This window comes from Rosa chinensis, chromosome 2 (assembly GCF_002994745.2).
Source record: "Rosa chinensis cultivar Old Blush chromosome 2, RchiOBHm-V2, whole genome shotgun sequence".
Lineage (NCBI taxonomy): Eukaryota > Viridiplantae > Streptophyta > Magnoliopsida > Rosales > Rosaceae > Rosa > Rosa chinensis.
Genome location: NC_037089.1, coordinates 7,643,798 through 7,711,657, shown reverse-complemented (window position 1 = coordinate 7,711,657; position 67,860 = coordinate 7,643,798). Strand labels below are relative to the sequence as shown.

General features: G+C 41.4%; 7 protein-coding genes across 7 annotated transcripts; 3 read left to right on the top strand and 4 right to left on the bottom strand.

The window, feature by feature from the left end:
• The first annotated feature begins 670 nt into the window (after nucleotides 1-670).
• On the top strand, nucleotides 671-1,916 carry LOC121051545. The gene is made up of 2 exons (XM_040514090.1): nucleotides 671-1,568; nucleotides 1,656-1,916. The coding sequence occupies exons 1-2, from the start codon at nucleotides 686-688 to the stop codon at nucleotides 1,832-1,834; spliced, it is 1,062 nt and encodes a 353-aa protein (XP_040370024.1). The 5' UTR covers nucleotides 671-685; the 3' UTR covers nucleotides 1,835-1,916.
• A 24,706-nt stretch (nucleotides 1,917-26,622) lies between these two features.
• On the top strand, nucleotides 26,623-28,082 carry LOC112183584 (auxin-binding protein ABP19a). Its single transcript, XM_024321956.2, has 2 exons — nucleotides 26,623-26,955; nucleotides 27,438-28,082. The coding sequence occupies exons 1-2, from the start codon at nucleotides 26,623-26,625 to the stop codon at nucleotides 28,080-28,082; spliced, it is 978 nt and encodes a 325-aa protein (XP_024177724.1).
• Nucleotides 28,083-29,460: 1,378 nt separating this feature from the next.
• LOC112190992 (auxin-binding protein ABP19a) lies at nucleotides 29,461-30,472 on the bottom strand. Its single transcript, XM_024330514.2, has one exon. The coding sequence runs from the start codon at nucleotides 30,364-30,366 to the stop codon at nucleotides 29,737-29,739; it is 630 nt and encodes a 209-aa protein (XP_024186282.1). The 5' UTR covers nucleotides 30,367-30,472; the 3' UTR covers nucleotides 29,461-29,736.
• Nucleotides 30,473-31,906: 1,434 nt separating this feature from the next.
• On the bottom strand, nucleotides 31,907-32,777 carry LOC112187523 (auxin-binding protein ABP19a). The gene has a single exon (XM_024326362.2). It carries the CDS (start codon nucleotides 32,710-32,712, stop codon nucleotides 32,074-32,076), a length of 639 nt encoding a protein of 212 aa, XP_024182130.1. The 5' UTR covers nucleotides 32,713-32,777; the 3' UTR covers nucleotides 31,907-32,073.
• Nucleotides 32,778-34,475: 1,698 nt separating this feature from the next.
• LOC112189171 (auxin-binding protein ABP19a) lies at nucleotides 34,476-35,394 on the bottom strand. Its single transcript, XM_024328440.2, has one exon. The coding sequence runs from the start codon at nucleotides 35,335-35,337 to the stop codon at nucleotides 34,708-34,710; it is 630 nt and encodes a 209-aa protein (XP_024184208.1). The 5' UTR covers nucleotides 35,338-35,394; the 3' UTR covers nucleotides 34,476-34,707.
• A 7,478-nt stretch (nucleotides 35,395-42,872) lies between these two features.
• On the bottom strand, nucleotides 42,873-43,825 carry LOC112188163 (auxin-binding protein ABP19a). Its single transcript, XM_024327220.1, has one exon. The coding sequence runs from the start codon at nucleotides 43,764-43,766 to the stop codon at nucleotides 43,137-43,139; it is 630 nt and encodes a 209-aa protein (XP_024182988.1). The 5' UTR covers nucleotides 43,767-43,825; the 3' UTR covers nucleotides 42,873-43,136.
• Nucleotides 43,826-63,657: 19,832 nt separating this feature from the next.
• On the top strand, nucleotides 63,658-64,595 carry LOC112183583 (glucan endo-1,3-beta-glucosidase 6). The gene is made up of 3 exons (XM_024321955.1): nucleotides 63,658-63,886; nucleotides 63,939-64,041; nucleotides 64,217-64,595. Exons 1-3 carry the CDS (start codon nucleotides 63,658-63,660, stop codon nucleotides 64,593-64,595), a joined length of 711 nt encoding a protein of 236 aa, XP_024177723.1.
• Nucleotides 64,596-67,860: the final 3,265 nt, after the last annotated feature.

Here is a 67,860-nt window from a genome sequence, read left to right as displayed (position 1 = left end):
AGGGTTAGCGTCTGGAGGCTTGTCTCCTAAACCTAGCCGTCTTCTGGTCATTAATGCGAGTAATGATGGATTTCGTAACTGAGGCGACGCCTCGGTTAATCCGGGGAGTTAGTGAAGACGTGGGACACGTGTACGGTTGCTACGTGATGTCGTTTTCTAGCGGACGGCTCAGGATTGCCTGATGTTGACATAAAAGGGAGGGAACTCAGCGAGTTTCGACACTTCTGGAAAATCTTCAAATCTGAGTCGCCTCCTTCGAGCCTTGTTCGTCTGTGAATTGCGAAGAAGATTCCCCGGTTTGCGTGGAGCTGTCGGACTCGAGAGGACGAAATATTTGTCAGTGAAGACGAGTTGCACGCCACAGCTTCGACGTGAGGTTGGTATTTCGAATCCTTTTCCTGTTTCATTGAATCTGCAATGGTGGTTTCTGGGTTTTGCTACTTCTGTTAATGGTGTGATGTTGCTTCTTTGGTGTTCTCTGAGGGTGTAGAGAGAGATTTGAGGGAGGTTATGGTGTTTGACAGAGAGTTAGGGTTTTGCTAGATGGTCAAATCTGGGTTGAGTGTGCGTTTGTTCTTGTTTTGGTATTTTTCTGGGCAATTGTCCTTGATGTTTTTACACTAAACGAATATAGGTAAAGGCTAGATCTTGTGTAAACTGACCGGTTTGGGTTTTAGGGTTTGGGATGGCTAGCGTCGTAGAGATTTCGAGCAGTGAGGATTCCGGGTCTGACGTGTCATTCAGCGCGGCGGATAGGAATTTTATTGACTTGTTGCGTTCGTCTGCCCGTGCAGGAACCTCACTGCCAGAACCGCTAGACATCGAGCCGCTACAAACCATACCCTGGGAAATAGTAATGGGTCGTGCTTCGCGCTCCGAGAGTTCTAGGGCCAGGGAGGCCGCCGCTGCTCAGAATAGGCGTGAGGAGCGGTTGGCAAGTAACAGCGCTGCCAGTGGCTCCGCTGACGGGGGAGATGCGACAGGGGAGGATACCGAATCGGCATGGGTTCTTCCGGATGGGATTCCTGTTGACGAGGAGGGAGGGCGGATGACCGTTGCCAATGTCAACCGGATAAAGCGGATGTTTCGGTTGCCCGGCGCGGTTAAACTGCGTCCACCGACGGTGGATGAAAAGGCTTCAATTCTTCGCCCGGGGTTTGCCGCTGTGCATGAGGCAATATTCCGCCAGGGAGTGACACTACCGCTCGTGCCCAGTCTTCAGATCTTGGTGTGCGAGTTCGGCCTAGCCTTTGGGCAAATCTGCCCCAACATGTGGCGATTGATGTTGGCGATGACTTCGCTGTGGCGGTTGTCCGGCTGTGAGGGACCAACCGTGGCGGAGGTGCTGCATTTCTATGAGCTGACGTATGTGAAGCGTCAGGGCTGCGGAGGTCAAGTGAACCTAAGTCGCCGCCAGGGAGCCCCCAAGTTGATAGAGAACCTGAGGGATTCTATGTCGTATTGGCGGGACACCTTTTGCGTTGCCACGACGGGGTGGGAATATCAGGCGGAATCCAATGACGGGGAACCGGCGTTTAGGATTAAGTCAGAGTTCCAACCTATCCGAGGTGGTTTGTCGGTCTCCGCTGAATATTGCTGGCGGTTTATGTTGTGCCTAGTCTTGAATCTTGCTAACGTTTACCCTTGTTTTTCAGTGGGCTTGCGCTACAACTTGACTCGTGAAGAAGAGTGTCGTGTGGCGCGCATTCAAGGTTGCTGGCGGAATCGCAATTTGTTGGACTTTCGCCTACTTACCGGTTGGGAGCTGTTGGTCGATCAACGATTGACCCGCGCCGTTGGTAAGAAATCTTCGCTACCTTGTACACTTAGTTAATTTGGCCCTGTGGTTGACTGAGTTGCTTTCTGTTTGTTTAGAGACGCCGCCAGGTAACGCTAGGAGCTGTGACGCCTTTGCCAAAGCCATGGACTGCGCGGAGATTGACAACTTTTTGGAGGCCATGTATGCCTCAGGGGATGCGGCTCAAAAGACAGTGATAGACCCGGTGACGCTGGCGGTGAGCCCATCCGAGGTTCCGGTGGTGCTGCCAATGCCGCTGCACTCCCACCTTGGCGCCGACGGCCTACCCGTTGCTCAGACGGGTGCCAATGTGGGGGGTGGAAAGGAGGGGTCTGGCGCTGCGCCGCAGACAGAGAGAGTGCCCAACGTGATTTGTGGGCCACAGAAGGTGGTGCGGCCGGCGGGGGCTGCCGCCACGGTGGGTCAACAGCAACGGGGGCCACGGCTTGCGGCCGCTGGACAGACGCGGTTGTTGCGGAAGCGTCGGCAGAATGGCTCCGACGAGGAGGATGATGATGATGCTGAGGTTATCGGGGTCCGCCAGCGAAAGAAGGCCCGCCAAGCTCCGCTGAAGGCGCCAGTGGCCGCTGCAGAAGAGGCGCCTGCGAGTGACCTGGACTCGTTTGCCGCTTATGCCGAGTTCATGACTGACAATGAACGGGGATTTCTCTACCACCTCTGCAAGATATTGGGGTTTGGTGGTCTGGCGGGGATTTCCCGCCCAACGGCGATTGACGGGTCACCCTACAGTTCAGCTTTTGGTCACCTTTCGGTTGGGCTGCATGAGATGTTCATGGCGGCGCAGAAGCAGCCCGGGGTTGAGCGGCAGCTCAGGGACGAGATCAGCGGTCTCGAGAGGGAGCTGGGGGACGCCAAGGACAGGCTGGCGGATGTGGAGCGGCGCCTGACGAAGGCGGATTGCGACGCCGCGGATGCTCGCGGCAAGTTGGAAGTGGCAATCCGGCGGGACGTGGAACGGAACAACCACATCTCCAGGATGGAACAAGACATGTCTCTGCTGCAGGAGCGGGTGGCCGCTAAGGAGAAAAAAATTGATATCCTGCAGCGGGAGTCTGCCGCCAAGCAAGCAGCGGTGACGAAACTGGAGGCTGAGGTAGCTCGCCTGCGGGACGAAGGGACCCGTGCCGCTGCCGCCGCTGTGGAGAAATTCAAACAGTCGGCGGAGTACAAAAAGGCGATGACTGAATCGGCGAAGGCCGGCGCCCTAGCCAACGTGGAGATGCTAAAGCAGAGGGGCGCCATTGACTTTGCGAAGGCGTCCCAGCCACCTGTTCTGCCAGTCCAAAATGCTCCGCCGGTGCAAGCTGCGGTTCCTGTCCAGCCTGAAGGTGTTCGCTCGGGAAGCGGGGAAAGTGGTGCACAGCCCGCGGATGGTTCTCAGCAGACTCCTCTGCCTACCCAGTCGGAGGTGTCCCGTGCCGGTTTCCTGGCGGCACACACTCGTCCGGATGGCACCATAGAGACTCCAAGTCCTACCGCCAGAGGGTCTGACCAGACAAGCCGCGCACAACCACAGCCGTCTGCGGAAGGTGGAGATGTTGAAGCCAACCCGAAGAGCTGAGCTCCTACATGTGTTGTTTTTTTTTTTATTTATTATTATTATTTTTTGTTGTTGGCTGAGTTTCGACATTTTGAAGTAATGAACAACTTTGGGTGGGGAGTCTCAGCCCTGAAATGAAATTTCAAAGTTTGATGTTTGTCATGATATGTTTGTACCGCTAGAGTTTTGACTTAGAGATTTTTCTTTTCCCAAGCAATGAAACATTAAAGGAATTAAAATTGGTCCAAGTGCACAACGTAGCGGACGTGGTCCGCTGACGATTCCTGGCGTTGCCAGTTGCCCTCAGTGCTAGACTTGGTAACAATGGTTTGAATAATTCCTCGTTTCATTGATAGCTGACTGATCAGCGTTTACAAAAGAGGGGTAGTACCCGTTGAGTAGCTTCCCTTAGCTAAATATTGAACAAAAATTTAGCTAAGTCAAGATGCCTTTGGGTAGCGGCATGACTATTTGTAATAATACCGAAGGTGTTAAGTATTCCAAGGGTGGGTCGTTGTGACGCCATCCTTGTCCATTAAGTAGAAGGTGCCTGGGCTAACGACTTCCACAATTTTGTATGGACCTTCCCAAGTTGGGCGAAGCTTTGTTGGCGGTGGAATGACTTCCTTCATTACCCAGTCCCCCAGTTGGAGGTTCCGGGCTTTGACTCTGGCGTTGTAGAAACGCGATACCCGCTGCTTGTTTTGCAGGTTGCATAAGTGGGCCTTGTGTCGCTTTTCCTCCAGGAGGTCCTTGTCCAGGTTGATGCCGTCAGTGTTGGTTTCTGGGCGGTAGCCCTCGACTCTGGCGGTAGGTTGAGTAACCTCAATAGGCAGGACAGCCTCCGTTCCGAACATCATGCAAAAAGGAGTTTCACCAGTTGCGGAAGTTGGGGTTGTTCTGATGGCCCATAGAACTTCCGGGAGTTTCTCCGCCCATAGACCCTTTGCTTTGTCGAGTTTTTTCTTCAGCAGCTTTTTGATTATCTTGTTTGCTGCTTCGACCTGACCGTTGGTCTGGGGATGGGCAACAGATGCAAAACTCATCTTGGTACCCAAGTTGGCGGTGAAAGAGATGAGCTCCTTGTTGTTGAACTGTGTGCCGTTGTCTGTGATTATTGTGTGTGGGACACCGTAACGGCAGTAGATGTTCTTCCAGAGGAAGTGAATTACCTTGGCGGTAGTTATTGCAGTTAGTGGCTCCGCCTCTATCCACTTGCTGTTGTAGTCGATAGCAACTATGATGTACTTGAACTGGCCCTTGGCGGTTCGAAATTTTCCCATCAGATCCAGGCCCCAAGTTGAGTGAATCCATGGAGCGATGATGACCGATAGTGGTTCCGCCGGTGCATGTGGGAGATCAGCAAATTGTTGGCATTTGTGGCATGATCTCGACATCTGGCGGGCATCATCGCCGAGAGTAGGCCAAAAATAGCCTTGCCGCATTGTGCGATTGGCTAAGGATCTGGCGCCTGAGTGGTTTCCGCATTCTTCGCTATGAATTGCCGCCAGAACAACCTTTCCCTCCTCTGGGGTTAGGCAGCGGAGGTTGGGATGGGTGAATCCCTGGCGGTACAGCTTGCCGTTCTGGATGTTGTAGCGGGTTGCCCTCCGCTTGAGTTGTCGCGCCTTAACTTTGTCTTCCGGCAATGTGCCGTTGCGCTTGTACTCAATGACTTCGTCCATCCAGCTGGTATTGACCTCAATGTTGAAGATCTCCGCCAGGGTTTTTGTGATACTTGGCTTGTCAAGACACTCCACTCTTGTGTCCGCTGGACTCTGATGTGGCTGGGCGGTTTCCAGTCTTGCCAGTGAATCAGCCTTGGCGTTCTTTTCCCTGGGGATTTGTGTGATGTTATGAAATTTGAATTTCTTGAGGAGTGTCTTAACGTACCCCAAGTATGCCGCTAACTGTTGGTCCTTGGCCTGGAGGCTACTATTGACATGGTTAACGACCAACTGGGAATCACTGAAGATGTTGACACTGTCAGCCCCTGAATCGATGGCGAGGAGTAAGCCGGCAATGAGTGCTTCGTACTCCGCCATATTGTTGGAGGCCTTGAAGTTGAATTTCAATGCGTATTCCACGTTCAGCCCCCCTGGTCCTGTCAGGATGACTCCGGCGCCGCTGGCCTTGGCGCTGGCGGAGCCGTCCACATGCAGGTTCCAATCTGACTGTAGGGGAGCTGGCTCCTCAGCGGTTACCATTTCCGTCCCGGGCTCAGCCTCCGTGCCGGGATTGGGCTGACGCTCGGTGAGCTCAGCGATGAAGTCCGCTACCGCCTGGCCCTTTATGGCGGTTCTTGGCTTGTAATCTATGTCAAATTCACTGAGCTCGATGGCCCACTTGCTGAGGCGCCCTGAATGTTCAGGGTTCTGCATCACCTGTCTCAGCGGTTGATTAGTTAGCACATGGATTGTGTCTGCTTGAAAATATTGGCGGAGGCGCCTGGCGGCAACGATGAGTGCGAGAGCTAGCTGCTCCAAGGGTGGGTATCTTGTTTCTGCCCCGTTCATGCCTCTTCCGGCGTAGAAAACTGGGAGCTCGTCCTGTCCCTCCCGCCGGACAATGGCGCAACTCACCGCTGATATCGATACCGCTAGGTATATGAACAGTGTCTCTCCTTGCACAGGGATAGAGAGTAGTGGGACTGCCGCTAGGTAATCCTTCAAGCCCTGAAACGCCGTCTGACATTCTGGGTTCTAGTTGATGACTTTCTTGTGAGTCGTTTTGAGGAGTTTGAAAAATGGGGCACGCCTGTCAGTGAGCCTGGAGATGAATCGAGAAAGGGCGGTTAACTTGCCTTGGAGGCACTGGACATGTACCTTATACTCAGGGTCCGCCAGGTCGAGTATGGCCTGTACCTTGTCCGGGTTAGCCTCGATTCCTAGTTCACTGACGATATAACCCAGAAATTTGCTGGCGGTGACGCCAAAGAAGCATTTTTCTGGGTTGAGGCGCATGCCATAGGCCAGGAGGATGGTAACTATGATCTTGAGGTTTGCCACATGTCCGCTGGCCTTTATACTCTTGACCAACATGTCGTCCACGTAGACTTCGATTATCTTGCCCAAATGTTCAGCGAACATAGCATTCATCAGCCGCTGATAAGTTGCACCGGCGTTCTTCAGACCGAAAGGCATAACATTGTAGCAGTACAGGCCTTTGTCGGTGGTGAAGGTGGTACACTCCTGATCGCTGGGATGCATCTTGATCTGATTGTAGCCGGAGAAAGCGTCCATCATGCTGAGGAGTTCATGCCCGGCTGTTGCGTCAACCAGCTGATCAATGCGTGGTAGAGGGAAACTGTCCTTTGGGCACGCCTTGTTGAGATTTTTGAAGTCGACACACATCCGCCACTTGCCGCTAGGCTTCTTGACCATGACCAGGTTGGAGATCCACTGGGGATAGACTACCTGGCGGATGAATCCCATGCCCTGGAGCTTGGCGACCTCCTCTCCTATGGCGCGGTATTTCTCCTCGTCAAAGGCCCTTCGCTTCTGCTTGATAGGATAGAAGGATGGCTTGATGGTTAGCTTGTGTGTGATGATTTCAGGAGAGATACCTGGCATGTCTGCATATGACCATGCGAAGACGGCGGCGTTGTCCCGTAGGAATTGAGTGAGTTCTGCCGCCACCTCTGGGTCTAGCTGAGCTCCTATGCGGACTGTTCGCTCTGGGTGCTCGTCGGAGATGCTGATGACCTTCAACGATGTTTCTGGATTGACCGGTTCCTTCTTCACATATTTCTTCTCCTCATCCCTAGGATCCTCGAAGATATCTGGTTGCGGTGCCTGATTTCCTACAGTTAGGATTTCGTGGCGGCGGGTTGACCGCGCAATGGTGGTTGAGTAGCACTCTCTTGCCAATTGCTGACTTCCCTTGACACAGCCCGTGCCGTTGGGTGTGGGGAACTTCATGAGAAGCATGTATCCGGCGATGATGCATTTGAGCTTGTTGAGTGCCGGCCGTCCTATGATGGCGTTATACGAACTGAAACAATCCACAATTATAAATTCAGTATGTACCTCCGCCATACATGGACTGGAGCCGATGGTTAACCGCATGTAGTCAGAACCCAGCGGTTGAGTGATATCGCCGGAGAAGCTAAGCAATGGCTCATGGTCTTGCAGTAGTTTCTTGTTCCGCTTAAGGTTGTTGTAACAACCGTTGAATATGACATTGACAGCAGATCCGCTATCCACCAGGATTCTTCCCACTGACCATCTGTCGAGAATGGCATCGATCAGAAATGGGTCGTCATGGGGTAGATGTACTCCGCGCTCCTCCTCCTCTGAGAAGGTGATGGGCTCCCAACCAGACTTTGGGAGTTTGGCGGATCTCTCGTAGCGGATGTTACAGACTTCCTTTGGGTGATTGGCGCGTGCGTAACGCTTTCTTGCCCTGTGAGACATGTTGGTGATTAGAGCCCCGCCATCGATGGTGTTGATGCGGCCCAGTGGCTCAATGTTGGCAATTACAGGTGGCGGTTGGCGCACCTTGAATTGATCCATCTTGCCGTCACGGTACAGGGTCTCAATGGCCGTTTTGAGAGCGTTGCAACTGTTGGTATTGTGACCGCTGTCCTCGTGGTATTTGCACCACATGCCGGTGTTTCTTGGCTTGCCCTTTTTGGGGAATTTCGGTGAGGGTGGCGGTGGTATCTGATCCTTGCACTGATTGTAAATTTCCTCGTACGAGGCTGTGAAGACCGTGAATACTGCATACCGCTGAGAGGACTCCGTCTGCTTGTTGCGATTGTCCCCATGGGATGGGCGGTTGCCCTTGTAGTGGTTGTCTTTCTGCCTCTTGCTTTGATAACTGCCCTGTTGCCACTCCCTCTTCTTGTCAGCTGGCGGTGCAGTGGGGGCCTTGCCGGCGGTCTCCTGGTGGCTGGAGGAGGGTTGAGATGATTTTGTTGGTGTTGCTGGTGGCGGTGGGGTTTCTCCATATGTGATAAACTCTGCCTGGGCATGAATGACCGCCTCACTCATAAGGTGATCATACACCGCGTTTGGATGATTGTAGTTGAGGTGATAGAGGAATGGTCCCTTGAGGAGTCCCTGCTTGAAAGTCGCCGAAGCCATTGTTTTGTCGAGATCGCGGCACTGAGATGCTGCCGCCCGCCATCTTGTGACGAATGCCTTCAATGATTCGTCCTCTCCCTGCCGGACGCCAAACAACTGGCTCGTGTTGTGGTGACCGGCGGACAACAAGATGAATCGAGAGAGGAAAGCATGAGATAACGCCTGGAATGAGCCGATGGACCCTGGCGGACACTCGAAAAACCAACTCATTGCCTCACTATCCAGCGTTTCGCTGAACAAGTGGCACAGGGTGGCGTCATCAAATCCCTTGTTGTTGGTGACCTTCTTGAACGTGTCCATGTGGACGAAGGGATCGGTCTTACCGCTATAATGTGACATTTTTGGGGTCTTTGCAAACGCTGGTCTGACGGCTTGCAAAATTGTAGCGGTGAATGGTCCTGGCCTGGACGCGAAGAGTGGGTTTGGGGCTGGCGCCGGGGTGCCTGCCTCCGCCAGGATTAGCCTCTGTTCTAACTGCTGTATCCTCTCCAAAATTTGGGCGGTTGCGTTGCCAGCGAGGCCTGCTCGGGCGCTCCGCGGAACTGACCCTCGCCCGGGAATGGGTAGATTGCCCTCAGTCCTTGCTCTAGTCCTCGAGGGTGGGTGCGCAGCGATGACTCCGCCTCCTGCTCCAACAGTTGGGGGACAGGGGGTGGTCCCATTCCTGCCAGCTCAGGTGGGTTTAGCGGTACCTGCATTTGCACAATGGGTCCTATACCAGCGGTAGGCCGGCTGTGTCTGGTGCTGTGTGACTGCTCACTTCGTGCTGGGTTGGCGTTTGCGTCCAGCGCCCGCTTTAGCTCGTCGAAACGTGTCATCAGCGTGGCCACCTGCTCCTGGGCCTCAGCCTTTTCCTTGCGTTCCTGCTCGCGCTCTCTGTTTGCTTTGTGGAGGTCCGCCAGCGCCAGCTCATACAAGGCGGTGAGGTCCTGACCTGGGGGGCGGCTGCCGCTTGGATTTGTTTCACCGCCAGGGTTGCCCGGGGTGCTGAATAGTGCGCGGTTGATGCTTACCGCTGGGTGGGCGGGTTGGGGAACGGCGGACTGGTCTGCCTGCTCCTCGACATTTCCCTCGCTATCGTTAGTCATGGTAATTGTGATGGGATGACTTTTTGTTCAAGGTTTCCCACAGACGGCGCCAATGTTAATGCTCAAAAGTCTGGCGGTAGCCAAACCTTGGTCTAACGCTGGTCCGGCAGGCGGACCGCTACTCTGCCGCTCTGAGGATTACTGCTAGCTGCCAAACACAAGACAGGGCGTTAGAGGGAGACCGCGCTGGGCGGTCTTCAACTCTCCGATGCCTAAGTCAGTCAATGCATATAGGCAGCATAACAATAATGAGTAGTAAAATACGTAATTAATGAGGAGAGAGGAGAGGACCTTTTATAGGTGAGGAAGAGGATGATCTTCTCCTTGTTTTCGATGTGGGACTGATGTGCTTCAGTTCCCAGTTTCAGTAGCTTCTGATGCTAACTTGACACGGCGCGTGGTGGCGCGTCGGCGGTGCTTTGGGGTTGATCCGGGGCTCAAGCGGTAACCCGGCTAGCTGTCTTTACGCCAGTCACTCATATGGTGGGCGTTGGTACCCCTGGCGGTACAATGAGCGTGGCTCATTATAGCTAATTATGCTTGCAAATGCACATGTATGTACACTATACTTGTATCACTACAAAAGGCTACTTGGCCTCACTATTGGTGGAATCTCTAAGTGGACGTAGCCTTGCCTCAAGAGCAAGGTGAACCACTATACATGCGGTGTCATCTCTCTCTTTCTCTCTCCCTATCATGCTTCTTGGTTACCGTATTCTTCAGTAGAAACATTGGCGCTAGAAGGAGGGTCCCTATGTTTGGGTAACGAGCCTCCGACCTTGAGCAAGAATCATGTACGGGTACCACGAGTCAGCAGGTACATGGGTACATGAAGGACCCCCCTCCACTCCCAAGCTCTCGTGGGTCATCCAGGACTTTCATGAGCCAGCGGGTACTCAAGTTAGCAGGCACGCGCAGGGTACCCCGCACCGTGAGCAAGTCACGTACGGGTACCGCCCATCAGCTTATCAAGCAACTCTCTCGTCCATGCATGCATCACGCACGGTGACCTCTCCTTGGTCAACATACCGCCTGGTATCCACTATACATCCCGACAGCTCCCAACATTCTTATATCACGTCAACTTCTCCTCATAGTACCGCCCGGTATCCAACTCATCCCGGCAGTCAACCTAGCAGCTCCTCCCGGCAGCACCTTTGCTTGGTACCGGCAGCTTCAAGTCCAGCCTTGCAATGACCAGTCTGGTACCAGCAACCCTTACCGGTATCGCACTTCAGAATTGCTTTGGGCAGCCATGCTTCCTAGGCTGGTATTCAACCTCCCGGCACCACCCAACCGGAACTCTCACCAGTACCCTCTTGGCGTCATTCATAAACCCAAGCCCCCTAAGCACCGAAGAGTAGCTGTTTCCATAAAAAAAAAAAAAAAAAAGAGCATCTCCGGTACCCACTAGCCTCCGGCACCCAATTCACTATTTTTCAAGTCCCGCACCTCTCCTCCTACCCGAAGGTGTTCAGTCTCCGGGAATCAACGGCGACGATCCACCCTCCCGGCGACTCAACTCCTTGCAACGACCAGATCTCCGGGACCTCTCCAATACTCCTGGACACACGACAATGAGCCTTTTGAAGTCGGACCTGCAACGCGGTGCTGCTGCAGAAAAGCTAAGTCCTTATCCTAAATTATACATATATATCTATGCATTGGAAGTGCGATCTGGCATTCATACATTTCTGATGTCTATGACCCTTTACATATATACATACATGCCTCTGTTATAGGACAAGGCACTCAGCCTTAATTGAATAGCATAATTGGATATTATCATGCCTATGCTACATACATACACACTTATGTCTATGTCCATGCTGTATCAGAAGTGGGTGATTACCATTTATAACATCTATGCACATGGCTACATATAGAATGTGGGAGCATATATTTTTAAAGCAGAGAGGCATCTATACGTGTTTGCCTCTACCATTCGACCAAGTTCAAAGTATATGACCAGTTCATGCATGACTCTCACCTTGAGGACACATGTCAAAATTGACTAGCCATGACGCCACTTCATCGGTACCAATTAGTATACATGATCACGTACATATACAATTGCAAAAACATATTTGCTTTAGTCATATACGTGGTCTCACTGCACCACACAAACACAACTTCAATTCTATATATTACACCAAGTTCAAACTAGAAGTTATTATTAATTACACCACCATGTTCACCTACGACTACTATTGCATGAATTCTATTACCATCCAATCCATGTGATCAGTACGCTTTAAGTGATACCCAATTACCCATGGTTATTTCTCAAATCTTATTATGCATGACCTTTCAATTAAGGCATATATGTACTATTTTGTGCACCACAAACCTCTGGCGACACATACCATGACTCCACCAATTACGTCATGTAATTTACGTGTGTTAGCCACATTAATTGGTTAGAGACTTTGGCAAATTATCATACACTTGCTGCACTCAAACTTTACAGTACTCCTCCTAATTATATATATATTTTTACTAGCCACCTTGGGAGCTAACATCTATTTTCTATTTTGAGGAGTCTCGATCACTCGAACCGGATATATCACTTACACACTCTAATTTGACACTACTCTCCAAACTATATTTGGGGCCACTACAGTATTTCTTACAATATTTGCATCACTCTCGGACGGCTCCAGATAAGTTCTCATTTACACTTTTAAAATTAGTGCTAATGCAATGGTTTTCATGCTTCAAATAACGATTTCTATAATCTAAGCATGTCTACAATATTTGATAATTTCGATATCATATCTATTATGCCTATGTATTAGTGTCAAACGTTAATTTAATTGCTCATCAATTAAATTGCTACATATATACATATGACACTAGGCAAGTGTAACATGTGGCACTTAAAATCCCCTCCCCGAGCGAGGTACCCCAACGGGGTCACAAGGCAAAAGCCATCATTCTACCCGGGGCCATGCCACCGAGTACCGGGGCCCAGAGCCACCGGATACCCCAACGGGGTTACAAGGCTCAATCTCTGATTCTACCCGGGGCGCCCTCATTCAACCCCATTGGGTTAAGGAGGCTCAAGTCCTCACGTGACCCCACTGGGCCACGCTGTCCAAGCCCTTATTCTACCCTTCTGGGTATCAGAGGCATCAAGCCCTCATGCTACCCCATCGGGTACGAGAGGCATCAAGTCCTCATGCTACCCTATCGGGTACTAGAGGCATCAAGCCCTCATGCTACCCCATCGGGTACTAGAGGCATCAAGCCCTCATGCTACCCCATCGGGTACGAGAGGCATCAAGTCCTCATTCTACCCTTCCGGGTATCAGAGGCTCAAAGTCCTCAACCTACCCTTCCGGGTATCAGAGGCTCAAGTCCTCAACCTACCCTTCTGGGTATCAGAGGCTCAAGTCCTCAACCTACCCTTCCGGGTATCAGAGGCTCAAGTCCTCAATCTATCCTTCCGGGTACCAGAGGCTCAAGTCCTCCATCTACCCTTCCGGGTATCAGAGGCTCAAGTCGGGTGTCAAAGGCTCAAAGTCCTCAACCTACCCTTCCGGGTATCAGAGGCTCAAAGTCCTCAACCTACCCTTCCGGGTATCAGAGGCTCAAAGTCCTCAACCTACCCTTTGGGGTATCAGAGGCTCAAAGTCCTCAACCTACCCTTCCGGGTATCAGAGGCTCAAAGTCCTCAACCTACCCTTCCGGGTATTAGAGGCTCAAGTCCTCAATCTACCCTTCCGGGTATCAGAGGCTCAAATCCTCATTCTACCCTTCCGGGTATCAGTGGCGCAAGTCCTCAATCTACCCTTCCGGGTATCAGAGGCAGAGGCTCAAGTCCTCAATCTACCCTTCTGGGTATCAGAGGCTCAAATCCTCATTCTACCCTTCTGGGTATCAGAGGCTCAAAGTCCTCAATCTACCCTTCCGGGTATCAGAGGCTCAAATCCTCATTCCACCCTTCCGGGTATCAGAGGCTCAAAGTCCTCAATCTACCCTTCCGGGTATCAGAGGCTCAAAGTCCTCAATCTACCCTTCCGGGTATCAGAGGCTCAAGTCCTCAATCTACCCTTCCGGGTATCAGAGACTCAAATCCTCATTCTACCCCATCGGGTACCATAGGCTCAAGCCCTCAGAAAACCCCACTTGGTACCGGAGGCGGGGTAAGCCAAAGTCCAATCCCTTGCTTCTGAGTCATCTCACCTCCCGAGCGTTTTGTACACTTGGGGGACTTATTCATACCACTAATCACAAGTGGAGATAGTACCCGACCGGTACTATCATCGGGCTTCACGCTCATTCTTTTCGTGCTATGGTCTGTTAAATGGAAATATTGAAATTTTTCACCTATTGTTGATCGCAACAATTAAATTTCTTTTACATCCCATTTATAAGACCATAGGACAGAACTCACACAGCCTACTGCTCGCTCAATATGAGCGAGCGCAATTCTTACACACTCATACTCGGGAGACTATCATGGTCTTGCCATAAATCTCGCTAGTATGACACGTAACTTCGATAAGGTCGCAACATTATAAATGGACAATAGCGTGACATGTGACCAGCCTGTCTATGCATCAACCAACACCATAAAATATTTAAACGGTCCACAAGTAGGTTGAATCGGTCCACAGAATCCCCTTGGATTCTTGAGAACACATGTGTCTTTTGCATATGATGGTCTCGATCCTAATTTAGCTAAAAAAAAGCAAGCTTTGCAGAATGAAAGATGGGCCTTAGAAACAACCAATGAGGATTTTGATTGAGCCACAAAGTCACAATTGACTTGAGAAGTGGAGAGAGGAGACAAATCACCATGTATGGAGTCAATGCCATATCTATGCAGTAAGGGGATGACGGTGCTGGCGTTAGCTGGTTGGTGGTGGACGGCGGCGGCGGTTCGTTTCTCTCCTTGAATCGATCTCTGATTCGTACTTTTCTTTGTTATGAAGAAATGATGTCTATGTGAAGTCTTTAATTTATGAATCATTATGTCATGACCTAGGTGTCCCAAACGGTCATGTCAAAGCCTATATGTGTCAGAATCCCAAAGGTTATCTCTTATGACGTTGTTGGATTCAGTTACTTGAATAGTGGTTACATATTACCCACTAAAGCGACACATAAGCTTCTCTAATACTTGTTTTTGTCCGTAGTCATTAGAGATCATGCAAAGGAACTTATGTCCATTTTTATTATATGTTTCCACATGAAAACCATTAGCTCTAATATCTATAAAATAATATAGTTCAAATTAAGATATCTCCAAGACATGAAATAAAAGAGTCGACACTTAATTAATAATAGCCCATGATTATATCAAAGTTTCTCATCAAAATCTAATCCAAAATAATAATAATCAAAACTAGACAAGTAGTTGTTACTCAATCCTTTCATCAACTCCAATGTAGTAGCGACCAGGGAAGGTAAGGTGAGATTTTGGTGAAGCTTATGCTACATGTACTTGTAAAACCGTTCTCTCATATCAAACCTTTCCTAGACATCGCATTTAATTGGATGAGCCTAGTTGAGAAAGAGTTATAACTATTGTCATTTATTGATTTAAGGCAAAATGCCATTACATAAATTCTTGAAAATAGAAGACTATTTAATCAAAATCAGTAGCATTAACATTGCTGTTTCCCTTGTCAGATTTGAAGTCTGTAATAGTGAGATTGACATCATTGTCATCTCTATCTTCTCATTCAGCTGTGAGATAAGCCTCATGCTCTCTCATATCTTTATACACGTATTGTGCAGCTTATTTTTCACTCACATTACAGCACTTAAAACCAATGCTCAATAGATCTACATCTTTAGCATACCTTTAATTGAGATGCATCTTGTGCATTTGGAAGTCCCTTAGGGACACTGGTGGCAGCACCACCACAGTCGGTGGTGCCGACTTTGCCTCTCCCATGCTAGCCAACGTTGCCATGTGTCGGCGCAACAATATGGAGATTTCCTTCCTTTATAGGGCGGTTGTATGGACCTACACGTCCATTTTTCTGTCCCTTAACTTTAGGGCTCCGCTCCTTGCGCTCTCCTTTAGGTGCGCTATTATAATTCGCCTTGTGAACGCTCTTAGTTCCAACAAGCCTTAAGTTATAGTTTTTCACGAGTATATTGTCATGTTTCTCAGTAACTGACTGTTAACGTTAGTGACCGAGGGGGTCTCTAGTTAGCTTTAGAGAGAGAGAGAGAGTGACACGAGATGTATAGTGGTTCGTCTCCCACCTTAGCGGGAAACTACATCCACTTGAATGTTACACTAGTGTGTTGAGCTTTGTTGCCCAAGAGGATTACAAAAGATGTAATGGGATGGTGTTTAAGTGGGAGGAGGCATTCCTTTTATAGGTGAAGGAATGTTTCTCCTTTACATTTTCTTAGATGTGGGACTCAAATATCACTATTCTAGTGCCAAAAGGCCTATTATGAAGGCAATTTGGCAAGGCCGGGAAGGTGGCTTCCCGGCGACGGATTCGCCATTTCCTGATACTGTATCTTAGCTTGAACATAGGGCTACAAGATGCAAGTAGCGGTTGGGGCTCACCATGGCTTGTGAGTGTCCCAAAGAGGGTGTTACTTATGCTTGGTGAGATAGCAAACTAGTCATGCTAGTAAGTATCTACACTGACATAACAGTGATAAGCTGATGAAACCTCGTGATCCGTCGAGCATTATACTATATTGCTTTTAAACCAATAGTGCTGAGACAGGGAAGGTTGAGAGGGTTTTCTCAATTAATTCCAGTTGTGTGAGCTCTACTCCACAGAATGTCATTAGCAGTGAGGTGATTCTTGATGTTATTTACCCATCGGTGATAACTAATGTCATTCGAATCTAGTTTAATGAAGTCAAGTTTTTGCAGGTTTGCATTCAACATTCAAAAACGAAGGAGAATAAATTAGTTTTGGAGTAAAAACTTCCACTACAACTAATATAAGATCTTCGAGCCTCTTTGCTACCAGGAAATTGATTTCTAAGAAGTTTGGATTAGACCGAAACAATGATGTTTGGATTGTCAATTTTTTATGCTTACGAACGTTTTTAGTTCATAGTGTACGAATGTTCTTAGTTCGTAGCATACTAACGTTCTTAGTTCGTAGCGTACGAACTCTCTTAGTTCGTAGCGTACGAACGCTCTTAGTTCGTAGTTTGGCGTGAACTCCTCACAACCCCGTTTTTATGAATCGAATCCATTTTACAAGAAAATTGAGATGAAGAAGAAAAGATTTTGAAAGTCCCCAAGGAAAAATTAAATAAAATTTAAGATTAAATACTTGTTACTCCCTGTACTTTTCTCCTAAAAACAGTTTAGTCCTTATTCTTTCTAATTCTCACACAACAAGTCCAAAATAACTATTATACCCTTCACTTCCTCTTTATCATTTTCTTTCTCTTTTTATTTTTGTCTTGTTCTTTTATTTAATTTTTCTACCTCTCTCTCTCTCTCTCTCTCTCTCTCTCTCTCTCAGTTGACTCTCGCCAATCTCGACAAGCTGCTCCCAAACCTCCCCAGCTCTACACTGTCACCACCCCAACCTCCTCAGCTCGACCCGTAAACCGGAATTGAAGATAGGGAGAAAAAAAAAAGGATTTACGGAAAACAAGGGAAAGGGTTTTCTAGATGGGTCGAATCTCGCCAGGCTTTGGCCGCAAGTGAAGGTGGCGGCAGAGGAAATATCTCTGAGGCATTTGAAGGCCCTCAAGAGCAGCTATTTCGAAATTAGGGTTCAGCCCACTGACACCGTGAGCACCTTTCTTCTTCATCTCCTTTTTTTCAATTCAAATTTTGAATTTCTTTTGCCTTCTTTAGCATTTCGCCTTCTTTCTCTCTAATTTTGAGTCAAGTAATTGAACAATGCCCAATTGGAATGATGGAAATGTTGTGATGTAGAAGACTTGCTGTAGTTATAGAGAAGTTTGACTTGAAATTTGATGTGAAAAATGCAGGTTTTGATGATTGGGTGTTTGGCTCTGGTTGTTATGTTGCAGATGAGAAGCATAGATTTGGCTGATGGTTTTTGAATTGTTGTAGTCTTTGGAATATTACTTCTGGGCTATTCACTCAATTATTGTCAATTGGATAGATTATGGATGATGGGTTGAAGAAAAAGAAGGTTTCGAAGAAGAAGAAGGTTTCGACCTGAGGCCAAGAGCGGCTCCGGTGAGAGAGAGAGAGAGGCAGAATAAATAAATAAAGAGAGAACAATAAAAAAAAACATAAAAAAAGAGAGAAAAATGATAAAAAGATGAAGTGAAGGGTATAATAGTCATTTTAGATTCATTTTGGACCTGTTGTGTGAAAATTAGAGAGAATAAGGACTAAACTGTTTAATTTAAAAGGTGAGGGACTGAACTGTTTTTGGGAGAAAAGTACAGGGAATAACAAGTATTTAATCCTAAAATTTAAATTTCAAAAGCGGGAACTTTAATTGTAAAACTTACTTGTGAAGCTTGAAAGTCTTGATACACGAGCGTGTTGATGTAGGCGTGGATGATTGCAGACGTGCTATCGATCCTAGGACGAGATTGAAGGAGCTGTTTCAACCCTGGTTGGTTGGCCGAGATGCTTGCCTTGGCGGGATAGGTGCGGGTGCAGATGCTAGTGAGGCTATCTGACAGGACGCAGGAGCACGCTGGGCTGCAGGGGCAGTGAGGCTAATGGTAGAGGATTTTTCTTGGTTTTGGCTTTTGGTTTCAGGGTTAAAGCTAGTGCTGATAACGTGTATATATAAAAGAGAATTGGTGTGTCTATTCATTGATAATAGAAGCCCTATATATAGGGATTATAAGTACATAATCTTGGAGTACAGGGATTCCTATTCACTAGAATTAGGAGTCTAGAACATTTTCTCTTATTACAACTATAGAAAGTAATTCTAGTTTGACAAGGCACACTAAAGTCAAATATTCTTCAACACTCTCTACATAATTTAAAATAGGACTAAATATTGTTCAGTCCATAAACTTTGAAAGTTCTGCCATGACTTAAGGTATCAGTACCTTAAAATTGGTACTACATTTGGGCCTTTTATTTTACACGGCTAAAATGGACGGACACGCATATGCGGGTGCAGATGCACGTCCGCCGCATGTAATCGCATGGTAACTTGCAATAGCAGGTTTCAACAATGCAATTTCAAAATTTTGAAATCAAACCTTGAAACTATTCCAAGCTGAGAAGCTGCGAATGATTTACAGGCCAATAGTGGCTTTACATAATGAATAAATGCAATCTCTTGATCTAAGGGCTTCATGTGGACTCAGGATTCAATCTTGGTTGCGTAGCAGCCGAGACATTGGAGGCAGATGGTAGAGACCGAGGGGCTGAAAGAGCCCCAGGAGTACCTCACGCACAGAGTAGCCCATCTGAAAAATATGAGGAAGAAATGGAAGTTATAGAACTTTCTACCAAATCGGAAAGCATCCGTAAGGAATTCAAGCACCGGCCATATACCAATCCTTTCAACAGAACGTCGTATTGGATGTATACTCCTTGGAACACTAGGTCGTCGTTTTAAGAATTGTCCAGTACTAGTCGAAGCAACAACATCTTTGATGCAACTTCTGATACTTGAACTTGATCTCTTTCTCTTGTGAAATGCATTGGAACATTTATTCCAGCATTAGTTACGCTAGAAAGTAGAGTTTGCCAGAGATTTAGCTATGAAGCCTATCCTAGGCATGAAATTTCGCTATAAAGCCTAGTATTTAGAGGGTGAAGGTTATTTCATATGGGGGAGATTTTAGAATCAGGAAAAGGATAAACAAAGATAAGAAAGCCATTGTTGCTGTTGTTGTTGGTTTTGGTTGTGATTCTTTTCTGCTCCCCAAATGGGTCTATTTTTATAGGGCCAAATGCGTGTGGTCTCGTGCATGACCGGTTGGTTGAGAGGTTGAGTTTAATGGCAGCAATTAAGGAGGTGGTTAATGCCATTATCTTGGAAATATTGCCAGTCAATACGCGAGTTTAATGGTTAGGAATAGGCAGGTAGATATGTTAATGTGGAGTGAAAGCTAGATTAGCAGGGTGCAGATGTTAATTTGAGTGTTAATCATGACTTGCAACCTCTTGAAAGCAATTTTGCATGTGGTTTACTATCTCTTAAAAATATTCGGATTATATTACTTGTGATTTATGATTGTTGGTAATTAATTGAATTTATGTGTTAATAGTGATCTTTAATTTTTGATGAATATTATGAATCTGAGTAATTGTTATGATTTTTGGGTTTATTGTATGATCGTGGATGTATTAATTATTGATCGAGTAGTATTATATTGTGATTGTAATAATTGTTTTGGTTGGATGTGATGAACATTTGTTGAGATTGCTGTTCGTGAATTGATTGAATGACTTATGTTGTTGGAGATACTAGAAGAGAGGGGATGGACTAGTGCTCTCGATCAGTGGCACCAGAAGAGAGGGGATGAACTGGTGACAAAGATTGTTATAGGGCCAAATGCGCGTAGTCTCGTGCATGCATGACCAGTTGGTTGAGAGGTCGAGTTTAATGGTAGTAATTAAGGAGGTGGTTAATGCCATTATCTCAGAAATATTGCCAGTCAATACGCAAGTTTAATGGTTATGAATAGGCAGGTAGATATGTTAATGTGGAGTGAAAGCTAGATCAGCAGGGAGCAGATGTTGTTGTCATTGTGTGCTTGTATGTGGATGATCTTATAATAACCGGCAACAACTCAAACGAGGTAGCTAAATTCAAGGAGGCCTTGATTTCTCAATTGAGGTATTGCAAACTAAGAAAGGAATTTTTATTTCACGGTTGAAATATGCAAGAGATGTTCTCAGAGGTTCAAGATGGAGCTTTGCAACCCAACTCTCATTCCTTTTCGATCAAGAAAGAACAAAATTGGTTCTAGGCTTTGTCTTCCTGTTGGGCCATTGTGGGCTCTGTTGAGCGAGGTTTTTCTTTGTTACTTTTTGTTTTTTTTTTTCCATATCCTTTTGTACTATGGGTTTAGGGTTATGGACTTGGTGTTTTTTGCCTTTGAGTTTTGGGCTTCTGGCCTTTAACTTGGATTGTGAGCAGCTTCTCTCTAAGTCTCCATGATCTTAGCATTTAGATTCTCGACGACTTCTCTGCAACTGTTGCAGCTAGAATTACGTAATGTATAGGGTAAGTACATCTCTTAAATTCGAATGACTAAAAGCCTAGATTTTAAGAAGCAATAGAATTAATCCAATTCCATTTTCCTCTCTATACGTATCAATCACCTCTCGACATTGCGATTGCAAGGTCTTATTTGTAGACGACACACAATATGGAAGATGGAAATGGGAGATGTATTGCCCAAGGGCATGTACATAGCTCCTAGAGAGAGATATGGATCGAGGATACTCTCAAAATACCTGATAAAGGAATTCACTCTTATGATACTTTTGCAAAATATCCCTCCACACACATTACTCAACTAGACTAGCCTACTTGTATAGGTCTACACTAGACAATTCTATAGGTATGACAATTACAACAGACATAAGTATAGGTCTGCACTAGACAATGCCCAAGGGCATGTACAGAGCTCCTAGAGAGAGATATGGATCGAGGAGACTCTCAAAATACCTGATAAAGGAATTCACTCTTACGATACTTCAACAAAATATCCCTCCACACACATTACTCAACTAGACTAGCATACTTGTATAGGTCTACAATAGATAATACCATAGGTATGACAATTACAACGGACATAAATATCAGACCGTTACAATAACCTTAAACCTTCCTAACTCTCAACCTATGAAGTCACCAACTCTCACCATAATTCTAAGTTAACTTTAATTCCAATAGACTTAATTTTGTGCAAGTTAAATAAAGAAAAAGCAAATGACGGGGTGATAATATTTCCAAGTACTTTTGATAAAGTATTTCATAATGAATATGGGCTCATTAGACAAAATTTTGTGATTGACAATGGATTGAGGCTTTGGGAATGATTAATGAATTGTCCGATTTCAAGAAAACCTTCTTACGACTATGGCTTTGGGAATGATCAATGAATTACCGTATATTTTTCCACATGGATGAAAAGAGTTTGAATTAGCAATTGGTTGGTGCATACCTAACAATCCGACATGATGCAGTACATGGTCATGTAACTATGGTCATGCAACTAGAGCTAGTACCGATAAAATGTTTATCCCTTGGCATTTATGTAGACATCGTACCTCCAATGTGTTTACGCTTTGGAGTTTAGAGATCATGTCTACAGTCTACGGTTTGAGATTTGAGGTTTTGGAGTTTGGGGTTTAGGGTTTGGGGTTTGGGGTTTGGGGCTTAGGGATTGACATTCTCTTGACGAAAATGAAGGAGGTGGACCATTGTCAGTTGGGGTTGATGTCCTTTACTGCGGTTCCACCTAGCATATGTCAGGTAGGTCATTATTATATTTTTATCCTTCAATAGATCATCTGATTTTTGCTTCTTAAGATTTGCGTGAAAATGGCACTTCAAAATGGTATCATGTCCTCTACCAAGGCCACAGTAGCCAATTGATCTCCAACTGCTGCAGCTAGAATTACATAATGTATGGGGGTAAGTAAATCTCTTAAATTTAAATGACTAAAAGCCTAGATTTTAAGAAGCAATAGAATAATCCATTCCATTTTCCTCTCTGTACGTATCAATCACCTCTCAGCATTGCAAATTGCAAGGTCTTGTATGTAGATGTTACATCTCACAACGGAAGCCAGGTTAGAAGCGCTGTAGGACCAGCATGCATGCTCAATGAAATCCCACAGTGTCCTCAAAGTTCAACACACTCATCCCAGACACTAGGGCATCAACCACCCGATTTCAAGAAAACCTTCATACTACTATGGCTTTGGGAACGATCAATGAATTACCGTATATTTTTCCACATGGATGAAAAGAGTTTGAATTAGCAATTGGTTGGTGCATACCTAACGATCCAAAATGATGCAATACATGGTCATGTAACTAGAGCTACTACCGACAAAATTTTTATCCCTTGGCATTTATATAGACATCGTACCTCTAATGTGTTTACGCTTTGGAGTTTAGAGATCATGTCTACAGTCTGCGGTTTGAGATTTGGGGTTTTGGAGTTTTGGGTTTAGGGTTTAGGGCTTAGGGATTGACATTCTCTTGACGAAAATGGAGGAGGTGGACCATTGTCAGTTGGGGTTGACATCCTTGGCATTTATGTAGACATCGTACCACTAATATGTTTACGCTTTAGAGTTTAGAGATCATGTCTACAGTCTACGGTTTGAGATTTAGGGTTTTGGAGTTTGGGGTTTAGGGTTTGGTATTTGGTGTTGGGGTTTAGGGCTTAGGGATTGACATTCTCTTGACAAAAATGGAGGAGGTGGACCATTGTCAGTTGGTGTTGACGTCCTTTACTGCGGTTCCACCTAGCATGTGTCAAGTAGGTCATTACACTTTTATCCTTCAATTGATCATCTGATTTTTGCGTGAAAATGGCACGTCAAAATAGTTTCATGTCCTCTACCAAGGCCACAGTAGCCAATTGATCTCCAACTGCCACAAATAGAATTACATAATATATGGGGGTAAGCACATCTCTTAAATTCGAATGACCAAAAGCCTAGATTTTAAGAATTAGCAATAGAATTAATCCATTCCATTTTTCTCTCTGTATGTATCAATCACCTCTCGGCATTGCGAATTGCAAGGTCTTGTATGTAGATGTTACACCTCACAACGGACACCAGGTTAGAAACGCTGCAGGACCGACATGCATGTTCAGTGAAATCCCACAGTGTCCTCAAAGTTCAACACATCATCCCAGACACTAGGCATCAACCACCCGATTTCAAGAAAACCTTCTTACTGCTATGGCTTTGGGAATGATCAATGAATTACCGTATATTTTTCTACATGGATGAAAAGAGTTTGAGTTAGTAATTGGTTGGTGCATACCTAACGATCCGACATGATGCAGTACATGGTCATGTAACTAGAGCTAGTACCGACAAAATGTTTATCCCTTGGCATTTATGTAGACATCGTACCTCCAATGTGTTTACACTTTGGAGTTTAGAGATCATGTTTACAGTCTACGGTTTGAGATTTGGGGTTTAGGGTTTAGGGTTTAGGGCTTGGGCTTTGGGGCTTAGGGATTGACATTCTCTTGATAAAAATGGAGGAGGTGGACCATTATCAGTTGGGGTTGACGTCCTTGGCATTTATGTAGACATCGTACCTCTAATATGTTTACGCTTTAGAGTTTGGAGATCTTGTCTACAGTCTATGGTTTGAGATTTGAGGTTTAGGGTTTAGGGTTTGGGGCTTAGGGATTGACATTCTCTTGAAAAAAAACGGAGGAGGTGGACCATTGTCAGTTGGGGTTGATGTCCTTTACTGCGGTTCCACCTAGCATGTGTCAGGTAGGTCATTACGCTTTTATCATTCAATAGATCATTTGATTTTTGCTTCTTAAGATTTGGATGAAAATGGCACGTCAAAATGGTATCATGTCCTCTACTAAGGCCACAGTAGCCAATTGATCTCCAAATGCTGCAGGTAGAATTACGTAATGTATAGGGGTAAGTACATCTCTTAAATTTGAATGACTAAAAGCCTAGATTTTAAGAATTAGCAATAGATTTAATCCATTCCATTTTCCTCTCTGTACATATCAATCACCTCTCAGCATTGAGAATTGCAAGGTCTTGTATGTAGATGTTACACCTCACAACGGACACCAGGTTAGAAACACTGCAGGCCAGTCAAATGCTTGAATTACTCTCTGCCGCGTTGAAACGCTTGAATTACCAACCTAGTCAAATTAGTTTGCATAGTAGTTCACAAAAAGGTTGTAGTCACTTTCTTTCCAATGGTAATAGGCACCACCTCAAACTTGCCTACAAACAAATATACGAGATCTACGGCTTGTCTAGCCTGGACTACTACTATGGATGATGTGCATGCAATGTCATTGGAGTACATGCAAATTGCAGCATGGAAAAACGTATTGCACTTTCCCTTTTGCGTTTGCACTATATATAATGAGAGTTTAAGTCTTACCCTTGGTAGGGGCCTACAGTTTCGTCAGCCCAATCAACTGACAAGGTCTAAGGATTACGTAGTGCAATTCAAAACGGTGGTAGACCATTTGTTCCAGCCAGTAGTACTAGCGGTCTACAAAGAAATGAACATATACTACTGCCTCTCCATTGCAGCCTACTACGCGAAATCTTCACATGTTACTCGTGCTTTTGTTTCGTTTTTTATAACATTTCACACAAAATCAGAAATCCTATAACATTGACACAGTTTTACATGCGTTTAATCATCCTCCCCCGTGAAGACAATAAACGTCCTGCTAATAGATGCACATATAGAACGTAGAAGTTCATTACCAGAATTAGCTCGGTGTCTTCTATGGTTTACTCTTTGCGTAGCGGCTCGCAAAAAGGTTGTAGTCACTTTCTTTCCAACAGTAATAGGCACCACCTCAAACTTGCCTACAATACAAATACACTAGATCTACGGCTTGTCTATCCTGGACTACTACTATGGATGATGTCTATGTAATGTCATTGGAGTACATGCAATTGCAGCATAGAAAAACTTATTGCACATCCTCTTTTGGCTTTGCACTGTATATAATGAGAGATCTGAGTCTTACCCTTGGTCTGGGCCTACAATTTCATCTGGGCCTTCAGTTTCATCAGCCCACTCTGCTCTCATCGGTTAAAGTTTGATACTGCTACTATTGGAGCGTAGAATCAAATTTCAACTCACCGCACATCGCATATCGTCAATTCACACTACTGAAACCCACACTCAAATCCAGCTATTTCTCATCAAAGAACGTAAATTTACAATTGAACCTTCATAGACTGTGATGTTGCACTTATTTAGCATGCTAGTAACTATCTCATTTGAGGGATGTCCAAACCTCTTATGCCACAAAGAATGCTTACTACCAAGATAAGTTGAATTATTTTGTTGATAGGATTGACTACTGCTTGAACCATTTTGTTTTTGAAGATACAATGGCAGATCAAAAGGTATTGGATATAGTCCCTTGTACAACACCTTTCCCAGCACCTTGTCCTGTATGACACACATAAACTCATCAAACCAAACAGAACAATTGTTCTGTTTGCATAATTGATATATAGAAAGTAAATGTGCAGTAAGTTCAGGAATAAGAAGCACATTGTTCAGTTTCAACCTTCCAAGATTCGAGTTACTAATATGTGTGATATTTAAAAATTCACCACAGTATTGACAGCTAGTGATGCGTGAATTGCCTTATTGAGAATTCTGAAAATTTGGAAAAGTCCTGCAAGTTTTGGCACCATGACCAATTTTTGCCTCAGAGTTGACAAGTGAGACCAGTTCCCCCTCCATTTGGCTTGAAAAAGTTGTTGTTGAATCCTGCATTACCACCATTGAATTGATTATTGAATGGAGCCCCATTTCCTCTATTCATGCCATTGTTAAAATTGTTGTTCCTCCTGTAGCCACCAAAATTGTTGTTGAATCTTGCATTGTTGTTACCAAGCTGACCATTTTGCCTGCCAGCATAGAAACCACCCATAGATGAACTTGAATCTGTCACATTAAATGGGTTGAACTGAGAAATGCCACCATCAAATCCACATTACTGAAACCCACAATCAAATCCGACTATTTCTCATCGAAGAGCATAAATTTACAACTGAACTATCGCAAAAAACCCAGCTTGGAATGGTTTCAAGGTTTGATTTCAAAATTTTGAAATCGCATTGTTGAAACTTGCTATATCAGGTCACCATGCGATTACATGCGGTGGACGCGCATCTGCACCGGCAAATGCGCGTCGGTCCATTTTAGCAGTAAAATAGACAGCCCATATGCAATTACGGATTTTTAAGGTACTGATACCTTAAGGCACTCAAGGGGAACCCTTGAACTTTTACCCAAAAATCAATCCAGTCCTTGGCCTTCTAACTGCACACATTTAGTCCTTGGCTCCTTGTACTCTCTGATTTTGGACCAATAGGTCCATTCCGTTATTCTCCATCCAAAGCCTCCATTAAGTAGCTGATGTGGCAATCTCTTGGCTCCGGTTCACTCCGCCAAGAGGAGTCGAATGACACCTATCCGACATCGAGAGGTAGCCGGAAGGTGGAGAGAGGGCTGGGTCACTGTCGCTACAACATGGCGGGTCGATGCTGACTCAGTTTTTGGGGCTCGATCTGATGCTTATCAAGAAATGGATAGTGAAGGCTTCGACCTAACCACCCGTAATAGTGGGCATGGACAGTATAGACATTTCGCAATTGGAAAGGCTTATGTGGCGTTGACTTTAATGCCACGTCAACCTACAAACGGAGCAATTGGATTGAGTGTACCAATCAGACAAAAATTGTGGAATTACGGACTTTTCAGATTAAATGAGAATGTTAGAGACTTAAATGAGAATGTTAGAGAGTGAAATGAAGACAGAGTTAAAATATAGGGACTAAACAAAATTTGAACGTTAACGAGAGAGCTTCAAAAATGCCCAGGCCCCAATTCTCTATTACAATTACAACCCAAGAAGTACATTAGGTAAGCCTGACCCATGACCACCCTCTACGTAGTACGCGCGTAAATGTTAGGTCAAATATAATCTTAGCGTAACAGTAGGTAAGCCTAACTGATGGTCCACTAATTTTTAATGCTAGCAACTTACCGCAGTGAAAAGGAAGGTTGTATTTCTTGCTGTTCATGCATTTTAGTAACCAGATAGGCTCCTTTTGTGCGTTATTTGAGTAAAAACTATCAAGTTCACATGCATATCAGAGCTCGGAATTTACCGTTGCTCCCATCTTGTACTTCTAACTTTATTACAAACGTGAATCCCCATTATATATATATGACCCCAATTTCCTCATCAACACACATCGAAACTTAGCTAGACAGCTGATCAAGATGGCGGTTTTCTTTATCTTGATGTTTTCTCTCATTCTCTCCTCCTCCTATGCTGCTGTGCAAGACTTCTGTGTTGCAGACTACAGAGCTCCTTCTGGACCTGCAGGCTACTCCTGCAGAAGGCCTGAAACTGTTACAGTGAATGATTTTGTATACTCCGGCCTAGGCGTTGCCGGTAACACCTCAAACATTTTCAGAGCTGCAAACACCCCTGCGTCCGCGGCTGAGTTTCCTGGTGTGAATGGCCTTGGCATTTCAATGTCTCGTGTAGACTTGGCTGCCGGTGGTGTTGTCCCTTTGCATATACACCCCGGAGCGAATGAAGTCTTACTTGTTGCGCAAGGAACACTAGTTGCCGGGTTCATATCCTCGGATCGCAACACAGTTTATCTGAAAACTATTAACAGTGGTGATATTATGGTTTTCCCTCAAGGGTTATTGCACTTCCAAGTGAATGTTGGAAATGCTACGCCAGTCCTTGCATTTGCTAGCTACAGCAGTCCAAGGCCAGGTCTGCAGATTGTGGACTATGCACTATTTCAAAGCAACTTTCCTACTCAGTTGATAGCTAGAACTACTTTCCTTGGCATTCCTGAAATAAGTAGACTTAAGGCTGTCTTTGGTAGCACTAATTAAGGCATCTCTTCACGAGCTTATCGAATTAATAAGGTCGCTAAGGATTAATTATCGTCTCGACCATGTCCCTTAATTTTCTTTTCCTTGTTATGATGGATTGATGGAGGTCTGAACTCAATGGTTGTAACCCTATTACAATCTGTATGGTCCAAATTTCTTTATGAATGGGGGTATAGGGTATTTTCTAGCTATTTATGAACACATGCAAGTTTTTTTTTTTTTTTTATCTTTTTTTAATGAGTATTGCCGACGACTTTTCGTCACTTAACATTGGCTTTTATTTAATTTTTTTCGCTAAAAGATAACATCTACAACAACTTAATCGTCGCCGATGATGCCGACGTCTCGCCCACGTTGGCTTCTCCGTCGTCGCCATGGACACCGACGTCGGCCTCTGCAACCTCGACCTCTCCTCCTCGGCCTGAGAACCGCGTCTACGACACCGTCGTCTCAGTAAGACTCAGATTCTCAGACTCTCCAAGAAATCAAAGAAAAAAGGCTTCTTCTTCAACCTCACTCTTCTTCTTTTTCTTCTTCTTTTCTCTCCGCTCCTTCTCCTCCGCCCAAACCATCACCAAAGCAGCCGAGATCCTCTCCAATTCCGGCTACAAATTCATGTCCCTCGTGCTCGACCTCGCCTCACACTCCGTCATCTCTTAGTCGCCGTCACTCAACGTCTTCGCTCCGACCGATCGACTCCGCCTCCGCCAACTGCGGCCAGCCCATATTGAACCCCACCCGCTACCTCTTTCTCGCTATCGCTTTCCCTCTCCGATCACTCAAATCGCTCAGAACCATGCTGGTGGTGAAGCTGATGGAGAGAGCTCATGGTTATGACGGTATGAGTTGAAATTTGTCAGTCTTTTAGCAAGAGGACGAAGAGTTGCTGGTGCCGCATAGGGATTTGGTCGAAGGTCCTCATCCCATGGAATGATGGAAAGTTTGTATTTTCAACACTTACACGATGGTTTACTGTTTTGATTTCTCAATTTTTTGTGTTTAGAGAGTTGGGTTGAAGCTTTGTATGTGGCATATATAGTTGATCTGGATGATTGAGGTTTGTGCGAATTTGGTGTAGTTAGGTGATTAGAGTGCAAGTTTTGGAATCAGGGTTGCTGAATGCTACTATCACTGTGCATCATTGATATCTAATTATAAGTAGGAAAAAGCTTGATGAGCAATGGACATAATGCGATTATTAGAGTGAAAAAAAATTGTATCATATAGCTTGACTGCTTACTGTTGTATGAATAGTACATGAACTTCATTGAATTTTCCAGCGGTCTACATCCAGCTAACAAGGAAGAAGGTGTGGGTGCCCAATAAAAGTTTATTACGGGGCAGTTGGTAAAAGTGTAAAACCAATAAGAAAGACAGGTTTTTTTTTTTTGGCTGAATAGAAGGTTAAGAAAGGCAATGAACCTCCTTAACGCCTCAAAATTTATTTAAAGAAGTTAAAAGAGATACAAGGAGAGGGGGACTAAGCCAAAACCTGGGAACACACCATAACTTGGTGACACCAAGTAAATACAAATCCTGCATGCCTGAAGCAATAAGTAACACAATACAAATTCTAAGCAATCATCCAAAATACAGTAACATCGAATTATTTAGTTATCACATTCCTGATATTTGGTATATCGATCAGTTTACATCAATTAGTACCACCAAAAAGACCCTTAAGTTTCTTAATCTCAGCAGTGTCGATGGAAGTCGTCTGTGATATCAACTCAGTAGGTAAATCGCTTTGAAATAATGCATTCTCCAGAAGCTGCACACCCGGGTTTTCACTATTGAAGCTAGCAAATAAAAGGGCTGGTGTATCACCTCCATTTTTTTGAAAGTGGAGCAAACCTTGAGGAAGAAGCATTATATCACCCTGCTTCAGAGTTTTTAGATAGACCGTATTATCCGTGGCAATGAACCCTGCAATTATTGTTCCTTGAACAACAAGTATGAGTTCTGAAGCTCCATGGTGTAAATGGAGCGGGCCGACTCCACCAACTTCAAAGTCCGCGCGCACCAGTGAAAGGCCAAGGCCATTCAGACCAGGAAACTGACCAGCAAATGCAGGGTTGATTCCAACTTTGTTTAAATTTGAGGTGTTACCCGCAACTGCTAGGCCAGAGTAGACGAAATCATCCGCAGTGACATTTGCAGGGTTTTTGCAAGAGTAGCCTGCAGGACCTTGAGGAGCTGTGTAGTCTGCGACGCAGAAGTCTTGCACAGCAGCATAGGAAGAGGAGAAAGTGAGAAAAAATATGAAGAAGATAGGCAAAATCATCAGGACTTTGGAATGTGTTTCCTCATATAGAATGTGGCTGGGATCATATTCATATATATAGTGGGATGATTTGAATTTTCTTAGCCATCGGTACTTGCTATGTTTTCATGCCCGTGTAGAATTTGTAGTATTCTGAAGCTAGCGAGGTGAAATGTCAGTTCTTTATACACTGAAAGTCAGTGCCTGCAGTGCAGATCAATTTCTCACCTACTGCTTTTTAGGTAGAACTATTATGATATGATATTTCATCTTTTTGATATTGTCTTCCCAACTTCTTATCTGTATCTCTGTGACATATATATGGTGTGTGTATGTGTGTGTTTCTGCATTTGGAAGCAAGACTAGCCAGTTTTGCTGCCTCTTTAGTACTTGAGAAGGTTTTGAGATCATCAAGTGCTAGTCCATTGGATGTTCCTTCAAATGATTTTAATATTGTCTCTTCGGTGCCTGAGCAGGTTTTGACTTCATTAGGTGGAGCAACATTTTGACTCGTTTGAGTGCTCATGAGGTAAGAACTTCCTCATTGCATATTGAGAATGCTATCTGACGAGGTTGATGTTACTGTTACCCAAGAGCCTATTGCTCATGTTGCTTCTATTGCGCAACTTGTGGCTAATGCAGTCAGACAAGCTGTTGTGATATATACCTTGCCTACTTACTTGGTTGACGATCGTCTGATTCTTGCACTTGGGCCTGCTCCTACAAATGTTGGAACTAGTGGGGGTAATCAGAATGAGAATTTATCTCTTCCACATTGGCATGACATGGTTGAGGGGGAACATGTTGTAGAGAGCTCATCATGTGTCAAAGAGAACGTGAGATTGAGTTACAGGTTCACATCCAAAACCAATTGGCAATGGATGACGTGGTTCAAACTCTTATAAACTCGTAAGTAAAGTTATATTTATACACATTCTCAACACGCCTCGCACGTGTGGCGATTTCTCAAGTCATACACGTGGACAAGTTATATTGGGTCACGGTGAGCACTTGTGGCCATCGCTGAAACCAAACACGTGGGTAACATACCATGATAAAAAGTAATTTGGGGTTCATATCCAAAACCAATTGACAATTGATGGAGTGACCCAAACCCTTATAAACTCATAAGCAAAGTTATATTTTTTCAAAGTGGCAGTTATATTTATACACATTCTCAACAAGAAGAAGTTAAGTGTATTGGATACTTCTACTAAGAAGTTTCAAGTAATTAAGCTAGCAGGGACGCTATCCTTTGAAGAATATGACGCATACTGTGAGGCTTAATTTTTAATTTTTCCTGTGACCTCTTGAGATCGAATTTTCTTTTAATTTCCTATGTTGCTCTGATTTCTTTTTATTTGGCTATTTGTAATCTTGTTTTTGTTCGAGAGTTTTGGTTTTCATGCACCCTCATTTTTATTTTTATTTTTATTTTTAATAAATTTACTCGAGTTCCTAAGTAAAAAAAAACAACCCTAGTTTTGGTGATAAACAGCCTAACAACTGTAAGTCGCTTGAAACTGTGTACCAGTCCGCATGGAATTCAAAAGTCAAAACATACAAGGCGCAAATAAAATAAAATTCATTTATTGATCATAAGATACAACTTTCAACATGATTGCTTCACACATGAATTAGCAGCATACAATTACAGAGCACTCTTACACATGATAAGAGACATTATTTAGTAACAATTAATTCATATTTCGTGCATATACGTCAACCTTAATTAGTACCACCAAGAAGAGCCTTGAGTCTCTTTATCTCAGCAGTGTCGAGGAAAGTGGATCGTGTGATTAGATCAGTAGGTAAATTGTTTTGAAATAGTGCGGTATGGAGAATCTGCAGACCGGGGCTATCACTGCTGAAGCTAACAAACTCAAGAGCTGGAGTATCACCAACATTCACTTGGAAGTGCAACAGCCCTTGAGGGAAAACCATGATGTCACCCTTCTTAAGAGTTTTTAGATAAACTTTGTTATCTGAGGAAATGAACCCGGCGGTTATGGTTCCTTCAATAATAAGTACAATTTCTGAAGCTCCATGGTGTGTGTGCATTGGGACAACTCCACCAACAGCCAAGTCAGCGCGAGCTAATGCAACGCCAAGGCCATTCAAACCCGGGAATTGAGAAGAAAATGCGGTGGTGATTCCGGTTTTGATCATATTTGAGGTGTTACCAGGAACTCCTAGGGCAGAGTAGACGAAATCATCCACCGTAACATTTGCAGGATTTTTGCAAGAGTAGCCTGCAGGGCCTTGAGGAGCTGTGTAGTCTGCAACACAGAAGTCTTGCACAGCAGCATAGGAGGAAGAGAGAATGAGAGACAACACGAAGAAAATAAGAAAAGACGTCCTCATCATGATCAACTTTGAGCGATAGGTATGTGCTTGTTGTAGCTTATATTTTGATCTGTTTATTTATGCAGCGAGAGGGATCATATATATAGAGGTTAAAGTCAACACCTAGAGCCACCGAAATTGATTTTCGGAATGTTTCCGTGCATGTACGATGATAGAGTACGTAATCTTAAATGGTGGACAAGTCGATCAGAGATTGATTCTTTGTTTTTTATGGGCTGGTGGCTGCGATTCTGATTGTGAATATATATTATATTTTTGTCACATAAAACCTAAGATATTTATGCTTAATTATATCTTTCTGTTTTTGAAAATGCAGTAACATGCAGCTAACTGTAAAACAGGCCACATAGTTTGGACGACTCGAACTCAAGATTCATACAAATAAGACTTTGATACTATGTTAGACAATGATTCTGTTTATTAAATTGTTAAAAAATTATTGGGCCAATTAATTAATTAAGCTAACATTATGTTGTTTCCTCGTGACTTTAGAGTTTAGAATATGAAAGAAAAGTGCAACGTTGCTAATTGATAAACAAGGTTGAACTAGTTAACAATTAACAATATGTCAGACGGCCAGCCGGCTAGAACTAATCATTTTGGCTTTTGATAGTACTACACACACACACCTATATATATATATATATATGTATATATTTACGTTGTCTGTAGGCTACGTTACCTTTTTTGTTTTGAAAATCTATCTGATTTCTCGAAGGCTGACTCAGTTATTAATTTTGTGTTCTTGTTTATTCAATCACTTGAACTATTATTAGTTCTTGCAAGTATAAAAAGTCAGAATTGTATTCTACGTACGCATGAAGTGCTCAACAAACAAAAATCATTACGTTTATCACAAATTTAATGTGACTAGCTCAAAGTTCTGGTTAACTAGGTAATATGTACATCGAGCACTCGACCTTCATCTAGTTTTTGTTTCTTTCTTGTTTATATATTAGTCTTAGTTAATTTGGTATGTACAACAGTACAACTAGTTGATCTCTCTGGTTCCAAGGCTTAGAGATATTTGACCTATTAATACCAAATAGTATAGGTTCCCTTTTAGTGGCTGAACTATTCAAATTAAAAGAACACTGTTGGGTGTGAACCATTTTCGTAACTATTAAAAGCCGTCGTGGCCAAATTAAAGTAGAGTTATATACCAGCTATACACGTGCCCTGAGCCCCTGACCATCCTCTTTATTCAAATTCGAAACGTTACCCTTCCGGTTTTTGAAGTCATTACTGTTGAGAATATATAGATCCACATGAGAAAAATGGGACATTAGTTATGAATTTATAAAGGTTTGGGCCACTTCATCTATTGTCAATTGCTTTTGGATGTAAACCCCAGATTACTTTATCTTACAGGTTTACTCTAATATTTTTGGTGCCATGCAAGATAGTAAATAAATTAGCTATATATACAGAAATAAACAAAGCAGTGGCAGCTGCACCAAAAAGATTGTGCAGTAACAAAAGTTCCAGTTTTTAATTTATCGGCAATTGAGTGAAATATTGATCGATCGACGTAAGTTTTTCTTGATCAAATATAATTTTATGACAAGTAATTGATGGTAAAAATTATTGGATAGTAATTTTTCCAGCTCTGTTTGCATTAGTTATTGGAGTGTAATCAGGGGATAAAAGTATTCCCAAATTCTGTTTGTGTCTTAACTGAAAGTTTCTTCTAGCATTGAACTTATGATTTTACGATGACTAGCGTAGACAACTGTAGACAGACCAGATTGAGAAAGAAAGAATTTCGATCTAAAAAACATGCATTCTCATCTTAATTAAGATACATGCATATAATGCGGCAGTACTTGCAATGAAACTAGCACAACCAACCATACAAAAACACTAACTGGAGTAGAAATTCAGAAAATGCAACTGGCCTGAACAATAATCCTACAGTTACAGGCCTTCTCAATCACAAAAACAAGAAAACAAAGGGACATGAATAACACATTGGTATCTCCCAAGAAAACTTAATTAATTAGTGCCACCAAGAACACCCTTAAGTTTCTTTATCTGAGCAACGTCGAGGAATGTGGTTTGAGCTATCAATGGGGTCGGTAAGTCATTTTTAAATAATGCAAAGTCCAGAATCTGCAGACCGGGGCTAGGACTACTGAAGCTAACAAAGGCAAGGGCTGGAGTATCACCTCCATTGACTTGGAAGTGCAACAAACCTTGAGGGAAAACCATACTGTCACCCTTCTCAAGAGTTTGTAGATAAACTGTGTTAGCTGAGGAAACAAACCCGGCACAGATTGTCCCTTCCACAACAATCAGGACTTCCGAAGCTCCGGGGTGCGTGTGAAATGGGATGACTCCATCAACAGCCAAGTCTAAACGAGCCAGCGAAATGCCGAGGCCATTGACACCAGGAAATTGAGCAGCAAAAGCAGGTGTGACTGCAGCTTTGATGATATTGGTGGTGTTACCAGCAATGCCTAGGCCAGAGAACACAAAGTCATCTACGGTAACTTTTGCAGGCTTCTTGCAGGAGTAGCCTGCAGGGCCTTCTGGAGCTGTCAAGTCTGCGACACAGAAGTCTTGCACAGAAGCATGGGATGAGGAGAGGAGGAAAAAAAATGTGAAGAAGATAGGGAAAATCATTCTCACTTAGTGCAATAAGTGTGTGCTATATTTTGGTGGACTCTGGTTTTGATTTCTTGATAGGGAAATTGGGATCATATATATAGTGGGATAGTGATAATACCTTGAGCCATTGCAATTGGTTGTTTGGACTTTGGAATATGCCCATGAAGGATTCACATGTATAGCATCTCGATCGTATATGTTGTTGGAATAGACAGATCGAGCTATGATATGCATGTGACTATGATATTCACCTCATATAACAACAAGAAGCCTCTTTCTGTTTCAGAAAATGCAGTAAATGCTAGAAAAGATATGTTTATTACTGTCATGAAATTTGTAATTGATTGAAGCTTCATCATGAGTATGATGTTCCAAGAAACCCCCAGTTGGGGAAGTATACATGTACCAGTTTTCTATTGTGCCAGCTTATTACCATTTGTAAAGACCATGAGCTTTTATCAGCATGGAGCTGCACTGTTTTCTCATGAGTAACAGGTTTATTTTATTTGTTGCTAACTTGCGTATCGATGTTGAGTATTGAAGGTTGTGTTTTAACATTTGAGGTACGAAAATGGTAAATCAGATTGGTGGTTCTTGAGAACATGAGGAAAGATATTCATGTGGCATAAGAAGACATTTTGACAGCTAAAAGGTACGGTGCCAGAAGATGGGAATTCTGTGGATATCAGAAATTCCCCGTCTTTTAGGGTTTTTGGATTTCAAGATTGGATGGTAAAGACTCTTCCTAAATTCTGTCTCTCTGTAACTTTAACCGTATACGATTGTTATTAGAAGATGACACCAACATTCCTTGCAGGATATGAGCCACTGTAGTCTATATTATACATGCGTCTAGCATTGCTACTTTTAGCTAGTACAAATGTACAATGTAATGGTACTTTTAGTGAAATTCGTTAGTATTTCTAGTGCAATGAATTAGTAAATGTAGTATAATCCACTGGTGGTACCATTAATTAGTGCAAAGCAAATTGGCTACGTTTAGTGAAAACCATTAGTATTTTTTGTATTAAATGATTGTTATGTATGCAGGTTTTTTTTTTTTTTTTTCTCTCTGTGAAGCAATATTGATACTAATATAGGAAATATCTTTGGTACCCTGGTGTTTGCCATACACCCATTTTGTTAAATATTTTGGACAATTTGATTAGTAATATATCTAATGGTCCAAAATATTTAAAATTTGGTAACTTGTTTAGTCATTAGCCAATTACTATTAGTTAAATAGTATTTATTACTAATTATTTTATCTTTGGCCAATTAATGTTTTATTATCAATTAATAATTACAATATTGACAATTACGTTTTTTCCTTATTAAAAACAAAAGACTTCTAATCTAGGCTCACAGAATTATATTAATTAAATAGTCTTTATTACTAATTAATTATGGCATTAGGGCCTCATTTGGTTAGCGGAAAGAAAATCAGGTCTTTAGAAAATCGGATGGGAAAGGAAAATGAACTTCCCACTAACTTTCATTTTCGCTATTTGGAAACATTGGGAAAGTAAGAAGAAAATGCATGTTTGTTTCCATTCTAGCGTTTGGTTTGTGTAAGGAAAGGAAACAAAATCATACTAATAGTCCATTTTTATCCTCATATATAATTACAAAATCTCATAAACTTTTTAAATAAAATTGTCAATAATAATTTTTAACAAGGATATAATTGTACTTATACTATACAATTAATGCAGGAAAAGTGGAAGAAAAAATGAATCATTTGGAGTATGAGAGGATTCACTTTCTCCCATATTTTTCCTTCTCGAAGGAAAAGTATTCATTTCCTTATGCACACCAACATAGGAAATGAATAACTTTCCTTTCCCAAGCCCTCAATTCCATGAACCAAACGAGGCCTATTAGTTTCCTTAACCAAATATAATTCTTTTTACATGCATTTTACGACAACCACAATAATGTAAAAAATAGATAATTTTTGTTTTAGATATAGTAACTGCACTTCACGTACAACTTGTTATTATTGTTTTTTGAACCAATTTACAAATGTTATCACAATGTGTTATCATATAGGTAGACCATTATATTTTGACTAAAAGCACGTATGTTCTCATTAGTGTAATGAAGTTCTCCCTTGCGTAATTTAAGTAATATAGTGTATAATTTCTATCGTCGAAATTGTAATTACTTTAGTCAATGCAATTTACCACAAAATACAATAATTGATGTAAAAATGATAATTTTTGTTCTAATTGTAGTAATTACTCCACCTACAACCTATTTACTAGTTCATGGACAATTTAACAAGTATGACAACAAATTTGTTGTTAGAGTGGTAAATCTTTATGTTTTTAACATTAATGAAATGATTACTACAATGAGCATGCATTTTACCACAATCCATGGCAATTAATGTAAAAAGGGTCATTTTTGTTCTATTTGTAGTAATTACTCCACCTAAACTAATGTACTAGTTTGTGGACAATTTAGCAAGTGTGACAACAAATTTGTTGTCATAATGGTAATCTTTATGTTTTTATAATTAATGAAATGATTTTTTTTTTTTGAATCAAACCCAAACCCAAAGGCGGGTGTCAATATATTCATCTCAGGCCAGAATAGATCATTACATATCCTTCCGCTGCCATCTATAGACAGACAAGAAGATAGTGGTAGTACCCACAATGATACATAGAAATAGACTTACTCATTAGACATCTCTTGTACGAAGATATAGCGGAGATCCTCCTTTGGTACTACTCCAGAGGCGCTAGAGATACATAAGGTGCACTTGAGTGTTTAGCTTCCTAAATACAAGGATTTTATTTGATTTAGATTAAACTAAACAAATAGAGATGGCCCTAGGGCTAAGCACCCCAGCCCAAATTAAAAGCCCGAGAGGGCAGCTTCAAGATAGAGGGAGCCCAGCTCAAGGCCCATCGTAGAAGGCTGACCAAAGCCCAAAACAGTAGCACCAGCCCACCAGTGCCGCCGACCACCACCATCCAGAACCCCACCGCCGCGTCCACCCGCACGAAATCGCCTAGAACCACTAAGCCACGCCACCACCATGAAAGCTTGAAGAAGAAGAAAGAAGCAGAGGAAAATAGCGAGGCTATGCTGTTGTATAGATCGAACAGAGTAAAAGGTTACAAGCAGTACGCTTATATAGCTTTGGACACGTGTACAATAGCAGTATATTTGGTAAGAAGGCTATAAATTTTTTACTAATTTCTGTTAACACCCCTCCTCAGCTTGATGGGAGATTTGGAGCATCAAGCTGCTGCAAAGAGTAAGGATGATGCGAAGGACAGAGATTTTTGTGACCAGATGCTTCAACCAGGAGGAATGAGTGGCATGGACGTCCAAGGACTTGGTTGAGCAGCAATGGATAATGACTTGGGTTGAGAGGAGTAAGTAGTCATAGACTGATGTTTTGCTGAAATTTGGGGTTGAAAAACATAGTGATGCCTGTGGAAACATTCTGCTGCACTGTGACCCCTCTTAAAGCAAATTTGACATTGTAAAGAAAAGCCAATTGCAACAACTTGCCTATGAGCAGACCTTTGGGGACAACTTTTAGCGAGATGTCCAAGTTGTGAGCATATTTGGCAAACTTCACAAGAAGATGAAACACTTTGAGTGAATCTGTTATTGAAGTCGCAAAATCCACCAGCTTGTCCTAATTGACCACTGCAACCATTTCTAGCATTCTCAAGAGTACTGTTGTTGCGTTGAAATCCACCATTAATGATAAAATTGTGTAAGTTTCCATGCCGATTAATAAATCCTCTAGATTTCACATAACCAGTATTTGAATTCCTGTATGCATAGTTATGATGATACTGATAAGGAGCAAAAATACCAAAGTTACCATAGGTATAAAAACCCGGAGATCTTCTATGAGAGTACCTGCCACCACCTAGATTGAACTTATCTCTCTGTCCACCCCTTTGAGGTAAACCATTAAGAAGCTCAGAATGAAAGCCATTGTTGGGTTGAAAGAACCTCTTACTATACTGCACTTCACGATTAGAGGTAGCAAGTCCAGTATTGACTTGTGATTGAGGACCACCATGTTGTTGTGTTATACCAGAAGCCAAGTATGTAGGAACCATTGCAACTGTGTAAGGAACCTGTATGGGCATTGCATCATTTTTATTGTGACAATAATCATTCCCTGTAACAATTTCTGTTGAGTGAGGAACCTGCATAGGCTTTTTAGATTGATCATCATTCCCTGTAACAATAGTTGTTGAGCAAGGAACCTGCGTAGACTTTAGAGATTGATCCATAGTAGAGAATGCAATCTGTTCATTGACATAGTTGTGATCTGAGCTTTGATCACGATTTTGATAGTCATGTACTCAGAGGGAAGACCATTGACAGCAATGATAATAATCTCTTCATTGGGAATATGAATGCCAACAAAAGCTAATTGATCAGTAATGTCCTTGATACGCTGAAAATACTTGTCTATTGTGTCATTACCTTTCTGAATTGCATACAGGTTTGTTTGGAGTTGCATAGCGGCTGATCTAGAAGAGACACCATATCTCACTCTCAAATTTTTCCAAACTTCACATGAATTATGGCTTCCAACCACAAATGATAATGCTTCACTAGATAAAGTGGCAGAGATAAGAGTCATCAATGCTTTATCATTCTTTTCCCATTCTTGAAACTCCCTTGTAACTCCAGCATTTATCCCATCATCAGATACCAAGAATTGAGGCGGACAAGAACATGAACCATTAATATATCCCTTTAAACCAAGACTTTTGAGCATATTTTGCATTTGAAATAACCATATAAGGTAATTGCTATCATCCAGTTTCACGGGCAGTAAGTTGTAAATGCTTGAAAGCATATAGATGAGTGGTTGATTGTTGCTATTCATGACTAAAGGGTAACAAAAGTACCAATGTTTCTCCTTCAAGTGATTAAGACAAGATCAATGAGAGGCAGCAAACTTCAAATAATAATTGAAGAGATCTCTGCTAGCAAGCAATGATCAGTCTTTTTTTTTTTGGAAAGAAAGGATGATGACACTGTACTCAGAAAGGCTTTCCATCATGCAAAGAACTATGGGCAGCGAAAAACATCCTTATGTGAAGGTTATGATGCTCGCAAACTCTGCTCTCTGTGAAGCACCAGTCTTTAGCTATTCCAAAAATCAAATGTGTCCCAAGAATCAAATATCAGCAAACTTCATCCTTTGTCAACCACAGAAGAAGAGATTTCTCATTATTATCTTCATTGAAAACCAATTGATCCAACAAACCCCAAATACAGAATCAAAGAGAATTATCCCAAAATTTCAAGAAGGTTACAGTCTTCAATCAAGCCATAATTCTGATTTCCATGAAGAGCAAGTTGAAACCTTGATCGGTGTCCTTGATGATAGTCTGAACATCTTGAATTCTAAGGTTTTGTTGAAAAATTTCTCACAATAGGATATATCGAGAATTCAATTAGTATCACAGCACAAAACCGAGCTTCGATTGCAGGATTTAGGGTTTGAGACTATAATTTCCAGATTTAGCAATTTTATGAACAAAAAAATTGATGAACAACTGCTTAACATGTGAAACCAAGGCTTCAATGCAAGAGAATTTAATCAAATTTGCAGTAGTAACATAGAGAGCTCCAAATTAACTAGAGCAGCAATAATAAACTTAGTCCACTTGAGTAGCAGAAATCATAAACTAAGTATCAGTAATTATCAGTATCGAGCATGAACATCAGCAATTTCCATCAGATCTGGTTTGTTAACTTCATCATCATCATGGTAACAAACTTTCCAGAGATATCAAGTAGCAAATATAGTGACATAGCTTTAGAGAAATAATACACCAGTAAACTAGAATAAATCTTCAACAATGTGATGTCAAAATTTCCAGATCTAAATGAACAGAGTGAAAGAAATTACCCAGCTAAATTGCAGATGAAAAAGTACTCAATAAGTAGAATAGAATACTGGGAAATGTAATATTAGGTCGCCGGAAAACAAAGTAGATCCTGATCGAACCTGGCTCTTAATGCCATGAAAGCTTGAAGAAGAAAAGCTTGAAGAAGAAGAAAGAAGCAGAGGAAAATAGTGAGGCTATGCTGTTGTATGGATCGAACAAAGTAAAAGGTTACAAGCAGTAGGCTTATATAGCTTTGGACACATGTACAATAGCAGTATATTTGGTAAGAAGGCTATAAATTTTTTATTACTTTATGTTAACACACCACGATCCGCCCAGACCCTTCATAGCCACGCCACCGCAACAATCTGCTCAGAACCACCAAAGCTGCACCTCCACAAAACGATCTGCCCAGAAACCGCCATAGCCACCGTCACCCCTAATTCTGAAAATCCCGTGACGAAGACGCTGCCGCTGATCCTGGAAGTCCTTGACGAAACACCCACGGTCTCTGTAAATCCGACTCCAAGTCAGAAAAGCCGCCTGGACTCTACCTTCACCCATTCCGGCAAAACCGTGAGTCGAACTACTCACTCATGAAACCACCAGGGCATTAGCATTCAAGTACCCGTCCAGCAGCAGTCCAAATAGGCATGGTAGCGCCGCCAGACGAGAAGAGAATCTCAGTAACCGAGATGCAGTCCGATTGTTTGGAGCAAACCCTAGTCCTATTATTTTATTATAAATATAATTAATGAAATGATTACTTCAATGACTACACATTTTATCGCAACCCACAACAATTGATATAAAAGTTGTAACTTTTGTTCTATTTGTAGTAATTACTTCAAAAACTATATCATTTACAAGATTATCAACCATTTTACAATTCTGACAACATTTGTGTTGTGAACATGGTAAAATTAATATTAGAGCAAAAGATATGTAAGTACTCAATATTGTAAGGAGGTTCTCCATTTGATAATCAATGTTATCTATTTGATATAAGTTGTCCAACTATGATATTTACATCTTTGACCACTCAATTACAATAACCACAATAAGTGTGGTCATGAGTCTTAAATTCTTAATTTTAGTTCTACTAGATGTAATTTATTATTTTGACATTATTTATTATTTTTTTCTGAACAATATTACATATCAAGAAAGAATGTGTTGTTAATATAGTAAATTTTATTTTTAAAAATGACACATGTCAACATTTAAGTGGGTAACCTGTTAACCAATTTAATAGGTTTTCACTAAATTAATTTATTGAAAAAAAGAGAAAAAAGTATGACATACATTCAAGGCACCCTAAACGACCTCCTAATATAAGCTAATGTGCATATGAAAGCTACTTGTAAGCAAGTTTCTAATATATGTTCGTCAAGTGTCTTTGGTCTGTCTCTTGATTTTGATGCCTCATTTTAGATTCCAAAATTTACTGTATATATAATTTACCGCTTTATATATATATAGTAAATTTACCAAACATTGCCGTACAATTAATATATACAATGCAGTATATATGTTTGTATCAATGGGTATACCTAGCTAGCCGGACAATAAGGTTTTCTGTATTTTTCACTCCACATATTTAATAGCTTTTATAGATGAAAAAATTAAAAAAAGAATAGCTTATATAGATATACCAGATACGTAGAACATGAAATTTGAGATTTCAGGTTAACTAACATGCAAATGTGGCATTTTCCTTCAACATAATTGTTGCCTCATGCACCGGTCCAATAACTGGAGCACACGATAAGACTTACACAAGCATACATAAATTTAGTGCAGAGCAGAAACCACTACTGACCTGAATAATCCTACACTTAGAGGCCTTCTCAATCACAAAAAGAAACAAAAGGAAATGAATTACACACTGGTACATATCTCAAGTTCTCAACACAACCTAAATTAATTAGTACCACCTAGAACACCCTTAAGTTTCTTGATCTGAGCAACATCGAGGAAAGTAGTCATTGCTACCAATGATGTAGGCAAATCGTTTTTGAAAAGTGCAAAGTCCAGAATCTGCAGACCGGGGCTTGGACTACTGAAGCTAGGGAAGGCAATTGCTGGAGTACCACCTCCATTCACTTGAAAGTGCAATAACCCTTGAGGGAACACCATAAGATCACCCGTCTTAAGGGTTTTCAGATAAACTGTGTTAGCTGATGAAATGAACCCGGCAATTATGGTTCCTTGCGTAACAATCAAGACTTCTGAAGCTCCAGGGTGTGTGTGAAATGGGATAACTCCACCAGGAGCCAGGTCTAGACGAGCCAGCGAAATGCCAAGGCCGTTAACACCAGGAAATTGAGCAGCAAATGCTGGGGTGACTGCAGCTTTGATAATGTTTGTGGTGTTACCAGCAACACCTAGGCCAGAGAATACAAAGTCATCTACGGTAACTTTTGCAGCCTTCTTGCAGGAGTAGCCTGCAGGGCCTTCTGGAGCCTTGTAGTCTGCAACACAGAAGTCCTGCACTGCAGCATCGGAAATGGAAAGGAGGAGAACAAATGTGAAAAAGATAGGGAAAATCATCTTCACTTAGTCCAAGTGTTGGTTTTAGTCTATGTTTAGGTGTATTTCTTGGCAAGGATACCGCGATCATATATAGTGGGATAATGTGGATATTTTGAGCCATTGAAATCACTTCTTCCGAATATGCTCGTGTAAGATTCACATGTTTGGTTATGTTAACAGTACTATTGGACAAGAGAAACGACATTATTTCTAGCTGTGAATCATGTGAGCACGATCGTTTCGTCAACTAAGAACAAGAAGCCTCTTTTTGTTTTTGAAATTTTTGCACCAGCTGCAAGATCATCTTACAAGTGAGGCTGAGAATGGTGCATCAGTCATTGTGGTCCTTTGAGGCTATTGAGCTAGTGGGAAGGATACTTCCTGGGACATAAGAAGACACTTTGACAGCTAAAAGGGTGCCAAGCAAATCGGAATTGTGTGGATAATAGAAATCCCCCTTCTTGAAGGGAATTTGGAATTCATTATTGGGATCTGAAAAGTAATCTCTCATTCTGTCTCTTTGTATATCTTAACAGCAGTAAGATTCTTGTACAATGAGTCGATGCACTAATGCTTCATCTATGAGCAGTGGATTTTTAAAACAATGATTGCTTGAGGTATACTACATTTCACTTACAAAGCTACTGTAAATCCATCCTTTAACTGATATGCATCATTCTACTGAGAATTGGGTCGGAGACGAATGAATCTCGTGAGAAGATTTTCTTTCTGTTACAATTAATGTAAGAAATTCTTGTAAAGTGCAAAAGTGAGAGTAGGAATTAATGTTTTAGTTAGGTTTCCCCACTAGTTCTTGTGTGTGGTGTATAGCAACTTTCTGGATAAGGTAGCGATCAGCTGCTAGGCTACTAGCTAGGATAAGGTTTTATCATCCTGCAAGAGTTTATTGGTCTGATTTTGTAGTCGTTTTCCCCTTTCTGAGTGTTGATTTTACCGTCGTTTTTTCTTGGTCTTTATTTATGTTGGGCCTCTGCCTACTGCATTTGCAGGTACGGGTTGTGAAATTGGGCTACGTAGTTTGGATTTTGGAACGCCCATTTCTTTTTCTTTCTCTTCGGTGCATCACAATAAAAAATTGTGTTCTCCTTCGTTTTTGCGTGAATTTATTTTATTCTTTTCTGAATATTTTCATTTTCTATGTTATTGTCTTTACCCTTTAAAATATAATATTGCTTCATCATCTCCGGAGAAGTAGCATTAGTTTTCTTTTTTGGGATTTATCAAAATAGCATCTGAATTTAAGTCTAATAAAAACGAACTTTTTAAATGTAGTACCATTATTAGTGTTGTTGGCATATGTACATTATTCGAACATTAAACAAAAAATCTAGTACTTTCACGTATTAAAATGTTCTGTCTGAATGTCATTTTAGTGATTTCATTTTTCTCTCGTTGAGATTGAGCTTGGTGTGAAGACAATCAAAACAGGGGAGGGCTAGCTTGCTACATTAATATATTGTAAATATACTGTCGCTGTTGGAGGTGAAAAATTTCGTAGAGGAGTTTGACCCAACAATTAATGCGGACTGGAGCGGAAGCTGAACTGGGGATAATCGAGAGGTTTCTATTCATCGTTGACTTTATGTTGACGAAGCGAAGACTCCTTTTGGCTTTGTAACTTGTCTCCGCTCCACGATTCTTCTCCACTCCGTAACCTCTCACCGTAGCCTCCAACAATTAATGCGAGCTCCCTCCCTAACCTCCCTATGCGAGCTCCCTCCGTAACCTCCCTATGCGAGCTCCCTCCGTAACCTCCCTATGCAAGCTCCCTCTGTAACCTCCCTACGCGAGCTCCCTCCGTAGCGTCCCTACGCGAGCTCCCTCCGTAACCTACCTTCGTAGCTTCTCTCCGTAATCTCTCTCCGCTCTATCACTTCTCTATGTAATCTCCCTACGTAATCTTCCTATGTAACCTCCCTCCGTAGCTCCTCTCCATAATCTCTCTCCGCTTCTTGGTTTTAACGAAGAAGCGGAGTCTCCTCTTTGTCATCTGTGTGAGAGAGGAGGAGGGGGTACCTGCAAAAGACCCTCTGATGCCTAAGTCAGTTATTTTTCTGAGTCAAGTATAGAAGTCTCAAGTAGAGTTCCATGCCATACCTGGAGGTTCTGCTTTCCTTTTATAGGAGACTTACAACTTGGGCTGCAAGTAAACTTGCATGGAAAGATACCGATAACTTGGATGGCAAGTTGCCATTAAGTCCGCACTTACTCCAGTAATAACTGTCACTTATTGGCTGCCATGATGGCCACACTAAATGGCGCATTAACCGTCACATTTACAGCTACCTTAACTGTCGCACTTACTGCTGCCGTTACTTTTCTTTAATTGCCTTGTTTGCATGGTCAAATTAATTGACCACCCCCACAATGCCCCCAAATTTTCTCTTTGGGAATCTATCCCAAGAGAAAATTTCCAGAGTTCTCCTTCATGGCTTTTCTTCGAATTCTCCCTATGAACACCCTAGATTTTCCTCTGGACACCCTTTAGGAGAAGTTTTAAGAAAATGTCTTCAAAGCTCAATTGAGATCCAAACCACCGAGGCCCATCTCAAATCCGGACCAATACTGCCCAGGGCCCAAGCTGGATTTTTGTTTTTTTTTTTTACGCGGGTCAGGTTCGACCCGGATACCGCTCAGTCCCACCCGGACCCGAGCTTTCCTCGACCCGGACACGGGTTCAACCCGATTTCATGCCCGACATTGCCACGACCTATCCTGGGCTCGATCTGGCGCGATTCCGGCCCAATTATAGCAGGATTTTCTGGGCTATCACCGCAGGCGAGATTCTCTGCATTCATCCTTGATTATTCCGCAATTTTTGGCGTGTTTCCCCCATAAAAAGCCTTCGAGCCTGACCAACTCTTCACCACCACCGCCCGACCATACCGGAGATAGCACGACTCCGATCCGGCCACCTGCAATCCTACTCAGTTTCCGTCCTCGTTCAGCCCCACCGCGTTCAACTCTCGGCCCCCGCTCAACCCCAAACGACGTAGCGCCTTCCACCTTGCTGCCGACTTGCCGACAAGTCCTGGTGGCGTTCGCCGGCCACTTGAGCCTTGGTTGGACCAGTCTGGTCCTTCTGCCTCGCATTCGGAAACTCTAACCCCAAGCGCAGGCCTCGTCTGCGTGCGGCGCATCGCAGCCTTGGTACAACTCTTTCCACTTTTTGTTTTCTGTTTTTTTTTTTAGTTGCTGACCCTCTAATCATCCACCTCCAGTTTCTGCATTTTGGGCCCATGCTCTGAACTCCGGTTAAAACCATACTCCAAAACTACCTGTTTGTAAGTTGCTACCTCTTTTGTCTTTTTTCCAACATGTATTTCCTAATACCAGCCTCTGTTGTGGGATAGCTGTTGAATCGTAATTAACCCAAGGCTACTTCTTTTGTCGCACGTGAGCCTTGGTTTTAATTTCCACTTCAGTCCCACTTTTATATGGTTACTATTGCTTTTACCTGAATTCCGTTTTTGTTTTCTTTAGCTCCACCTTTTTTTCCCATGGCTCGCATCAAATTTACCGATGCGAATTTACCTCAGAAAGGGAGGTCGGAGTCAAGTGGTGAGCCTATGCCTTGGCAACCGACGCATTCAATTCTGGAGAAATGCAGTGAAGCGTATTCTATCCCGAAGTCAGTCAAACTTTCAACTGTTCCCGCAGACGCGGATATCTACACGGGTAGGAATATTCCTGATGATGTCTTGATCTTGTCTCCTGAGCACTTGCGTTATGTCAGGTTCCGTATTCACCCCGTCTTTCAGCTCATGTGGGCTGTGCTTGGTCTGCATCCGTTTCAACTTAATCCGAACTGCTACCTCATGTTATCTGCCTTTTTTATCATGGGTCTGAAGTGGGAAGTTTCCCTGGGATTGTCTGATTTCCTATATCTATACAATTGCGCCAAGCTAAGCAAGTATTTTTGGTATTTCAATTTCACACCTTTTCCGAAGATGAAGGTGTTCGCAGGGATTTCCTCTCGTGACAATGATTGGAAATCTAGGGCTTTGATGATGTCTGGTGATTGGCGATCTCCTGAGCTGGACTTACTTCCTCCAAAGGCCTTCGCGGATGACCTCGCTATGTATCATGCATCTTGATTACACTATATTATGATCGAATGTTCCTCCCAACTGTTAATTGAATTTGACTTGTCATTTTCTAGCTTATAAGATTTCTCAAGCAAAGTTCGACCTTCCCCCTAGTCGCATGCACTGGCTGGATACTCGTCTTGTTGGGCGGGGATGGTATCCCTCTCAGTTCAAGACCCTCGAGAATTTACTTGACATGGTGTCTAATCGTCCTTCGGCTTTGCTTGGCCGCTACCGAACGCACGTGAATCAGTCTCTTTTAGGGAAAATGCTAGCGCTCCAGGTGGCCTGCATGGAGAGCCATTTTTACCTATCAGACCGTTGCGAACCTCTGTTCGCAGAATATCTTGCTATTAAGGACACATTCAAAACAGTCATCCCTGGTTCTGGGTCGTGGTTGTTGGGGAGGACGACGCGGACGAAGGGTCAGAGGAAAGGGATGAGGTGTTCAATGGCGATGATGCAGTGGAGAGAATGCATTCCCAAGTCGTAAGGGAGTTACCTCAAATAATCCCCCCTCCTCGGAAATTGAGGAAGCGGAAGGCTGAAAATGCTCTTGATAGCGAGGGCCCCTCACATTCCTCGCATATTCCCTCTATCGATTCGTCTCGTGGTGCCCCGCCACCCTCTCCTTCACGAGGGGGCTTACTTCCCCAACGACTTGTCCTGAGTGAGACCGCTGACTCTACCTCTCAGAGAGTCACTTTGTCTCAAGATGATTTACCCGTTTTCATGCCTCCGCCGCTGCCACCCAAAGCTTTGGAGCTTATATTTAAGAAACGAGACGACACCTATATCTTAACTGGGGAGTCCCTTTCTTCCAATGGTTTGGCGGCATCAGCGGTGGCTAGCGCCTTTGTCTCGTCACATCCTAAATTAGGAGGTCCTCCCAAGAGCCCTATGGCGCTGTACGATGACGTTTGTACCTCTCAGCTTGATGTGAGTACCTTTACCTTTCCCTTCTTTTTAGAATCTTTGCTTCCTTTAACTAATTCTTCCTTTTTCCCTTTTCTCTTGTGTAGGCTCTCTTAGCGTCTCATCACCTCCTACGCGGCATTGACACTTTGCATACCAAACAACAACAGAAACTCGTCGAGGCAACTCGTAAACTTGAGTTTAAAGAGAAAAAGCTCGATGACCAGATGAGGACAATGGTGGAATTGGCATCCGTTCTTGAGGACAAGAACCGCGAGATAACGAAGCTGAAGAATGACCTGGCCTTAGTAACTCAAAGCAAAGACGAGGAGTTCCACAAAGGTGCTGCTCAGATGAAGCGCGTGTCAGCCAAATACTTCTGACTCAGGTGGAATCAAGCTCTGACTGAAGAAGACAAAAGGCGCTACGTAGGCCCTGATGAGTTCACCCGTTTTTATGGGTTTGACCCTATGGGTTATTCTCCCATTTGCGGCATGCAGCTGGGAGATGTCCCGTCGCCGGCCTCGAGCGCGTCTGGTGAGGATGAGGAAGTGTCATCCTCCGCTTGAGTTAGATCACTCTTTCCTCCCATACCATGCGGTCCCGACAGCGCTCCTTAGTCTTGAAGCTTTCGAGGCTATTCATGTCTTACCTTGCTTTTTATATTTCATGCTTATGTAAAAATCGCATGAGAAGTGACTACCATTTCCTTTTCATGAATCTTGGTTCTAGTTGTACTTTCTTGATATTTCAATAATATATGCATTTGAACTTCAGATTTCAATTTCAAACATCTCCATTACCTTTGAAAAAGGAAGACTAACCTTTCCAAACGTTGGCCATCCTGACGGTGATCGACGTCCTCCACGACTTACCGAACTCGAACACAACGGTACTGGTCTCCATGGAATTGTCGATGGCTTCCGTGCCCTCTCTTGGGCTGCTGTTGTCGACCCCATTGGTCCTTTTGACCCTTTATCGCAATCACACAATGTGTAAATGCAATGCTGCCAATTCTCAAGCCTACGTACCTCACCTCATCGTCGACCTCGACGTCGAAGTCAACCTCGATGAGGGTGCGCTGACGTCGGTGTCAACCTTGCTGCTATTTCCTTGTCGTATCGGAGGGTCTGCTCTCCGCGCACTACTTCTTTACATCTTTCAGGGTTAGGATTGCCCCCATTCCCAGGGGGGGTAGGATGCAGTACCAACTGCATAACCTCTTCATCCCCATTCCCACAGACGACGCCACTTGTTGGAGGTGAAAAATTTCATAAAGGAGTTTGACCCAACAATTAATGCGGACTGGAGCGGAAGCTGAACCGGGGATAATCGAGAGGTTTCTATTCGTCGTTGACTTTATGTTGACGAAGCGAAGAGTCCCTTTGGCTTTGTAACTTGTCTCCGCTCCACGATTCTTCTCCACTCTGTAACCTCTCACCGTAGCTTTCCTTATGCGAGCTCCCTCCGTAACCTCCCTCCATAACCTCCCTATGCGAGCTCCCTCCGTAGCCTCCCTACGCGAGCTCCCCCATAGCCTCCCTACGCGAGCTCCCTCCGTAGCCTCCTTACACGAGCTCCCTCCGTAACCTACCTTCGTAGCGTCTCTCCGTAATCTCTCTCCGCTCTATCACTTCTCTATGTAATCTCCCTACGTAATCTTCCTATGTAACCTCCCTCCGTAGCTCCTCTCCATAATCTCTCCGCTTCTTGGTTTGAACGAAGAAGCTGATAGGGCTCGCCCCGGATTTCCCCCTGAAATCTGAAGTGGCCCTACATGACCCACTTTTAAAGAAAATTTTACCGAAATTTCGGCAAAACCTTCCTTAAAAGTAGGCAACCCAAACCTGTAAGAAAAACGAATACACTTCTAATATCCCAACCGTGTCCTTCTGGAGCCACCCTGCTCCCATAAACCAACCAACTCAAACTTAAAGATAGAAATAATAATTCAAAAGCTTAAGTCCAACAAAGCTTCATAACTTTAAATACAACAATTTACGAAAGTTAGGTCATAGACCTCAAATACAACTCATTACAAGTCCGGGTCACAAATCCCATAGTAATCAGAGCAGACTAACACCGAAATTTAATATAAAGTTTAGTAGGTTAAACAGGTAACCTACAATGTGAGATAGCGGGAATACTGGTGCGGTCACTATGGCTCGCTCCTAGTATGCCAAGCAGCAACTCTGAGAACTGGACATTTGAAATCGAAGGGCCCAGGGGGAAAGTATTGAAAACACGTTAGCATGAGTTGACAAAAAGTTAGATAGATATATCGTAAGAAAAGAAATTAAAGAGTTGATACTTTCCCACAATTCCGTTTGGAAAAAAAATAACTTTCCGATGCATGCAAGGTTTGGAAATATTAATCAATTCATAAACTTCAAAGGAGCGTGAGAAAATGAAAATAATCCAGCCCCGCTGGTTAAAGAAAATAAATAGATAATATGGGGAAAAGATTTCACCATACAGGTAAATAAGCCCCTCAGGCTCCACCTATCCTCGACTGCCACTCACACATAGATTGTGTGAGGAGGAGAACTAATGACCTCGACTACCACCCACGTGAGGAGGAGAATAAGCTACCTCAACTGCCACTCACAAACACAAAGTAAGTGAGGAGGAGACCTAATCGAATGACCCGAGTATGGTGAGGAAAATTTCGAAAACAGTAAATCCATAAGGTTTCCCCACATATTTCAATGACGTGACCCCGCACGCCAAAAATATTCTCAATTTCAAAAAGAATAGCCGAGCGATGATAAATGACTAAAAATCGGCGAAAAACATATAATCTAAAAATTCAATCTCCCAAAAACCAAATCATGTTCTCCAAACAATTCGAAGTTTAAGTCTGAACATGACCATTCATATTCGAAACCATATGGGAACGATGCTAAAATTTATGATCTAAATTGAATGTTATATTCGAAAAGGAACATGATAAATAAAATAAAACAATCATTCATCATTCCGGAAAATAAATGCATGCATCAAAATTTAAAACAAAGTCCACTCACAGTATTAACTAATCCTGTCGTCTATCAGTATTCCTCCTCGGATGGAGACTCCTCTCGTCCTGTACAAATAACACTCGCATAAATTATAATTACGGGACAGGAATTTAAACGATAATTAGATAATGGAATTTCTAAACATTTTCTTAAACCCAACTCCTTCAATCCACCTCCGATTCCATCCAAATTACACCAAATTCACATTTACAACCTCCACAACTCATGTACAATATTTTAACTAGCTAAAAATAGAAACCAAAACTCCACCCTACGTGCCACCACGCGCCGCCCACAGTGGCGGCACGTGAGCTACATGCGCCGCCTGCAAAACACCTCCGATGGCCACCAAAATTTGACAGTACAATCTACTCAACAAACCCAATCTCTTTCTCAACTACAACAAATTCCAATTTTACCTTGAAGGGCTCCAATTTGGCCGGTGAAAATTTCTAGAAAGTTCAAGAACCCTAGGATTTGAAATTCTTCAATTCGCTCTCTACACCACGAATTGAAGCTAGAAGCTTGAGAGGAAATGACAAATGGCTCGAGGCGCCTCTCCTATGCTTGGTTTCGTGGCCGGAGATGGCCGGAATAGGGGGAAATCAACTATTGAAGCCAACTGCTACAGTAAGGTTTGGAAGCCGGATTTGCGAAATCTCGGCCAACCTGTTGTGAAACACCACCGTAAGCGTGTTAAGGGGGAGGAGGAGCGTCGTCCTATGCCTTGGGTTCGTCGTTGGGTGGTTGGAAAGAGGAGATTGACTAGAAATCGCAGAGAGGCCGAAGGGAAGAAAGAGAGAGCTCGGGGGAGAAGAGAGAGTTACCGAGCTGGGGTGGATTTCCGAAAATGGAAATCTACCAACAGTAATTTCCCTATATATATATATATAATTACCATGAACAGTAACTTTCACGTTTTAAGCCATAACTTTCACATACGAACTCCAATTTTTAAGTACCACATATGCACGCGCTCGGTTTAACGTCCTCTACAACTTTCATGAAGGAAATTTTCTCAAATTGTTAACCCATCAAAAGTCAACTTCTAGCACCCCCCTAAATGATAAAAACTGAAACCAAGGACGGTAAAACATAAAGCAATTCACTTAGACACAGATAAAGGATAAACCGAATATGGAGCATAACAGAAGCGGAGTCTCCTCTTCGTCGTCGGTGTAAGAGAGGAGGAGGAGGTACCTGCAAAAGACCCTCTGATGCCTAAGTCAGTTATTTTTTCTGAGTCAAGTATAGAAGTCTCAATTAGAGTTCCATGCCATACCTGGAGGTTTTGCTTTGCTTTTATAGGTGACTTACAACTTGGGCTACAAGTAAACTTGCATGGCAAGATACCGATAACTTGGATGACAAGTTGCCATTAAGTCCGCACTTACTCCAGTAATAACCATCACTTATTGGCTGCCATGATAGCCACACTAAATGGCACATTAACCGTCGCATTTACGGCTACCTTAACTGTCGCACTTACTGTTGCCGTTACTTTTCTTTAATTGCCTTGATTGCATGGTCAAATTAATTGACCACCCGCACAGTCGCAAAATTGTTTTTACAATTGCAACTTTTGACAACCATCTAAGGTACATTGAATTGAGACTACAATCATTTTCATTATGCAATGGTAAGGTAAGAGCTTTTGTAAGGTAAGCTGTGATTTTGGTAATTATGTTTCGTTGTAATCGAGTTATTTTTCTAATATGTTACCACTCTGCCAAAACAAATAGAGTAGTCAATAAAGCACTATTTGCTAATTGGTGCTTGTTAATATACAAGTATTATGTACAGACTCCTGATATTATTTCTCAATGTTCTCTAGGTGCTTATTGTAATCAGGGGTTGAGGCTCAATATCCATCCCCATGCCACTTGTATTCGGCAGTTTCATTAATCAAGACTTGAGAGCAACCGTACTGGTCCTTATATGTAAAAAAAATAAATAAATAAATAAAAGAACTTTTGTAGTCGCATTAGTTCTGAAATACCAAAATAAGGCCATTTAATTACAATATAAAAGTATCAAACTTTCAATATCCTCAGCATCAATTCCGAATTACTAAGATGTGTGTGTCTATATATATATATATATATATATATATATATATATATATATATATATATATATATATACCCAACCTAGCTGGGAGGTTCTGCCCCACACCTGGTTTTATTTATTATATTAATATTAGAAATTTACAATGGGGGGGACATATAACCTAGACCCCGTGCTATAGAAAACATATGAATAATATCATCGTACAGTACATCCTGAATAATAGCAGGAGTCTCCCCTAACCACACTTTATCAAGAACCTCAAGTCTAGCAAGGTGTCCCAGCCGATCTGCTACACCATTTGCTTCTTTGTAGACATGTCGAACATGGACATATTGAAAAGTAGACATATAGGCTTTGCAATCATCCAAGATCCGACCAACCTTTGAGAGATCCTCCTCTCCTCTATTTAGGGCAGCAAGTAAAAGGGTAGAGTCACCTTTGATCAATTTCAACTTCCGACCATCGATCCTTGGTGTATACCAAGTAAGAGGCCCGCTTTACATGCTTCAACTTCTATACATAAAGTGGAGTGAGCATGTACAAACAGCCTCGCTAAAATTGCAACTTCCGACCATCCCTTGGTGTATACCAAGTAACAGAGTAGTAAAAATCACTGTTTTACCTTATTACCGCAGCTTACTTGCTTAAGTGGTTAGTGACCTACAGCTATTGTACACGTGTCAATTTCTTATGTAATCTGGGAAAGTATATAGCTGCTGCACTTCCCTCATTTTCGAATGTAACAGATTTGCCTGATTGTTATAACAAAACTCTATTTGTTTTTTCTACTTCCTTTCTTTTCTGTGTTCGTGGATTCAAGCTTTCATGGCATCATGAGGTAGGTTCGATCGAGATCAAAATCTTGCTGCGTTTACTTTGCTGCTTGAAGATTATAAAGCTGTAGTACATCACTATCATTCTGGCATTGATTTTCTGGAAGAATTCAAGCTTGAAGATAAGTTCATTTTTCTAGATCTAGAATTGTGATTGTTCTGAAAAACTGAGATTAGTTACTGATTTCTGCTTTCGAAGCCTTGATTATATGATTGAAGTTGCCTGCTACTATCTTTAGTACAAGATTTAGTTGGAAATTGAGATTTGCTTGAGATTGAAGTTTGTTGAAATCTTAATTTCTATTTATCGAAGATTAGTACTAGAATTGCGCATCTCACAGTGATTTACTAGAAATTGAAGATTGTAGAAATACTACTTTGTGATATCGGAAGCTTAAAACTCTCATCTCATTTTCATTTGAAATTGTTCAAGTTCCATATAGTTCTGGAATATTTGCTTCTAGCTGTGAAGATTGGTTACTAGTTACATGGTCTATATAGTTCCTCCTATGGACAATTGTTGCAAGTTGGTCATACTACAGTTTCCTCATTGAAATGTATTGCTAGTATATAGAATGGTTATGCTATACTTTGCAGAAACTGGAAGTTCTTAGAATTTGGTTTGATTGATCTGGACATCGTTAGAACTTGGTTTGGGGCATCTGATTGTCATTGGAGCTCACTAGTGGTGATTGTTGAGTGTTGATTTCTGGTCATCTTAGTCAAGATATTATCTTTTGTGTTGCCTACCATCATGAATGACTTAAGCAATTGTCTGCTGTCCAATTTCTGCAATCTGATTCCAGTCCGTTTAGACAACTCGAACTATGTCACATGAAAATTTATGTTAGAGACAATGTTAAGAGGTTGTGGCCTAATGAAATATGTCGATGGATCATTTCCTTGTCCTTCACAATACATGATCACAGAAGCAGGAGGTGTCTCATCTGAAATGACAATAGAGTACCTTACTTGGAAACAAAATGATTCTGCTGTTATGACTTTGCTTGCTGCTACTCTATCCAGTGGTGTTCTCTCCTTTGTTGTTGGCAGTAACACTTCTAGAGAACTTTTGGTGTTTACTTAAGGAGAGGTTTGCTTCTACTTCACGGTTTACCAAGGAGAAACTAAAGACTAATTTCTACAATCTCCAAAAATGTTCAGATTCTATTGACAAATACTTGGATCGGGTGAAGATTGCTTATGATCAATTGGCTAATGTAGGTATTCATATGACAAATGAAGACATAATTGTCATTGTTCTTCTTGGTTTGCCATCAGACTATACTACCATGAAAACTATAATCAGGGCTAAGCATAACCCCATTTCAATGCAAGAGTTAAGGTCTCTTTTGCTCATTGTTGAAGCTGAACTTGAAGAGGTTGACAAGTCTATTTCCTTACCTTCTAATACTGAAATCGTAGCACAAGGTGATAATGCCAGAGGGTCTACTCCTGCACCAACTCATGTTACAGATGCCAAATATGACGTTACTGCTTTGATGTCTCCAAGTAGTGTTGCCCATTCTATTGAATATACTGCACAGTCTATGCCTAATTCAAGGTACATGAATGCTCCTTATGTCACTACATCTGTTCCTACAATGACTTCTACATATGCTGCAAATACTATTGTACAGAATAAGAACTCCATAATGCAACCTTTGCCAACCCATGATCCCATATTCAATCAATGGTATGTTCAACCACAAGGAAATTCTGAATATGCTTACAATACTGGTGAAAGTCAATACAATGAAGCATTCAATTCTGGTGCTACTGAGCGAAATGAAGGTCTCATGCAACAAAATGGTTGCTCACATCAAAGTGAAGGTCTCTCATAGCAAGGCTACTCAAGTTCAATCACGTGTCAGCTATGTAAAAAGACTGGTCATTCTGCATCTAGGTGCTATCATAGAAATTCACAGTCTCAAAACACACTCTCAAACAGCTCTTTCAATGTGAAATGCCAAATTTGCTATTGTTTTGGCCATACTGCTTCATCATGCTCTCAAAGATCTGCTCCTCGACAAATTTTTACCTCTGGTGCTTCATTGAAATGTCAAATTTGTTTGAAAACAGGTCACAGTGCAGCTGAATGCTTTCATAGGCATCACTATGCTTTCCAACCACCAACTTCTGCAATACCTCAATCTATAGCTCAGGGGCGGAGGGAGGCAGGGGCCTACTGGGTTCCGTGCCCCAGTTTTAATTTTTAAAATGATATATACTATATTAAGTGGGTAAGTACGAATAAGATTGCCTAGCCCAGTTGTTAGCAAGCGAGACTTCCCACCATGGTGTTATGGGTTCGATCCCCACATGGCTCTATAGATTCTTTTTCTACTTACAGATTTTCATTAAAAATCTAATATCCATTAAAAATATATACGATATTTTATTATAGTATCTTTAATTTTTTAAACTTTTTTTCACATTATACTTAATGATTTCTATTTCCTTTGTACTTACAGTTTTCAAGTCCAATACGAATCATTAAAAAAAATTATAACAATTCTCAGCCAATTATTTTGTCAATTATAAACATTTTTTTTTTTTACAAATATGTCAAAACACTTGAAAATAAAATAGAAAAATTATATGTAATTTGTTAAAAATTAAATCATATCCTGTTATAGAGAAATCTTCGCATATAAATAGCTTATTGAAGTATTTTTTAAGGCTTTTTTATATAGACATAGAAATTTGATATTACGTTTTCATTAGGACTCTGTGAACTATTTCATGCCCCAGTAAACTTAAATTTCTAGCTCCGCCACTGCTATAGCTGCTTCTTTTTCATCTCATCCAATGCCAGTTGTCATTGATCTCAACCAAGTCTTTGTCATCCCTTGTTTCATGATAATGCTTCTTAGTTACTGCCCCTCTTTCCTCCTGGCTGAAGCACACCTGGCCTGAAAGCTTGCAGATTTATTCACCAAGGGTTTATGCTCAACTCAACACGTCCCTGTGTGCCAGCTTGATGTCAGGGCCCTCCCATCAAGCTGAGGAGGGGTGTTAACAGAGTAGTAAAAATTACTGTTTTACCTTATTACTGCACCTTACTTGCTTAAGTGGTTAGTGACCTACAGCTATTGTACACGTGTCAATTTCTTATGTAATCTGGGAAAGTATATAGCGGCTGCACTTCCCTCATTTTCGATCGTAACAGATTTGCCTGATTGTTATAACAAAAGTTTCTCTGTTTTCTCTGCTTCCTCTCTTTTCTGTGTTCGTGCATTCAAGCTTTCAGCTATGTAATCAAGGTTTTTTGGCCTAAATTTTGTCAGTTGTCCATTTTTATGTGTCGATGTTACTATTTGTTCTCTTTGTCGTTCTTTGTTTGTATTGGCAATTTATCTTTTAAGCTTGTAGGGTTGCAGGTAAGGTTTTTCAATATATTGAATAATACATTGTCCTTGAGACAATCATGATCCTTCACATACAAATTTAAACTTATGGTACTAGACTAAATGATCACGACTGATGATTGTGAATTTGGTTAGGTCATTTGCACTGCACATTTCCATCTTCTTCTTCTTCTTCTTCTTTTTTTTTCCTCGTATTTGACCCATTACTTTTTACTTTATTCAAAGATAATTTATGTTGTTTGGATTCTAATCTTGGGAAAATTTTGGCTGGTCTTGCAAGCACAGGTTGTGCGAAAAATGTTGTTCAGAAACTCCTTACTAATGATAACTTAGCAGTTTCACATGTGAGTGTCATTACGTTTACTATCAAGCTGAGTCATATCATTTTGGTGGTTTTCCTTTTTCCTTATTCAAAGACGATTAATTATGTTGTTTGGATTCTAATCTTGGGACAATTTTAGGTCGTCTCTTGGAAGCGCATGTTGTGTGGGAAGTGTTGTTCAAGAACTCCATACAGAAGATAACTTGTAGTTAAGTTTCACATGTGAGCGAGCGTTATTAAACTTGGCGTCATATCATTTTGGTGGTTTCCTTTTCCCTTTATGTTTTCTTTATCTTTAATATCTTGATTCTGTTTAATGCGCATAGGCTGTGGGCATACGTTGTGTAAGTAGATAGCTGCGAACTTTTTCTGTTGGTCTGTGGGCAATATACATTGTGTAATTAGATAGTCGAATCTTGAATGTCGTACTGTTTCCTTTGCAAGAAACTGATAGAAGTATAAAATCAATGTTAATTGACATTTTTACTGGGTGGCAATATTAGCATAGAAGATGCAATATTAGCATGGGCAACAATATAGGGCCTCAATTCTAGGTGTCAAGCCATGTCATCTATACATCTCACTAATTTTTTTTTTTTTTTTTGGTACAATGGGGGTCAAAGACCCAGAAAAGAAAGCAAAAAAAAACAGAAAGAACTAAGAAATAGCTGTGGCAACAGCTCTAGGCCTTACAATGCCATTAGCATCATCAAGGACGTCTTGGACAATGAAGTTAGGCATTAGAGGCAGCCTGCATAACCCACGATCCTGATCAATGCTTTTCTTTGCCAACCCATCTGCAACCATATTTCTCTCACGGTGGATGTGAGTGCATAAATAGATGGAGAAAGATTCCATAAGCTTCCTGCAATTTTCGAGTAAAGTACCAAGAGGATGTAACCCTGTGTCAGAACTCTTGAGAAGGTTGATAAGGATGGCTGAATCCGATTCAACCTCAAGAATATCTATATGAAGATCAATAGCAATACGAAGACCAGTTATAAGACCCCAAGGTTCTGCCTGTAAAACCTCGCCATGACCAATATTGAGCATAAAACCATAATGCCATTGACCATTGCTATCTCTAATTACTCCAGCAGAGCCAAGAACACCGTTCCTAGACCTTGACCCATCCACGTTCAATTTATAACACCCAGAGCTAGGTTTAATCCAACTTAACAACTCAATCCTAGAATTAGAAGGACTAGTAACGGCAGTAGAGTTCTTGTGCCATTCAAGAAAATAATGCAAAATAGATTCTCTGGCATTATAAGGACCATGGAAATTATTATCAAAAATGCTCTTATTACGCCACTTCCATATAAACCAACAAATAAAGATGAAAGCATGAGACCAATCAGTATGCATAAACTTACTTCCTTTCTGAAGGATATTTGCAACAATCCAGGCTTCCCAATCCAGAGTAAAGGTTCTTTGCATAGATATAGGAACACCGATAACATTCCAGGTTGCAGCAGCTTTAGGACAATCTCTAAAGAGATGGGTCATAGTTTCTTGTATTCCGGGGCAATGCTTGCAATGAGGATCATAGTTGAGTCTTCTTCTGGCTCTGTTGACATTAGTAAGAAGGTGACTTTGGACAAATAACCAGGTAAAAGTCTTTAACTTGGGGGGGATATTAAGAGCCCATATGTACTTCCACATCTTCTGGAAGTTGGTGTAAACTGAGGCAAGGCTATTGTAAGCACTTTTAACAGTGAACTTGCCATTAGAAGTGTGTCGCCAAATCAGCTTATCACATTGTTGTCCAGTAACAGCAATGGGAATACATAAAATTTTATCCACCACCTCAGCTGGCAGACAAGCATATAGAAGAGTTGCATCCCAATCATTGTTACTCCAAAAATCTTGGACAAGCATGCTATCATCAACCATTGTCAAGCCATGTCATCTATACATCTCACTAATTTGTCAAATCATGTCATGTCATTCTTGAATAAAAAAACTATCTTATCCTTTCAAAATCTAATGGCTCTAAATTATTTTAGCTATCTTCTAGAAAAGATACATTATTATTAATTTTTTTATTATATATATATATATAATTCGTCTAAAAAAAATTTATATTTATATATTTTTGTGAATATATATATATTTATCTATAATTCGTCAATATATATATATATATATGTTGTTGAATATATAACGGCTCTAAATTATTTTGACTTTTTTCTAAAAAAAATATTGTTTGGTTTTTTTTCCTTTCTTTCTTTTTCATTATTTTGGATTTTTTTTCATTATACATATTCAAAAAAAAGTATGGGTGTGTGTGTGTGTGTGTGTGTATATATATATATATAATTCACCCAAAAAATTTATATATTTTGGATGGAGAATTAATGTGGTGTGTGTGTGTATATATATATATTAATATCTTAATTATAATCCATGAAATCTTGTAAATATTGAAGTAATATTTAAATCTTTTAATAAATAAATTTAATAAAATTAATGGAAGATTAGTTACCTTACATTAACAAGTTAATTTGAAAAGTCAAAAATTAAATTGGATTCACAAAAATGGAAAGAAAATGTATTTAAATCGTAATTTTAACTCATAAAATCTTGTGATTGAAAACCTAGATATCTAAATTGATTGGGAAGTTGATATCTGAAAAGAAATTGCTTGATATGGAATACAATATATTGCACATGAGGAAATTAATTTTTGAAAGTATACTTGTTTTGTTGATCCCAAATTTTTCAAATAGACAATAATGATTTTTAAATGTGAATGATAGCTTCTATTTTAGTATAAATATGTCATTAGAAAAAAGTTTCCAGTGAACTCTACTTGTTCATTATTAGCTACTTAGTACTTTTTTGTTCGTATAAGACATGTTAGTACTTAGTTGACTTTCAATTTCAACGTGAATGATATATGGCTTCAATTTTAGTGTGAATATGTTATTAGGGAAAGATTCCCCGTTGAACTTTACTATTGGCTACTTAGCACTTACTTGTTCGTGCAAGCAAGACACACTAGCTTATTTTAAGTTTCAATAGATGATGACTTCTATTTTAGTGTGAATATGCCATTCGGGAAAGGTCTCCAGTAAACTTTACTGGCTCATTATTAGCTACTTAGTACTTATTATTCATGTAAGACATGCTAGCTAACTTTAAATTTCAGTATGGATGATGACTTCTATTTTAGTGTAATTATGTCATTAGGAAAAGGTCCCCAGTGAACTTTACTAGCTCATTATTGGCTACTTAGTACTTATTTTTTACTGTAAGACAATGTGGATAATGACTTCTATTTTAGTGTAATTATGCCATTAGAAAAAGATCCTCAGTAAACTTGACCAGCTCATCATTGGCTACTTAATACTTGTTCGTGCAAGACATGTTAGCTATTTCAGTTTCAATAGATGATGGCTTCTATTTAAGTGTGAATATGTCATTAGGTAACGGTCTCTAGTGAACTCTACTAGCTCATCATTTGCTACTTAATACTTACTTGTTCGTGCAAGACATGTTAGCTCTTTCAGTTTTAGTAGATGATGGCTTCTATTTAAGTGTGAATATGCCATTAGGTAAAGGTCTCTAGTGAACTCTACTAGCTCATCATTGGCTACTTAATACTTACTTGTTCGTGCAAGACATGTTAGTTCTTTCAGTTTCAGTAGATGATGGCTTCTATTTAAGTGTGAATATGCCATTAGGTAAAGGTCTCCAGTGAACTCTACTGGCTCGTCATTGGATACTTAGTACTTATTTGTTACTGTAAGACATGCTAGCTGACTTTAAATTTCAGTGTGGATGATGATTTCTATTTCAGTGTAAATATGCCATTAGGGAAAAGTCTCCAGTAAACTTTACTAGCTTATTATTAGCTACTTATTACTTAGTATAAGACATGTTAGCTGACTTTAATGTTAATGAGGACGATGACTTCTATTTTACACCTTCCTTAATTGCACTTTTTCTTTGATTATTGTTGTGTTATACACCTATTGTTCATTGAATTTCTACATAGTATTAATAACATTATGATTGTTTTTTCATGTAAAAATAAAGGAACAGTTGTATTAATGAAGTCTCACTTGACCTTTAAGGAACACTTCCTAATGTTGAGTTTGGATGCGACAATATAAAATTATAGAGAAATTTTGAAATGATGGAATTTAGAATTTTATCGATTCAATTTATTAATGATATTTTTTTACCTCTTCAATTACCAGATTTCATAGGTTTTAATTACGATTTCAATACATTTTCTTTCCATTTTTGTGGATCCAATTTATTTTTTGACTTTTCTAATTAACTTGTTAGTGTAAGGTAAACTAATCTTCCATTAATTTTATTAAATTCATTTATTAAAAGAGTTGAATATTACTTCAATTTACCAAATTTGATGGGTTATAATTAAGATATTAATATATTTTTTTTCCATTTTTGTGGAATCAATTTTAAATTTGAATTTTTTTTAATCAAATTTTTTTTTAAATTTTGTGGGTTAGAATTATGACATTAATATATATATATATATATATTTATACCATATTAATTCTACATCGAATATACATATATAAATTTCTGTACGAATTATATATATTCATATATAATATAATTATATATATATTTATATTTATACACACAAACACATATTTGTATATAATTTTTGTTTTGACGAATTATATATATATATATGTATATAATTATATATATATATAACGAAAAAAAGAAAAAGAAAAAAAAAACCAAAATAATATATTTTATTTTTAGATGAAAATCAAAATAATTTAGAGCCATTAGATTTTGGAAGGATAAGATAGTCTTTTTACTCAAGAATTACATGGCATGATTTGGCAAATAGGTGATGTGTGTAGGTGACATGGCATGGCATGACACTTAGGATTGAGGCCACAAATCTTAGGCCTCATTGAAGACACAAATCATTTTCCTATTAGCAAAGAAGAAAATCTAAGGAAAAGTTTACATCTTGATTACATGCAACATTTTCGTCCAAAAGAAAAAAAATTACATGCAACATTAAGCATCATAGATATAGAAAGGCAGGATGTGCAAAATCCAAAAAATCCAAGTCTCAAAACAGGCACATTAATTGAATACTAGTATATAAATATATGTGCAGAATGGAGCTTAACCCATCACCAAAGGTTCAAGTTGTTCATGGTAGAAAATACCTCATTTTGATATTCGTACTGTGCATTTCAAAGTTATTTAAGAAAATTATCCTCTTGCACTAATTTATTTCAGGTTAATTCTCGAGGAAAAAGAAATGGCAGTACTCGACTGGATTGCACTCATTCTGTGTGTTTTAGCAAGCTTTGACAACCATGTAGGCCGTGTGGGAGCTGTAGACATAGGTGTTTGCCATGGGAGGCAGGGAAATGACCTTCCTGCAGCAACAGATGTTATCAATCTCTACAAAAAACACGGCATTGCAAAAATTAGGCTCTTCGAACCTAACCATGCAGAGCTCGATGCCCTGAAAGGGAGTGGAATCGGTGTCACGTACGATAGGCATTCCAAACGATGAGTTGGCACATTTGGCAACAGGCCAAGCTGCTGTGGACATATGGTTCAACGACAATGTAGCTCCTTATATAAATGACGGTAACATCAATTACATCGCCGTCGGTAACGAGCCCGACCTTCCCGGGTCAGTAGGCTGTTAAGAGGATGGGGTCAAAGTCAACAGAAATGGTCAATATAAATAGAGACTTATGCTTTACTGTATGTGTGTGAGTGATCTTCGAGGCCATGCATGGTTTACTCAAATTCGTTTATGGTTCTTATCCTTGTCCATCTCACTTTCACATTGAAGATGATGGCAGTCTATCTTCGGACAATTCTGGGCCCTATGAGCATTGGTTGGAGCAGGATAGCTCTGTAATTTGTATGATCACAAATACACTTTATGCTGATGCACTCACTCTAGTGATTGGATGTCAAACTTCAAAGGAGGTATGGGCTACTCTCAAGCAAAGATATGGTTCAATTTCTGAGTATCACATTATGCAATTGAAGTCCAACTTACATAATATCCATAAGGGGTCTGATTCAATAGAGAAATACTTGTTGCGATTTAAAAGTGTTAGAGATCAATTGACTACTGTAGGAGTGAGAATGTCTGACCAAGATATGAAAATATTATTTCTTGCTGGACTTCCTAGTGAATATGGTCATACGAGACAGGTTATCGGCAGAATTTGAGGGGAAAACAATATAATTATGGATGATATAAGGTCATTGCTATTATCGGCAGAATTTGAGATAGAGCTTGAACACAGGGCAATACCTTCATCTTTAGACTTTAGCTGCTATGTTTGCGCACAACACATCCCCTACATTGTTTGGTACTAATGGTTATGTTGATATTTACAACACCATCTGGTGTGCCACAAGCAACTTACAATCCACATGTGACCAATTGCCATGTTATGCCAACTGGTGTTATGAATACTTATAGAAACTATGCAGCTGGTCCTACTAGTTCAGTACCTCAAATTGGATTTGCTCCACTTGCTACAACCATGGTACATGTTTCTGGTTTTTTTCACAATGGTCCGTCAATCCCAAATGCTCTGATCAATAATGAGGCTGGGGCAACACAAAGTGACTATGTGATGAGTACTGTAACTCAACTTCAAAATAATGGATTCATGATGCAAGTACCTGCTTCTAGGCCTACTGGACTAGCTCAGATCAATGGCACATGTCTTTCTCAATCACCTGGTATTGTACAAGAACCTCTCTACAAACGTTTTCCTGGTGATTACACTCAGCAGAATGGTGATAGGTTTCTAATACAAAATGGAAACTTAATTGGATCATATGAACATGAGAGTCTCATACAACAACATGGTGGAAATAACAAGTTTAATTCACGAGGAGATTCTCCTCACTTTTCTGATGACTCAAATTAAGGCTATTTAGATGGTGGATACAATGGCAATGGCGGCAGAAATTTCAACAGCAAATTAAGTTCTCAGTTCAACATCAATCAATCCTACACCAATAGTAGTGATGGGTTTTCCAACAGAGGTTTTAATAAGAACAAGAGCAGAAATTGTAACAACAATGGAGACAATGATGGCTTTACTTCTTGCAATGATGGATATATACAGCAAGGTGATGTTTATCCTCACTTTCCTAATAACAACTTTGATGGAAACAAAGGTAAACCTCGACCGAGAATTACCAACACTAGTGGTCAAACTTATAGCAGCATTGTTTGTCAAATTTGTGAGAAACAAGGTCATGGGGCATACAACTGTTATTATAGGAATTCTCAACAACAGCAAGAGGCATCAAGTTCTTTGGTTGTATGCCAAATTTGTGACAAACCTGGTCACTCTGCGTACAAATGTTATCACAGAAATTCTCAACTTCCTCCTGCGTCTAAAGTTGCAGCTTCACCTTAGTTATCCAGCCTTACTCAGTCTCCTTTAACGATCACTCCAGCTTCGAATCCAATTTCCAATCACAAGGCATTTGTTTCTACAATTCCGGATAGCACTCTACTGCATTGCAGGCAGACCTCTCATTCTATGTTATGTCAGGCACTACCACTCATTCCTCCTGGTTGAAACTATTATCCAAGGACTCTGCTGCAACCTAGTACTTGGCTCTCCCAGCACTAGTTTGAGGGGGGATGTTAAGAGGATGGGGTCAGAGTCAACAGAAATGGTCAATATAAATAGGGACTTATGCTTTACTGTATGTGTGTGAGTCATCTTTGTAAACCTACGTTGAAAAATATCAGTATCAGTTTTTCCCTTTTCTCTCTCTCTCTCTCTCTCTCGTTCTTCTTCTTCTTCTTCTTCTTCATTCTCAATAGCCTCCAATCCTCCATAGCTTTTCTTCTAGATTTCTTCAGCTTTCATCAACCTTACCATGAATTTTAACATAGGCATCAATAATATCTTGCCGGTAATGAAGTTGTTTCACAACATAGTTAGTGACAAAGGGATTAAGGTGACCACAGTTGCGTCAACATTTATCCTAGGATCTTCATACCCACCTTCGAGTGGTGCATTCACATCATAGGCTAGTAGTGTACTATCCGGCATTCTTGAGTTTTTAGCATCAACCGATTCTCCCCTTATGATCAATGTGTATCCTTACTTTGCCTACAAGTCAAACCCTGGCAGTGTTCGCTTAGACTATGCTCAATTCACTGCAACAGACACAGTGGTGCAAGACGGAGCATACAGCCACTACTACAGAAATTGAATCAGACAACACCTTTCAGACGACAGTATGCAATTTTCTGTCGTGTGATTGAATTTTTTTTTTTTCAGACGTCATTTTTGTAAGAGCCGTTGTCTGATAGGGACTTAGAAATTAGTTCATAAAACGTTTAAGACAAAAAATGTTGTGTGACGCTAAAAAAAATTGAACGCCAGGTTTCCCACCATGTTAGTAGTGCCAAACCCCATATGAAACCCCAAATTTTCCTCAACATGTATTGGACATACAACAAGAAATAGTAAAACTGTGGTCTGATTAATATGTTTGACAGAAATGAGGGAGATTTCCCACCACCATTTTTCTCCAACTCCCGAGAGAGGGAAATCAAATTGATAAGAGACAAACCCCAAATTCAAATGGCTACATTCAGACCACGATTTTATAAAATTCTGTTGTGTGAGTAATTCTTTAAATTGACCGGGCTTGTCCCAATTGGTAGGGCCAGGCTTGAAACACTAACACTTGAGCAAAAAAATAACAAGACAGGACCGAAAATCAAAACCCACTCTCGACAACCCCTCACTCTCTCTCGCCTCACTCTCGATAGCTCGTCACTCTCTCGAAAAAAACCTAAAGCCAAAACCTCACTCTCCCAAACCCTCGCTCTTCGCTAGCACCTCACTCGCCCATTACACTTTGCTGAATTCGAAATCCCTAATTTTCTAGGGTTTCAATTTTCAATCTCAACAGGAAAATGTTGAAGCAGAAGACATCATGGAAGATGATGTTCTCCCTCACCATCTCCTCAAGGCCATCACCAACCATAATCCAACCGGCCGTCATCCTCTCCGTTGATCTGAGAGCATGCCCGGAAAACGCTACTACGGCGACAACGAGTATATCAACCAGAAGTTGGGGTTTTTATAAGAATTTCGTTTTGGGATTTGGATTTTATGGGCCTAGGGTTCTCTTTTCATACCTTTAACTCGTCTATTCTATGCTTTTTTTGTGATTCTTCGTCGCCATTCTCTGCTGGGTTGTTCAAGTTCCTCAATTTCCTCATCTGGGTCTCTTTCAATTTTTTTTTTCTTCAATCTTCTGGGCAGGTGAGTTTTCTCTCTGCTTTCTTAATTTCCCCACGTTTTCTCATCTGGGTCTCTCTTGTTTTCTCAATTTCAAGTTTTCTAGGATTCAAAGTTGGGGGCTTTTTTCCCCAATTGCTTGTTTCAGTGAACAAAAGTCGGTTAATTCTTCCATTTTTGGGTCTCTTTTGTTCTGGGTTATG

What these genes read in the sequence shown, in the direction of transcription:
- LOC112188163 (XM_024327220.1), bottom strand. Translation starts at nt 43,766, where the DNA reads ATGATTTTCCCTATCTTTTTCACATTTGTTCTCCTCCTTTCCATTTCC.
- LOC112190992 (XM_024330514.2), bottom strand. Translation starts at nt 30,366, where the DNA reads ATGATTTTGCCTATCTTCTTCATATTTTTTCTCACTTTCTCCTCTTCC.
- LOC121051545 (XM_040514090.1), top strand. Translation starts at nt 686, where the DNA reads ATGGCTAGCGTCGTAGAGATTTCGAGCAGTGAGGATTCCGGGTCTGAC. An exon ending in AGAGTTCCAACCTATCCGAG is followed by an intron (nt 1,569 to 1,655) that starts GTGGTTTGTCGG and finishes CTTGTTTTTCAG; the next exon opens with TGGGCTTGCGCTACAACTTG.
- LOC112187523 (XM_024326362.2), bottom strand. Translation starts at nt 32,712, where the DNA reads ATGATGAGGACGTCTTTTCTTATTTTCTTCGTGTTGTCTCTCATTCTC.
- LOC112183583 (XM_024321955.1), top strand. Translation starts at nt 63,658, where the DNA reads ATGGCAGTACTCGACTGGATTGCACTCATTCTGTGTGTTTTAGCAAGC. An exon ending in CCTGAAAGGGAGTGGAATCG is followed by an intron (nt 63,887 to 63,938) that starts GTGTCACGTACG and finishes ATTTGGCAACAG; the next exon opens with GCCAAGCTGCTGTGGACATA. An exon ending in AACGAGCCCGACCTTCCCGG is followed by an intron (nt 64,042 to 64,216) that starts GTCAGTAGGCTG and finishes AGATGATGGCAG; the next exon opens with TCTATCTTCGGACAATTCTG.
- LOC112183584 (XM_024321956.2), top strand. Translation starts at nt 26,623, where the DNA reads ATGACACCTATCCGACATCGAGAGGTAGCCGGAAGGTGGAGAGAGGGC. An exon ending in TTAGAGACTTAAATGAGAAT is followed by an intron (nt 26,956 to 27,437) that starts GTTAGAGAGTGA and finishes TTAGCTAGACAG; the next exon opens with CTGATCAAGATGGCGGTTTT.
- LOC112189171 (XM_024328440.2), bottom strand. Translation starts at nt 35,337, where the DNA reads ATGATTTTCCCTATCTTCTTCACATTTTTTTTCCTCCTCTCCTCATCC.